The sequence below is a fragment of the Centropristis striata genome, chromosome 18 (assembly GCF_030273125.1).
Source record: "Centropristis striata isolate RG_2023a ecotype Rhode Island chromosome 18, C.striata_1.0, whole genome shotgun sequence".
In the NCBI taxonomy this organism is placed as follows: Eukaryota; Metazoa; Chordata; class Actinopteri; order Perciformes; family Serranidae; genus Centropristis; species Centropristis striata.
Window position 1 is genome coordinate 32034516 of NC_081534.1, and position 72089 is coordinate 32106604.

The 72089-nt window shown below is 37.1% G+C and overlaps 3 protein-coding genes and 1 long non-coding RNA gene across 5 annotated transcripts; 3 read left to right on the forward strand and 1 right to left on the reverse strand.

Moving 5' to 3' along the window:
* The first annotated feature begins 18525 nt into the window (after nt 1-18525).
* Nucleotides 18526-22344, forward strand: LOC131991295 (uncharacterized). Of its 2 annotated transcripts, XM_059356647.1 has the most exons (5): nt 18526-18929; nt 19209-19955; nt 20242-20580; nt 20724-20984; nt 21267-22344. In XM_059356647.1, the coding sequence occupies exons 1-5, from the start codon at nt 18614-18616 to the stop codon at nt 21656-21658; spliced, it is 2055 nt and encodes a 684-aa protein (XP_059212630.1). In that variant the 5' UTR covers nt 18526-18613; the 3' UTR covers nt 21659-22344. The 2 variants fall into 2 exon arrangements, with proteins under 2 accessions (XP_059212630.1, XP_059212631.1); XM_059356648.1 differs by lacking the exon at nt 18526-18929 and having other exon boundaries at nt 19074-19955.
* A 2375-nt stretch (nt 22345-24719) lies between these two features.
* Nucleotides 24720-26655, forward strand: LOC131991446 (uncharacterized). Its single transcript, XR_009396144.1, has 3 exons — nt 24720-25065; nt 25151-25179; nt 25345-26655. It is a non-coding gene; the product is annotated as an uncharacterized LOC131991446 (long non-coding RNA).
* Nucleotides 26656-30724: 4069 nt separating this feature from the next.
* Nucleotides 30725-36614, forward strand: LOC131990739 (uncharacterized). The gene is made up of 8 exons (XM_059355853.1): nt 30725-31995; nt 32185-32913; nt 33193-33531; nt 33721-33906; nt 34091-34195; nt 34282-34310; nt 34475-34522; nt 36462-36614. Exons 1-8 carry the CDS (start codon nt 31947-31949, stop codon nt 36612-36614), a joined length of 1638 nt encoding a protein of 545 aa, XP_059211836.1. The 5' UTR covers nt 30725-31946.
* Nucleotides 36615-40973: 4359 nt separating this feature from the next.
* LOC131991397 (bifunctional protein GlmU-like) lies at nt 40974-45472 on the reverse strand. Its single transcript, XM_059356799.1, has 3 exons — nt 45404-45472; nt 42584-42757; nt 40974-41473 (listed from the first exon to the last, which is right to left on the reverse strand). The coding sequence occupies exons 1-3, from the start codon at nt 45404-45406 to the stop codon at nt 41225-41227; spliced, it is 426 nt and encodes a 141-aa protein (XP_059212782.1). The 5' UTR covers nt 45407-45472; the 3' UTR covers nt 40974-41224.
* Nucleotides 45473-72089: the final 26617 nt, after the last annotated feature.

Genomic DNA, 72089 nt, shown 5'->3' on the forward strand with positions numbered 1-72089 from the left:
ACAATCCATCAAACAGTTGAGATAAGAGCAGCTGTCATTCAAACGCCACCTCTCCTGGCTTTAATTTCCGTTTTAATGTATTTATGAATCTGCCTGTTTGTTTACTTTGTGTTTTAAAGTGAGTAAAAACCTCCTTGATCTCCATTACGGAGGCTGGAGGTGGTGTTGACGCAGCAGCAGACAAACCCAGACAGTAATAGGATCGGTGCCGAGCTGCTAATTGAAAAGGCTGTGATGATGTGAAACGCTCTCGGCCGAGGTAAAGCGCTTTAATTGAGCTAAATTTGTCTCAATGAAGGCGCTCACTTAAAAGCGAGAGCCGGGCCTGGCAGCGGTCCTTACCTGCACATTAGAGGAGGAGGCATTTTAATAACAACTCTCTCTCCCCCTCCTCCCCCGCCAGCGTCTCACTGGAGTGGGACTCAATTATCTTTAATGGAAGTTCACCGCACATTTTCACACCGGAGCTCTCGTCTGCTGCTGATGGCTCGCCGCCGATCTGCACGCCGAGCTGCACAATCATTTCACAAACGCAGAAATAATCTTACTGGTGAATTTTTAAATTCAGCCTGCCAACCCAAATAAAATGTTTCTGTTTTCTCCAGTGTTGGATAAAGTATTCAGCTCCCTTACGGCAGTAAAAATACTAATACTTCACTGTGAAATGACTCCACTACAAGTTAAAGGCCTGCATCTAAAAATGACTGGAGTAAAAGTACAAAAGTATCAGCATCAAAATGTACTTAAAGTATCAAAAGTAAAAGTACTCGTTATGCAGGATGGACCCACTCACACAGATTGTTTTATATATTCTAAATATTATTAGATTATTTGCATTGACGCATTTTTTTTAAAATAGCAAATTTAAGACTTATGCTCATGCATCTTAGTGTTATAACATCTTCTCTTTCAATTATTTATTAGTCTATATATACATATATATATATATATAATTATGCTCTATTTCTTAATTATTTATTTATTGTTTAATCTTTTATCTAGCTTTTTTTAAAAACTTTCTATTGTTATTATTTACTTTTAATTTTTTTTAAATCTTATTTTATTTTATTTTATCTTACCTTACTTTATTTTTTTTCTAATTAATTTCTAAACTGCCTCCAGTATTTCCTCACTGCTCCATGTTGAGATGGAGCTTCCTCAGTTTGTACTTTGTTTTTAATAGGATGGGTGGGGTGGAGGTTGTTTGCTTGTTTCTATGTTTCATTATTTTCATTATTATTATTACTTTTTTTATGTAAAGCACTTTGTGTTGCATCTCTCTTGTATGAAAAGTGCTATAGAAATAAAGTCTGATTGATTGATTGATTGATTTATGTAAGCAGCATTTTTGTAAAGACAGAGTTCATGTTAACTACTTTACTGTTGGAGTTTCATTTAAAAACATGCCTCATCATTTTAAGTTGATCACGTTTTTTTATGTTAAATCTCGACCTGAAAAGTAACTTAAGGTGTCAGCTAAATGTAGTGGAGTAAAAAGTACAATATTTGCTTCTAAATGTAGTGGAGTAGAAGTATAAAATTACATGTGTGGAAATACTCAAGTAAAGTACAAGTATCTCAAAATTGTACTTAATTACAGTGTTACAGAAAACCATAAAAGGTCCTGGTTCCTTCTCAAGATAAGATAAGATATTCCTCTATTCGTCCTACAAAGTGGATTTTTTTTGGTGTTTCAGCAGCAAAGTGGACAGTAAAAACAGAACAAACATCAATAAAATAACAATAAATAGTGAAAGAAAAAGAAAAAAGCAACTTAAACTACAAGAAATGAGAAAAAAGTATTAACAATTTAAACCAGAAGAAAATATACAAAATTAACAAGATAATTAATTTGTTATCATTATATTAGAGCGTCTTACCCCGCATCGTGGAGTCCTGGATTAGCCTAGCAGATGAAACAAAATATATGACAAAATGAGCCGTGGCAGTACATGGGGAGATGAAGAGATTAGATGCCTGATTGAAATCTGGTCAGACGACTTCATAAAGAGCCATGGTTACGCGTCTCCGTCTAGCATGCTAACTTTAGCTGCTAACGTTAAGCGTTGCTGTGATACGTAACGTAACGTTAGTGGTGTCAGTTATTATGTATGTATGATAATACACATGTACAAGTTAATACACCACTACTGTCAGCTCATAGTTCCCACACTCACCTTCTCTCCGGAAAAGACTCGTTTTCTCCTCCTCTCCTGTCGACGGTGATACAGTTTTGGCATGATGAGGAGGCTCATCTTGCGAATACCAAGCACTCTCACATATATCATTAAGCTGGTGCTGCTGGTAGCAAAAGGCGGCCGGCCTAACAATGCAGCGTAACCAAAACAAAATGAACCAGGAAGTCCACAGGGAGATGACGTGTCCAGTAGAATTGTCTTGTAAAGTCGTTATTCCTTTTGAAGCGTGGAACCAAAACCAACAGGACCAAATGTAGACGATGGAACAGAACACAGACCTTGGTTCGGACTTTCAGGTGTGAAAACGCCCTAAATCGACTCAGGCTCTTCTTAGGTGACTTGGACTCCAACTCAGGTATAGATGATTTGACTCTAAATCAACTCGGACTGTGTAAACACTAGGGACTTGAGACCGACTCGACTCGAGGATTGGTGACTTGACTACACCCCTACATGCAGAATTGAAGAAGAATTGACAATTGAATTGACAATTGAAACTAACGACTGAGACCATAGAAACAGGTAATTTTGACTTACCTACAAACTGAGCTCTTTCTGCAGCCGACGGAGTCGCCCCCTGCTGGCCATTAGAGAGAATGCAGGTTTAAGGTTTAAGACACATCCACATTGACTTCACTGATCAGGACCAGAGGTCGTCGATTGGAGAAACGCAGCCCGTTGGTGAGAGTTCAGTAAACATCCATGCCTTAATCTCTCTGTGAAGAGGGCCAAAACAGTATTTCAGTGCAAGAAAGTTTAAAATAGTATGAGGATAAAAAACAAAAATATAAACACTCACCCCACTAACTTTGCTTCCTGCAACGAGCTCCAGCACACAGTTCTCTGTTTTCTTGTCTTGCTGCTTTGAAATGATTGAAGCTGCCTTCAAGTGCAGTTGGAAACACCAAAATTACAAATGATCTAACAGAAAATACATTAAAAATATAAAATCTACTTGTGCTACATTTGGAGGTTAAAATGAACCTTTTTTATTGTCTTCCTGTCGATTTTCATTCTCGTTTGTTTATAAAGCATAAAATGTGAATTATTACTAAAATCTTCTCAGCCAAATGAATTACATCTCATTCCCACGAGGTTTACACTTCTTGTAATGTTTTTTTTTGTGGCAATAAGATTAAATATCAAATATCATTATTAGAGTATAAAACCTTTTGATGGTGACGAGTCCGCTGATACTTCAGAAGATGATTTATCCTCATAAATACAGACTTGAATATATTCCTCGACCTTGAGTCTTTAACGTCCTTTCAGTTTGCCAGAACTCGTTAAATCACTTTATATCTTTTTCCTGTCAGTATTTCTCAGAATAAACTGTCTGCGGGATGAAACGATTTAAAGCTGGCAGCGATCCAAAATTATATTTTCTCCAAACAAACAAACAAACAAACAAACGGAGCAGCTCCAGCCTTGAAACACATAATACAGTTGCACAGGAGGAAGAAAAGGGCACTTGAAGTGAGAGCTCTCATGAAATCTATCAAATGGTTTTATTTATTTATTTATTTATACTCGTGTTTGTTTGTCTCCCATTGTCATTTTTCCAACTGCATAGAAACGCAAAATATTTACTCTAAAAAAACCTAAAAAGAGTATTTTTCACAATAAAAACAAACTAAGCAAACTTAAATGGCAGCAGAAGCTCAAAATATTCATTTATATTGCAAAAAATATGTCAGCATTTTGATGATTTATTGGAACAAAATTTGGTTCAGATTTTCATGCTCCCTAGAGGATAGACCTTTATGATTTTGGTGACTCTTTGAGTTTTCCTTTTGCACCAAAAATTGATCAAGACAATGAATTTGTCTTGCAAAATAAGTCAACATGTTGAGGATAGATAGGGCCAAAAATTTGATTCAGTTTTTCATGTTCCCCAGAGGATGACTCTTTATGACTTGTTGATTCTCTCACTTTTCCTTTAGTGCCACCCATAAACATTGCATTTATTTTGCAAAATATGTCATCATGTAGAGGATGGATTGGAACAATTTGGTTCAGAAATTCATGCTCCCCAGAGGGTGAATATATATAATTTTGGTGATTCTCTTTTTTTCCCCATAGTTCCACCAAAAGCTCAACATATAAATGTATCTTGCCAAAATTTTTTAACATTTTGTGGATGGATTGGGCCAAATTTTCATTCAGTTATTAATGTTCCCCAGAGGATGAATCTTTATGGTTTTGTTGATTCTCTCACTTTTCCTTCCAGATATTCATGCTCCTCAGAGGATAAATATTTTTAATTTTGAAAATGTTATTTTCCCTTTAGGGCCCAAAACCTCCGACAGTGCCCCCGAGTAAAGTTACAGGAGACGCACAAAATCAACATTTACTCATTTCTTCTTTTTAAAATGTAGTCGTCATATTGTCCAGAATACAGAGTATGAATCCTTTTATTTTGGTAACTTATGACCGCTCCTCTGGCACCTTCCTCGGGATAAACTTTTTTTTTCACCAAAGTGGCAAAGATTTAAGAGTTTCTAGTTCGAATATTAACCTGCACATTCAACCTGTTCCTTCACTGTGTTGCACACTAATTTGGTGTTTATTTATCTTGTTTTTTATCCAACTATTATATTAGAATAAAGCTCCTATAACAGATTTTACAGTGAGGAAAAACCTTGTTAAACATCCTCCTGATCCTCTCAGGGACTCCTTGTGTCATGCTGCCACCTGGTGGTGAGCGGCTGCAGCAGCACCCAGAGACCCCGGGGCCCCTAAAAGGTCCTGAAAGGTTAAGAGTGTAAATGGTAATCTGTATGAGAGGGATTTGGTGTTTTTCGAGTGGTTTTGTGGACTTGAAGTGACTCTTTTTAACTTAAAATTCACATGCAGTTGCAGCCGATACAGTTTCCTGTCTGAAACTCAAACTGCTGTGAGACTTTTTACTCTTTGCCACCAAAGTCTTTGTTTTAATATTTGAGAGAAAGAAAACAGAGCTGCAAACATGTAAGAAAAACGTAAAATCTAGTGCTTTTACAGGTTGAGATTTAACAAGAAAAACATGATCAATTTGAAATGATTTTTATAAATTAAACAGTATATTGAGTAGTTAAACCTCTGAAGTCCAGGAGATTTTGGTACATATTTGTCAACTTCCTCTGCATTAATTTCTGCCTCTGTTTAGCATCTTTCAGTCTGTCCTTACATCACATGCATGGCTCCTTTTTCTCCACACAAACTTGGCTATCAGTCAGTTTTATTTTAATTAACAAAGTATAAAGCTGCCAGGAACCCAAAATACAAACAAAAGACACATGTTTCTCTGGAAATTTACCATTTTTTACCATTTATATACACAAGAACAGCAGAAAAAAATAATAAATTGACCGAATAAAATAAATTGAATAAATTGTCTCTTGTTCTGTTTGTTTATGTACAGCACTTTGTTGCGGCTGTTGTTGTTTTAAAGTGCTTTACAAATAAAGTTGAGTTGAGTAAATAATAAAACTACAAAACAGTCTATTTGTATGTAAATTAAAAATAGTAATAGTTTCATTGTCTACATTGTTCATTGTAGAAGGAAAATTTACATTTTATAAAATGGTCTAGAAACATAAATGTCATACTGTGAAAGCTCCTATGATTGAACTTTAACTGGCTTTCTCAGCTTGTCTACATATCATATATAAATAAAGTTATTACTGTAAATAAAACATGTGTATTTTCAATAAATAGATGGACTCCAAAGGGTTAAAAGCGGTCTACTAAATTAAAATGTTACTTTCATAACTGCATCAGTAATAATAATCCAATAATATATATATATATATATATATATATATATATATAACAATTCAGCATAATAATAATATTAATCTGCATAACATTAACTTTTTTTTACCTTTTACTTACTTTTTACCTTTTAACCTTTTTTTAAATTTTATTTCTGGTCTATTTTCCTCCGTATCTTGTCTCTTTTTTCTGTCTTTCCTTCTGAATTTTTTTCAATCTCATGCTCTTTATTTCCTCTTCACTTTACATCTGAAGATCTGAAGGCATGAAAAATCTGAGCCGACAGCGTAGATAAACTTCTTCATGAGGAGCACCTCTACGTTTTTTAAAGGCAGGACCTTTGATGCACTGTTGTTGTTGTTGTTGTTGTTGTTGTGCACACTGCAAAAAAGGTGTGTATAAAAACAAGATAAAAACACTATATCTGAGGGAAATGATCTTGCTGCATGGACAGATAATTTCACTTGACAAGATTTCTTAAATTAAGATTATTAAATCTAGAAATAAGCATGTTGAACGCTTAAAATAAGAAATGAACTCTTAAGATAAATTAAAGCTGCCAGCAGTGATGAACTGGCCCGAGCAGAGTGACCTGACAATTATTTGTTTCTTACCAAGATAAACAAAACTTCAGATTTAGAAGTGTTAGATAATTTATCTTGTTTTAAGAGTTTATTTCTCATTTTAAGTGTTCAACATGCTTATTTCTAGATTTAATAATCTTCATTTAAGAAATCTTGTCAAGTGAAATTATCTGTCCATGCAGCAAGATCATTTCCCTCAGATTTACTGTTTTATCTTGTTTTTAGACTCACCTTTTTTGCAGTGTGCACAAAAACAACAACAACAACAACAACCACCACAACAGTGCATCATATCAGGAGATTCTCCTCAGAGGTGGAACGACACCAATCAACTGTGACTAAAAGTCTCAAGTTTAAGTCTTGCCTTTAAAAAACGTAGAGGTGCTCCTCATGAAGAAGTTTATCTACGCTGTCGGATCAGATTTTCATGCCTTCAGATGTTCAGATGTAAAGACAGAATGAAGACCAGTAGGAAAAGAGGAAATAAACAGCATGAGATTGAAAAAAATCAGAATGAAAGACAGAAAAAAGAGACAAGATACGGAGGAAAATAGACCAGAAATAAAATTTAAAAAAGGTCAAATTTTAATGACAATCCATCCATCAGATTCTGAACTTTTCCGGTGTTCTTTCAGTTGTTGCTAAAAAAAAAATTGCACGTCTGTATTATTATTTGGCAACATTAAAAAAAATCAAAAGTGAAAGTTATTGTTATGCAGATTTGTTATTTTATTATTATTATTATTATGCTGAATTGTTATATATATATATTCCAAATATATTATTGGATTATTATTACTGATGTATTTATGAAAGTAACGTTTTAATTTAGTAGACATAGGGCCTCTTTTAACTACTCAATATACTGTTTAATTTATAAAATCATTTCAAATTTATCATGTTTTTCTTGAAAAGAGAAAAGATAAGGAGGAAATTAGAAGGGAAATGTAAAAAAAAAAAAAAAAAAAGTCAAATTTTAATGACAATCCATCCATCAGATGCTGAACTTTTCTGGTGTTCTTACAGTTGTTGCTGAAAAATAAATTGCACGTCTGTATTATTTGGCAACATAAAAAAATCAAAAGTGAAAGTTATCATTATGCAGATCTGTTATTTTATCATTATTATTATTATTGTTAGTGTTTTGCATCCATTCTGATTTCACCCTCTGTGTTAAAATGTTAAAAACGGCACAATGTTGCTGTAAAAACTCGCTGAACTTGTGACAACTTGCGCGTGCAGTGACCAGCAGCAGCAGCAGCAGCAGCAGCTCGGAGGTTTTGATCTGTGTGACTCGTCCGGCCCTCCGCCTCATGCTGCGACATTCAAACGGAGCTGCGTGTCATTAGCCTGGAGCTCTTTGGCTGCCACATGAAAGCGGGCTGAGCGGCGGCGTCGGCGGCGCACCGGGGGGCTCCGGAGAGCGTGCCACCGCCGGCCACGGCGTCTCTTGTTTCACTCAAACGCGAGGCTGTTTAGCAGCCGACTTACAAATGACCTGGGCCGGCCTCGTTTGAAGCGAGGCGGAGAGGAGGCGGAGAGGAGGCGGGGAGGCCCCGGCGCCGCTCACACGCCTCATTACTCACACACATCACACGGACAAAAGGCGGCGGGGAGGAGAAGTCGCTAATGAGGAAAAGAGCTGATACTAAACGGAGGAATTAGGAGCCTCCTCACCGGCTTCTCTGCTCCTCGTCTGTCACTCAGAGGAGGAGATCCACCTGAGAGGAGCAGGGAGACTCCTCCTGACCTCACGCCACCTTTAACCCGTCAGACTGTTGAACTACAGCAGAACACGTTAACGTTAACCACCAAAAGGCCGTTTCATACACTCATTTTACACTGTTTGTGCACTCTTCATGTAAATATGATCTAGTATTTCCTCTCCTCTGTATGTTATTTCCTTGTATTTATATTTTTATTGTGTCTTCATTCTGTAATTTTGCAAATTTATACTAGTTTTTAACTTTAATTCTATTTTATTTTATTGTATTGGTGTTGTGCTGCTGCTGGAAGTGCGAATTTCCTGAGGGAACCTTCCCAAGAGATTAATAAAGTTCCTATCTATCTATCTATCTATCTATCTATCTATCCATCATCTATCTATCTATCTATCTATCTATCATCTATCCATCCCTCCATCATCTATCTATCATCCATCTATCTATCTATGTAGTGATTTGCGTATACCCAGTGGTTTATTCTTCGTGATACGCCGGTACACTCTACATCAGAGGTCTCAAACTCAAATTACCTGAGAGCCGCGGGAGGCAGTATCAACAAGACAAAAACAAAGACACAAAATGACCAAAAAAAGACACAAAATTACAAAAGACACAAAATCACTGAAAAAACACTAAATTACTAAAAAAAAAAGACACAAAATTATTTAAAAAAAGACACAAAATGACCAAAAAGACACAAAATGACCAAAAAATACTCAGAATTACCAAAAAAGACACTAAATTATTTTTTTAAAAAAGACACAAATGACACAAAATGACAGAAAAAACAAATTACTTAAAAAAGAAAATAAATGACAAAAAAAGACACAGAATTACCAAAAAAGAGATACAATTATTAAAAAAGGACACAAAATGACCAAAAGAGAGACACAAAGTTACTAAAAGAAGACACAAAATTATTTTTAAAAAAGACACAAAATTACCAAAAAAGACAGAGAATTACTAAAAAAGACACAGAATTACCAAAAGGACACAAAACTATTTTAAAAAGACACAAAATTACCAAATAGACATAGAATTACCTGAAAAGACACACAATTATTTAAAAGACACAGAATTACCAAAACACACACACACACACAATTATTTAAAAAAGACACAGAATTACCAAAAGGACACAAAACTATTTAGAAAAGACACAAAATTACCAAATAGACACAGAATTACCAAAAAAAGACACACAATTATTGAAAAAGACACAAAATGACTGAGAAAACACTAAATTACTTTAAAAAAAAGACACAAAATTATTTTTAAAAAGACACAAAATTACCAAAAAAGACACACAATTATTTAAAAAAGACACAGAATTACCAAAAAAGAATCAAAATTATTTAAAAAAGACACAAAGACACAAAATGACAGAAAAAAACTCAATTACTTAAAAAAAAAAAAAAAATACCAAAAAAGACACAAAATTGTTTAAAAAGAGTTTGAGACCCATGCTCTATATACTCGCTAAATTATTATTATTTCCATATATCCACTTGATTCGGGAGTATACGTAACACCATCATTTTGTGACAGTTTTCACATGTTGATTAATTCATTAAATCAACCCAGTCTGTGTTTTACATGATGTTTAGACCTCTGAGGCTTCCGTTGATGCAACAAATTCATTTCGCGGGCTTTCTCGGCACAAAGGAGAAAATCAGCGCGTGAACTACAACGAGATGATATAAAAACAACTCCGGACACTTTTTTCAGTGTTTTGTGAAGCTGCCACTGAACCCACAGGCGCTTCAGGTGACACTGCAGCTTCAGCAGAAGAGGTCGGAGAAAAAAACAAACAGCCAGATGAAGATGAAGATGAAGATGAAGCTTCTCAGAAGGAGACCGACCGGCAAGTGAAACTAGCATAGCAGGTGATTGTTGGTATATTTAAATTTAACTTTATAACTTTATATTTAACTTACCAACCGTTAGCTCGGCCCCCAGTTCCCGCCCGACTCAAAACACCCCGTTGTCATGGGAACGACAATGACTGACAGGCTTCTCAGCCGTTAAGTGTATGTCGCGTTCATGAACATCAGGGAAATCAAAGAACTATGAACAGTGTGTCCAACTAATCACAGAGCCAGCTTTCCTAACTGAAGATTATAAGGACATACTTTATTTATTAAACTAAATATATTTCACTTTTATATGAATGAACAATATAGCCATAATGAGGCACAATTCATTGTTTTGTGTTAAAATAATATTTTGTTATATTTTGAAACATTTTTGATTAACAAATTAATTACCGTAATGTGTCCAGATAAAAATCTCATGGTTTCCCTGCACTTATATACAATAAATATTTAATAAACTTTATAAAAAAATGTATAAAAAAAATTAATAAAACATTTTTTAAAAATGTAGAATTTAACAGAATATAATCAAACATAATGGTTTTTAACAATGTATAATGAACAAAATCTGACTGGAAATTGATGAGGAAAAAATGGTTAAATGTTACAGTAATGATAGAATCATTTGCATTAAAATATGTGTATATTTTAATAAAATACATTTTGGTGCTAGCAGCTAACCTTGAGCATATTTAAGTGCTTGCCAAAAAGAAAAACCCTTTCGTTGTAGTTTTTTTATTTAAAAAATGTGATACGGTAATGAATTTTGCTCAGTGTCTCTAAAATCTCAGAAAATACCTTAAACATGTTTAACCCTGTAAGACCCAGTGTTGCAGAATTACAACAATTTTGGTTATCCCCAAAAAACCTCTAATTTTTTTTTTATTTTGGTTCAACCACATTAACATGATCATTATGGAGTAAGACCGCTGTCAAAAAGATGTGTCCATGTTATAAGCATTCGTATTTGTAATGATAAACATTTGTGTGTAAATAAAAAAGTTGTACCCAAAATTCTGCTGTCACACACATGAGTCTGATAAATTATTAGGGTTAGGATTGTTTTTATGTGAGTATGAATCTAAAAGCAGTGAGTGCAAAGTCTTGTGAATACAACTCTAATTTCTACGACTACGAGTCTTCACTGTGAACACGAATTCAAGTTTGTGGGTACGAGTCGAAAAACTGTTGAAATGACGTCACAGGCAGGTCACAGGGGAAAGCAATCGAACCCCGAAAAATGCGCCGAAGGATGGCTGACAACATGGACACCAGGGAAGCATCATCATCACAGGTAAAGTAAATAACACATCCAACTTTTATTTATTTTTATTTAGTTGTTTATTATTTTTAGTTGTGTATTTAGTTAGGTGTCCAACCATCCAATCCGTAGTCGTAGAAATTAGAGTTGTATTCACAAGACTTTGCACTCACAGCTTTTAGATTCATACTCATAAAAACAATCCTAACCCTAATAATTTATCAGACTCATGTGTGTGACAGCAGAATTTTGGGTACAACTTTTTTATTTACACACAAATGTTTATCATTACAAATACGAATGCTTATAACATGGACACATCTTTTTGACAGCGGTCTTACTCCATAGATCATTGGGTCCTATTGTTTGTACTCACCATGCGATTGGATCCAACATTTGTATATACGGCCCGCCCTCAGGTCAAGAAGTCACACAACCTCCAATTTTTTGATCGAGCAACATCCCTTTAATTTACTGGACTGGATTCATCTGATTCAAGTAAGTAAAATGCTTTTAATATTTTTTTGTGTGTTTATTACAGTGTCTAGAACATGTAGTTATTGCGGAAAATATGCCCTACATTTTATTTAGAGCTTGTTTTATAATTGTTGCAATATTACAACATTGGGTCAGAGTGGTAGTCAAAACAGCCAAGATGTGTTGTTCTGGGACAGGTGAGTACGAGTATAAACAGTATACCCACTGCAAAACACATTGGTTCCCCTCAAAATGTCTTGTTCAGCGTTCGGTTGGAATAAAAGACATAAGGAGTCGGCTGTCCACTTTTTCCAATTAGAAAATTTTGTTTGAATCAAATTTTTAGGCTTCAAAACTGTCGTCTACAAACCAACAATGACATCACGGCTATGTCCATGTCTTCCATAGTGTCTATAATTTTAACTGTAACTTGCAGTAAAAAAGGAGCTGATGCATAAGAATTTGGGAGAAATTGGTGGTTTAAATTCCTTTTTTTGTCAATGCAAAATGACTGGAAACCACGTCAAAGTTATATTCAATTAAAGAGAGTGAACAGCTGAGTATGAAGACAAACTGAACACGCCGGCTGAAATCGAGACCTAAAACGTGACAATGAATCTCTAAAATGGAGATTTAAACATGAAGATGAAACTTGTGCAACAACTTGTGCAACCTGTGTCAGAATATAAACTGCCTCAACTGTCTGAGGTGACAAATTCAAGTAAAAAAATGGAAGTTATTGTCTGAGGTTAAAGTAGCAAATTTATAAGAAAAACATACACATTTGTGAGAAAAAACATGAATATTTTCTGAGCTTAAAGTGGTAAAATGCTGACTGTAAAGTTAAAAAAAACAACAGAAGTTCTCTAAGATTAGAGCCATAAATTTACACCAAAAAAAAAGAAAGAAAAAATGTTTTTTTCTGATCTTAGAAGCTCAGTTTGCAGGGTGAGATCAAACTCTTCATCAAAAAAGCATGAAAAATGCCAAAAAAGTACATTTTAACACACTGGCTGCCCATAAATGTGTTGTTCGGTGTTTGGTTGGAATAAAAGACACTCTAAGGAGCCAGCTGTCCATTTTTTCCAATTAGAAAATTTCTTTTGAAGCCAAATTTGAGGCTTCAAACTACTGTCGTCTACAAACCAACAATGACGTCACAGTGGCTGTGTTCACCTCTTTCATAGTGTCTATAATTTTAACTGTAACTTGCAGTAAAAAGGAGCTGATGCACAAGAAATTGGTGTTTTAAATTCCTTTTTTGTCAATGCAAAATGACTGGGAACCACCTCAAAGTCTCAAGATCTCTTTATATTCAATTAAAGAGAGTGCATGCAGTTTTTCAGCACTCCTAAGAGAAAGAAATATCTGCTGGAATCTTCTGTTTCCCTCCAAAACCACAGTGTGTATGAGATAAAAACAGCCGATCTTCAGTATGAAGACAAACGGAACATGTCGGCTGAAATCGAGACCTAAAACGTGACAATAAATCTCTAAAACGAGGATTTAAACATGAAGATGAAACTTGTGTACCAACCTGTGGATCTATGTCCGCATATAAACCGCCTCAATTGTCTGCATTCAGATTTTTTGCATTATTTCCTCAACAAAAAATCAACAACTTTCAATGTTTTTCTGCATCTGAAAATAACAGCATAGCACGGCTCAGCAGCCGTGCACAGATTAAAGTGGAGTCTCACAGTAAAATGTAATTGGCGCCTCGCAGCAGGACGCCGACTCCAGGAAACATTAATAAACAAAAAAAAAAAAAAATCTCTGACGCTTCTAACGAGGATAACACACATTTTCCGTAACAAGTGCGGAGAAGAAAAACAACACGGCGAATGTTTAATCACCTCTGCGGCATGAAGACGTCGTTTAAAGACGGAGGGAAAGAATTGAGAATGATCTTTAGATCAAAAGCCACATTTTAAATTCAGAACATCCGCTTTGGGCGGCTGCCGCGCCGGCCAATTTGTCAGCAGCGAGAACTGAGCTGCTTTAGTTGGCCGCGCAGAGCTGCCCCCCCGGGGGCTCCGGGGCAGACCACCAACGCTTTTTCGGCCACCATGCTGCTTCGACACAAGCCGAACAAAAGCACAAAGCTGCAGCGGGGACGCTTTGTAGCTCGCCTTTAATGTGGCAGCGGCCGGCTGCCCCGCTGACGGACACAAACGCTGCACAGAAACGTTCCCATCCTGACCAGGAACACACGGCTGGGCTCTCTATTATAGAATTAATTTACAATAAATAAAACATTCTTTAAACTCCTGCAGGGTGGTTTTATTTACAGAAGTTTAAAATGATTTATTTTCTCCTAGGCAGGTTATTTCTATAAAAATCACCTTACAGGGACTTTAAAATCATAAAATAAAACTTCCTTCATTTTTTATGTATTTGATTATGTGTTTCATAATTTAATGTAATGTGTGATAATGTATTAGGGCCATTGTAGATTATAAATAAATAAAAATATTACAGAGCTGGGGGAGGGGGAAAATAATCAGAGAAAAAAGACAGAATTATCCAGATTAAAGTGGTGAAATTACAAAAAATTTTTTTACAAGAAAATAAAAAATAATTTTCTTTCAGAGTAAAAACATAAATGTATAGAAATTTATAGAGGAAAAAAACCCTTCCTTTTTATGTATTTGATGATGTGTTTCATTATATGATGTTATGTGTGACAATGTTTTAGAGCCATTGTAGATAATAAATAAATTAAAAATTAAAAATTTTCTTTCAGATTAATGTCATAAATGTAGAAATTTATAGAGGGGAAAAAACATAATTAACAACATTACGGCTGGTTTCTGTATTTTATATAATTAATTCACAATAAATAAAACATTCTTTAAACTCCTGCAGGGTGGTTTTATTTACATAATTTTAAAATTATTTATTTTCTTCCAGGCAGTTTATTTCTATCAAAATCACCCTGCAGGGACTTTAAACTCTCTGCAGATATTCAGTCACTCCAGTATAATAATAATAATAAAAATTAATGCTTCCTTCATTTTGATGTATTAGATGATGTGTTCCATTATATGATGTTATGTATGACTATTTATTAGGGCCATTGCAGACTCGAATAACATTAAAAATTGGTAAAATATTACAGAGCTGGAGGAGGGGAATAATAATCAGAGGTAGAAAACACAGTATTATTCAGATTAAAGTGTTGAAGTTACAAAAAACAACAAATTTACAAGAAAAAAATGAATATTATTTGTAATAAAATCTGAGGAAAAAAATGCCACATAATTACCAAAATTGAAGTGTTAAATTAAATATTTTTTTTAAATCACAAATTTAAAAGAATAATAACTTGAATATTTTCATAGATTAAAGTCATAATTTTCCAAGATCAAAGTGTTTAAATTTAAAAGAAAAAAGGAGCAAGTTTACAAGAAAAATTTACAAATTAAAGAGAAAAAAACATGAATATTTTCTGAAATTAAAGTGGTTATTTTAAAGGAAAAAGTGACAAATTTACAAGTAAAACAAATTAAGATATTCTCTGAGATTAAAGTAGCAAATTTACAAGAAAAACTTGCACATTTATCAGAAAAAACATGATAAAATTACAAGATAAAAGTCAAAATTCACAAGAAAGAAATTGTAGATTGTAAGCGACAAATTAAAAAAAGAAGAAGAAAACAATCTATTTTCTGTCAAAAAAAACCACATTGTTTGCGGGGTTAGTTGGCCTGTCATGATAACAATTTTTTTAGGACTATATTTTTTCCCAGAAACTATCATGATAAACGATAATATCGTTGATGTCATTTCAGGACCATTTTATGCCACTGATATAATGACATTAGAGCATAATAATCCAAGTACATCCTTTTCAACAACAATTCATTTTTAAATCTCAAGAATATTAAACATTGGAATTGAACTATGGAAAAGAAATATTAAAATATCCTAGTTAAATAAAACATGAATAAATAAACTACAATCAAAACATAAAATAGACTTTCAGGCTCTGTTAACAAAACATTGCGGTGAGATAATCATTATGTTTTATATTATTTTATGTTATAAAAAACATTTAAACAGCTGGAGTGGCTGCTTGGGAAATCCCACAGAGAGCAGGCTGAGTGACATGAGAGGGAAAGAAGCAGCACGACCAGGCGGCAACCTCCGGGTCTGAGCAGGGAGGAAGTGCCTTAAGCTGCATTCTACCAAAAATTCCAGCAGGGGGCGCTAAGTTTGTCTGCAAAAAAATCTGCCCATTCATTTCAGCGCAAAATTTGAAAACTTCTCACTTGATTTATTCCCTCAGAAATGTTTTTTCAGGACAACACTATGGTCTCAATCACTAGTAAAAAATCTTCTTCAAGACAATTTGATGTCAATAGTTCTAATAATGGCCCCATTTAGAAGAAAATAGAAGATGAATAATCGTATGATTTGGGGCGGGGCTACCTTTGATTGACAGGTGGCTAACAGGGCGAGCCGTCATCAGGAGAGAAGAAGAGCAATGCGTATCCACGGCAACGTGTCAATAAAGTTATATATAACGTTATATAGATAGAAGAGAGGACGTTTACCGATTTGGTCTCATAACTTTGACCCTTTCACTGTATTTTCACTTACTGACAGTTTATTTGAACGTTTTGTTCAGTAAATGTCTTGTTCAGTGTTTGGTTGGACTAACAGACACTCCAAGGAGTCGCTGCTCAGTTTTCTGAGGTAAGTAACATACATTTTGTTTTTGTTTTTTGCTAGCCAAAACTAACATCCCAGCTAATGCTCCAGTTGATGCTAACATGAATTAGCAGCAGCTTCTCTCAGTCAGGTTGAGGTGTAGAGAGGCTGTAGTCAGTGATCAGATCCCTCTCCTCCTCCACAGTCCAGATATGGTCTGCTCCCCGTATCGGAAACAAGATGGCGATGCAAGATGGCGACGAGTGTAACGCTGAACTCGATGCTTCCAACTGGCCACAAACCAATGGGTGACGTCACGGTGACTACGTCCATTATGTACATACAGTCTATGAGCACGACTGGCGAAAATGTTATGTAAACAAACACGCAATATATTGAGTCCAGAAAAAAACTATCAAGTCCATTTTATACATCGAACAATAAGTCAATATAGTAATTATGGTGACAAGCTTAAGGGGGTTACATCAACCTCTTCACACATCGAAAGCTGCTGTTGGTCTTGTTTTATTCCGTGATTCTACATCAATCCACTGAGACTCTCACCTGCATTTATGGGGTTAATATCTGCAGGAGAAAACAGAGAAAGATAAAAGTGCCTGATACCAAAAGTGAGTCGATCTATGAAAAAAGAATGCTGCTCATAAATGCTGCTCATAAAGAATATGAGCAGCATACAGTCTGTAATTATTATTGTATGAAATGTTTGGAACTGTTTGTGTGGTGGAAAATCTTAAGAGACAGCAAAAGTTTCTAGAAAGACAGCCCTGTGCAGGATTTATTGACAAGTATCACAAAACAGATACAATACTCAAGATATACAAAAACAGGTCCTTGGTTCGAACAGCGAGTCCCAGTTTTCCTGATTTCTGGTGCTATAATACCTAATGTTTGTGTGTCAGGTCTCTTGCTTTCCTGTTGTTGTTCTCAAATGCTGCAGTGGGATTTCCTAACTCGGAGCTGCTCTGATCCTAATCAAGCAGAAGTTTCCTGTAAAGAGACTGTGATTGTTGGTCAGATTTCTGTGTGTTTATCAAAACATGTTTGATGCATATTTAAACTGCTCTATGTCAGATATTTTAATACATCTTCAAATTAATTAATTGTACAACAAGAGCAACAAATTCCTCAACATCCCCTGTGGGTCTGAAATCTGACCGGAAAGCACATCATGTTTTTTATCTGCAAACTGATCCACATCTGGCTGACTGTTTAGATATCTACATGACACTCAGAGAGATGAAGCTGATCTGTTTCAACGATGGGAAGTAAACGTTCAAGTCAGAATTATAAAGTAACACTTCACCCATAACAGGAAGTTATAACTGCATCTCTCTTAAAGACTTACATCAGTGGGTCAGAGACAGTTGAGGTGGTGAGACGGGAGACGGGAGACGGAGACGAAGGAGACAAAATGGTTGAACTGAGATGGATGATTTTCTTTGTGATGCTGCAGTTTGCAGGTAAGGAAACAAATCAAGTTTGATCACAAGAAACTGAGACAGCTAAGTTTGTTTTGGACAAAGTGTGTTGAGTGAATTATTGTGAAAGGAAGTCTGCCCTTTTTCAGATGATGCTCACATCTAACTATAACTATGAAAGCCATATTCTTGTCACAGATCATTTTTTACATTTTCTCTCATCTTCAACAGCAACTGGACTAAATGTGTCCTACATCATGGCCAGAGATGGAGACGAGGTCACTTTGCCTTGTGACAATGTGATAAAAAATCAAAACCAATGTGACCAAACTTCTTGGCTTTACAGTCCTGAAAGAGGAAGATCAGCAGTAGAGCTGATTAGTCTCGGTCAGATTGGTAAAAGTGAGATAGCTAAAGCTAAATCCAACAGACTGAGTGTGACAGCAGACTGTTCTCTGGTTAGAAAGGACGTCACACATACGGATGTTGGTCTTTACAGCTGCAGACAGTTCAACAGAGCAGGACATCAACAAGGTGGAGATGCTCTGGTTGTTCTGTCTGTTGTTAACAGTGAGTGTTTACATCATAATGTTTTCAGATCAAACTGTCTTGTTAGAATAACATACTAAGATATTATATTAATCATGATTACAGTGATGAAGTTAATTTCACTCTTCTCTCTCTTTTCTCTCATAATATCTCCATCTTCATCAGTCAATGAAAAACAGAATGGTAATCAAACTACCTTGAGCTGCTTTGTGTTTAGATATGGTGGATGTAAACACACAGTTCAGTGGTTGTTTGATGGTAATTTTAATGACGTGGAGACAACAGCAGGTCACTGTTCAGCCAGCGTGACATTTCCAACTCGTTATCTGAGTCAGAAGTTAAAGTTCTACGAGTCTCTGAAGTGCAACGTGACAGATCACAGGAGTGGAGAAACGCTGCTGTTTTCAACAGGCAAGTTTAGTCTAATTTGATTACTTTTACATTTAAAGATTATAATATTTTTACTCATTTCAGATGGTAAACATGATGTATTTTATCATTGATGGTTTTGTTTTGTCATTTCTTATCATATTCAACAACATCTCTCCTTTTGTTTTGAACAAAGTGTGTTGAGTGAATTCTTGTTAAAGGAAGTCTGCTGTTTTTCAGATAATGCTCACATCTAACTATAACTATGAAAGCCATATTCTTGTCACGGATCATTTTTTATTTTTCTCTCATCTTCAACAGTAACTGGACTAAATGTATCCTACATCATGGCCAGAGATAGAGACGAGGTCACTTTGCCTTGTGACAATGTGATAGAAAATCAGAACCAATGTGACCAAACTTCATGGCTTTACAGTCCTAAAAGAGGACGATCAGCAGTAGAGCTGATTAGTTTCGGTCAGATTGGTAAAAGTGAGATAGCTGAAGATAAATCCAACAGACTGAGTGTGACAGCAGACTGTTCTCTGGTTATAAAGGACGTCACATCTGAGGATGTTGGTGGTTACAGCTGCAGACAGTTCAACAGAGCAGGACAACAACAAGGTGGAGATGCTCTGGTTGTTCTGTCTGATATTTGGAGTGAGTATTTACATGATGTTTTCAGCTCAAACTGTCTTGTTAGAATAACATACCGAGATATTATATTAATCATGATTACAGTGATGAAGTTAATTTCACTCTTCTCACTCTTTTCTCTCATAATATCTCAATCTTCACCAGTCAATGAAAAACAGAACGGTGATCAAACTACCTTGGACTGCTATGTGTTTAGATATGATATATATATATGTGAACACACAGTTCAGTGGTTGTTTGATGGTAACTTTAATGACACGGAGACAAAAGGAGGTTCCTGTTCAGCCAGCGTGACATTTCCAACTCGTTATCTGAGTCAGAAGTCAAAGTTCTACGAGTCTCTGAAGTGCAACGTGACAGATAACAGGAGTGAGAAAACGCTGCTCTTCCTGCCTTCACTTGAGAAAACAGGCAAGTTTAGTCTCATTTGATGATTTTTATATTTGAAGATTATAATAATTTTACTCGTTTCAGATGGTAAACATGATGTATTTTATCATTGATGCCGTTGTCATTTCTAATCATATAATTCAACAACATCTCTCTCTCTCTCTCTCTGCTTTGAACAAAGTGTGTCGAGTGAATTCTTGTTAAAGGAAGTCTGCTGTTTGTCAGATAATGCTCACATCTAACTATAACTATGAAAGCCATATTCTTGTCACGGATCATTTTTTATATTTTCTCTCATCTTCAACAGTAACTGGACTAAATGTATCCTACATCATGGCCAGACGTGGAGACGAGGTCACTTTGCCTTGTGACAATGTGATAAAACATCAACACAAATGTGACGAAACGTCTTGGCTTCACAGGCCTGAAAGAGGAAGATCAGCAGAAGAGCTGATTAGTCTCGGTCAGATTGGTAAAAGTGAGATAGCTGAAGATAAATCCAACAGACTGAGTGTGACAGCAGACTGTTCTCTGGTTATAAAGGACGTTGAACATCAGGATATTGGTCGTTACAGCTGCAGACAGTTCAACAGAGCAGGACAACAACAAGGTGGAGATGCTCTGGTTGTTCTGTCTGTTATTTACAGTGAGTATTTACATCATAGTGTTTTCAGCTCAAACTGTCTTGTTAGAATAACATACTGAGATATTATATTGATCATGATTACAGTGATGAAGTTAATTTCACTCTTCTATCTTTTTCTCTCATAATATCTCCATCTTCACCAGTCGATGAAGAACAGAACGGTGATCAAACTCTGTTGAAGTGCTTTGTGTTTAGATATGGTGGATGTAAACACACAGTTCAGTGGTTGTTTGATGGTAACAATAATGACGTGGAGACAACAACGTTCACCTGTTCAGCCAGGGTGACATTTCCAACTCCTCATCCTAGTCAGAAGTCAAAGTTCTACGAGTCTCTGAAGTGCAATGTGACAGATAACAGGAGTGGAGAAACGCTGCTCTTCCAGTCTTCACTTGAGAAAACAGGCAAGTTTAGTCTCATTTGATGATTTTTATATTTGAAGATTATAATATTTTTACTGATTTCAGAGGGTAAACATGAGGTATTTTATCATTGATGGTGTTGTTTGTCATTTCTTATCATATTCAAAAACATCTCTCTCTCTCTCTGCTTTGAACAAAGTGAGTCGACTGAATTCTTGTTACAGGAAGTCTGCTGTTTTTCAGATAATGCTCACATAACTATAACTATGAAAGCCATATTCTTGTCACGGATCATTTTTGATATTTTTCTCTCATCTTCAACAGTAACTGGACTAAATGTATCCTACATCATGGCCAGAGATGGAGACGAGGTCACTTTGCCTTGTGACAATGTGATAGAAAATCAACACAAATGTGACCAAACTACTTGGCTTCACAGTCCTAAAAGAGGAAGATCAGCAGTAGAGCTGATTAGTCTCGGTCAGATTGGTAAAAGTGAGATAGCTGAAGCTAAATCCAACAGACTGAGTGTGACAGCAGACTGTTCTCTGGTTATAAAGGACGTTGAACATCAGGATATTGGTCGGTACAGCTGCAGACAGTTCAACAGAGCAGGACAACAACAAGGTGGAGATGCTCTGGTTGTTCTGTCTGTTATTTACAGTGAGTATTTACATGATGTTTTCAGCTCAAACTGTCCTGTTAGAATAGCATAAAATATTATATTAATCATGATTACAATGGGCTACATGGTGGTGTAATGGTTAGCGCTCTCGTCTCACAGCTTCGCCTCCCACCTGCGGCTCTTCTGTGTGGAGTTTGCATGTTCTCCCTGTGTCAGCGTGGGTTCTCTCGGGTACTCCGGCTTCCTCACACAGTCCAAAAACATCCACTTAGGTTTAATTGGTGACTCTAATTTGCCCGTAGGTGCGAATGAGAGTGTGATTGTCTGTCTCTATGTATCAGCCCTGTGATAGATTTGCGACCTGTCCAAGGTGTACCCGCCTCTCGCCCTATGTCAGCTGGGATCGGCTCCAGCCCCCCGCGACCTGAGTGTAGATAAGCAGTTAAGGATAATGAATGAATGATTACAGTGATGAAGTTAATTTCACTCTTCTCTCTCTTTTCTCTCATCATATCTCCATCTTCACCAGTCGATGAAGAACAGAACGGTAATCTAACTCTGTTGAAGTGCTATGTGTTTAGATATGGTGGATGTGAACACACAGTTCAGTGGTTGTTTGATGGTAACAACAATGACGTGGAGACAACACAGTTCACCTGTTCAGCCAGGGTGACATTTCCAACTCCTCATCCTAGTCAGAAGTCAAAGTTCTACGAGTTTCTGAAGTGTAACGTGACAGATCACAGGAGTGGAGAAATGCTGCTCCTCCTGCCTTCACTTGAGAAAACAGGCAAGTTTAGTCTCATTTGATGATTTTTATATTTGAAGATTATATTTTTACTTATTTGAGATGGTAAACATGATGTATTTTATCATTGTTCGTGTTTTGTCATTTCTTATCATATTCAACATCTCTCTCTCTCTCTCTCTCTCTCTCTCTGCTTTGAACAAAGTGTGTCAAGTGAATTCTTGTTAAAGGAAGTCTGCTGTTTTCATGATAATGCTCACATCTAACTATAACTATGAAAGCCATATTCTTGTCGCGGATCATTTTTGATATTTTCTCTCATCTTCAACAGTAACTGGACTAAATGTATCCTACATCATGGCCAGACGTGGAGACGAGGTCACTTTGCCTTGTGACAATGTGATAAAACATCAACACAAATGTGACCAAACTTCTTGGCTTCACAGTCCTAAAAGAGGAAGATCAGCAGTAGAGCTGATTAGTCTCGGTCAGATTGGTAAAAGTGAGATAGCTGAAGATAAATCCAACAGACTGAGTGTGACAGCAGACTGTTCTCTGGTTAGAAAGGACGTCACATCTGAGGATGTTGGTGGTTACAGCTGCAGACAGTTCAACAGAGCAGGACAACAACAAGGTGGAGATGCTCTGGTTGTTCTGTCTGTTATTTACAGTGAGTATTTACATGATGTTTTCAGCTCAAACTGTCTTGTTAGAATAACATACTGAGATATTATATTAATCATGATTACAGTGATGAAGTTAATTTCACTCTTCTCTCTTTTTCTCTCATATCTCCATCTTCACCAGTCGATGAAGAACAGAACGGTGATCAAACTACCTTGAAGTGCTTTGTGTTTAGATATGGTGGATGTGAACACACAGTTCAGTGGTTGTTTGATGGTAACAACAATGACGTGGAGACAACACTGTTCACCTGTTCAGCCAGGGTGACATTTCCAACTCCTCATCCTAGTCAGAAGTCAAAGTTCTACGAGTCTCTGAAGTGCAACGTGACAGATAACAGGAGTGGAGAAACGCTGCTCTTCCAGTCTTCACTTGAGAAAACAGGCAAGTTTAGTCTCATTTGATGATTTTAATATTTGAAGATTATAATATTTTTATGGATTTCAGAGGGTAAACATGAGGTATTTTATCATTGATGGTGTTGTTTGTCATTTCTTATCATATTCAAAAACATCTCTCTCTCTCTCTGCTTTGAACAAAGTGTGTCGACTGAATTCTTGTTAAAGGAAGTCTGCTGTTTTTCAGATAATGCTCACATAACTATAACTATGAAAGCCATATTCTTGTCACGGATCATTTTTGATATTTTTCTCTCATCTTCAACAGTAACTGGACTAAATGTATCCTACATCATGGCCAGAGATGGAGACGAGGTCACTTTGCCTTGTGACAATGTGATAAAACATCAACACAAATGTGACCAAACTTCTTGGCTTCACAGTCCTGAAAGAGGAAGATCAGCAGAAGAGCTGATTAGTCTCGGTCAGATTGGTAAAAGTGAGATAGCTAAAGCTAAATCCAACAGACTGAGTGTGACAGCAGACTGTTCTCTGGTTAGAAAGGACGTCACATCTGAGGATGTTGGTGGTTACAGCTGCAGACAGTTCAACAGAGCAGGACAACAACAAGGTGGAGATGCTCTGGTTGTTCTGTCTGTTGTTAACAGTGAGTATTTACATGATGTTTTCAGCTCAAACTGTCCTGTTAGAATAGCATAAAATATTATATTAGCCATGATTACAATGGGCTACATGGTGGTGTAATGGTTAGCGCTCTCGTCTCACAGCTAGAGGGTCGCCGGTTCGCCTCCACCTGCGGCTCTTCTGTGTGGAGTTTGCAGGTGTGAATGTTTGTTAGGTGTGAATGAGAGCGTGATTGTCTGTCTCTATGTATCAGCCCTGTGATAGTCTTGCGACCTGTCCAAGGTGTACCCGCCTCTCGCCCTATGTCAGCTGGGATCGGCTCCAGCCCCCCGCGACCTGACTATAAGCAGTTAAGGATAATGAATGAATGATTACAGTGATGAAGTTAATTTCACTCTTCTCTCATCATATCTCCATCTTCACCAGTCGATGAAGAACAGAACGGTAATCAAACTCTGTTGAAGTGCTTTGTGTTTACATATGGTGGATGTGAACACACAGTTCAGTGGTTGTTTGATGGTAACAACAATGACACGGAGACAACACAGTTCACCTGTTCAGCCAGGGTGACATTTCCAACTCCTCATCCTAGTCAGAAGTCAAAGTTCTACGAGTCTCTGAAGTGCAACGTGACAGATCACAGGAGTGAGAAAGCGCTCCTCTTCTGGCCTTCACTTGAGAAAACAGGCAAGTTTAGTCTTATTTGATTTTTATATTTGAAGATTATAATATTTTTACTCATTTCAGAGGGTAAACATGATGTATTTTATCATTGTTCATGTTGTTTTGTCATTTCTTATCATATTCAACAACACATATCTCTCTCTCTCTGTAGCTGTGGATGGAGATATTAATGTTGATTCTGATTCTCTTTTAGCTACAGGGCTTTTGAATAGAACAGAGAGCTGCAGCCAAAATGTTTTTAATGTTTTTATTATAATTTAGATTCAGAGGATGTGGCTGAAGGTATCGACACCTTACATCCCTCTCTCTCTCCTTGGTGGAGGATCATCATTGTGCTTGTGGGTTTAGCAGCTCTCATAGCAGCTGTTGTGCTGATCAACATATGGATAAGAACTAAAGGTGAGAACATTCACAGATGTTATTTACATGAAACCTGGATTTTTACCGTGAAAACTACAGTTCACTCCTTTTTTTGTCCTATCAGGGAACCAAACACAGAGAGCAGACAATACTGTGAGTATTAAAACTGTCATTATTAAAAGCTTGTGACTGTTTACAGCTGGAGTAAATATCACTGTTTGTATTATATTGAATCTAAGTGGCTGCAATAACAGAGGTGATTTACTTTTTTCCATTTTTATCTCAGAATCTCAGGTGTGTTCTGTTTGTTTTCCACAGGTGCTGAATGATGAGGATGAAGATGAAGGTACAGTGAAGTATGAAAGCGTTGGAGAACCTTCTGCTTCTATCAGACTCCACTGACCAACAACTTCAACATCAGCATGAAGTCGTAAAAGAAACGCATCACATAATTTGAAGTGCTTTGCTAGATAATGCCAAACTTCTCTTTCAGATTTAAACATTTTCTATTCAGCACTGACAGCTACGCCATTGTTAAACTATTAAGTCTTGATTCGTAAAGATAAACAGATTGTTGTTTTTATCATTATCATTTACATGTTATAGTTCTTCTTTAAACACATAGGCTACAAACATGTTCATTGGAAGTCTAATATGTTTCATACGATTTTTCTTGTTAGAATTATATAATCTGCTAATTAAAAAGTGCTTGATAACCACTAATGCATTGTGTTATTTTGTATAAATGTATCGCACATTATACTATTAAATAGTTATAGATATTCTTTCCTAAACTCTGCATGAATAAATTATATGGAAACAGAATGTTACTAACCAGCAGAGAAGTAACCTGTTACTGTTCCTGTTAGTGATCCTGCTGCACTCCAGATTGTTTCTGGTTGAATTTTCTGGCACATTCCCGATTTAAAGAGGATACTTTGTTAATTTGTAACCAAAGAGCAACTACAAATGATGAGGTGTTCCACTGGGATCGATTGTCGGGCCTCTCCTTTTAAGTTCTCACACTATCTACAGTGTGTAATAACCTGAAATATCTCACTGAAATCATGAAGATATCCCACATTACATACAATTTAACACAAATAATAAAAAATAAAGATGTTTTTCTGATGAACCACAAAGGCAACAGACTGATCTGGTCTGTGGGACGACTGTTCTGGACATAATTTCCTATTGGTCAGTCCGCCCCTGTCTGCTGCTTACCAACAGAGGGTAAAACCTCCAGAGCTCTGCTGCTGTTGTTACCCACATTCTCACCAAGACACTTCCCCTTGAGTTCTGATTAAAAATAACACGAAGCTGCATAGTGGAACAAACACCTCTCAAACCACTAAAGTGTCAATGTTTGTCTCTAGTATCACCATGTTGCACCAGTGTCCTCAGAACTGTCTTGGGCAAGAAGATTAGTTTATTTTTGCATTTAAACTGATACTATTAAGACCCAATCTGACCTGAACTGAACTCTTACTACAAAAAAAGGGTTTGTTCATTAGAAAGAACGGATTCCTCAACATCAATCAATGGATCGTGTGTGATGTGAAAAAAAATTACCAAAATTCAAGCTTTAAACAGTCACTTTCCTCTACATGTGTAATTTAAAATTATGCCAAAAATAATCAGACCCTGTTAGAAACATTATATTTAAATAGAAAAATATTAAAGAAAAAGTGTCCTTTATGGTTAATGATGTATATATGTATATATATATATATAAATATATATATATATATATATAGCAACTCCATACATTCCATACATATGACATGCCCCACTCATACATCCTCAACCAATTCACTCCCTCCAATCTATCTGGTGGCCTATTTAAGTTGAGGTAATCCGCCAGCGCTCTATGCTACTGCTGATGCCGCTTCTGCATTGCAGCTTCCGCATGACCACTTGCCTTCTCTCTGAATCTAAGTCTTAGTTTGCGCTCGTTTCATATGCGCTCATTACCTTACTTCGTGGCTTTGTTGGTCGCTATGTCTTTTGCCGTCTCTGACTCAGAGCGAGTCTCAGACCTCCGGTGAGGAATGCGACTTTATTCCTGTAACCCAAGCTCAAGCTGCCGAGTCGCACTACGGGCTCGAAGTGGAAGCATCTCTGCCGCGCCGCAGCTCACGCTCCAATCGCAATCGGCTTGCCGGGTGGCCCGTGCACTGCATCCTAGAGACATTATATGCTCAAAATATTTCAGTTCCATCTTGTCTCAACCATGAAGAGCATTTCAACTACCTTCAGTTGCAAGAATCTACCGCCAGTGCCCAAGAGTTCAACGGGAGCGATTGCAAGACTAGCATCGCTCCTACCAAAGGCAAAGCGGCAGCAAAGAAGCGCGCCGCTTCCCAAACAGCACCTGTCAAATCCGCGATCAACGTACCTCCTAAAAGAACAAAGCGATCCGTACCCAGCACTGCTGAAGCATCAATCATGTCCTCTCTGGATGAAATGAAATCAGCACTCAATGTAATGAATGCCAGAATTTACTCACTGGAAGAAAACGCCAACTCTGCCTTCAGTGTAAACATTCCGGGTCCGTCGACGTCATCCGACGTGCCTCACGCTGCCGCACTTCCGGCAGACGTCGCACCCCACAGGACTCTGGGAACTGCAGTCCCAGCTACACCCATGGGTTCCAGGTTCCTGCCACCTGCTGCAGCAATTCCTGATTCCCTCAGGAATCAAATTTTGTCAGGCCAGGACATAAATCTGGTGAAGATTCTTTTGTGTGGCTCGGAATCAGCTGAGAAAAGATTTGTGGATTGTGGGGATTTTTCTGTTGTCCTTAAAGACAGCGATCCAACGTTGTCAAAAACTCTAAATCTGGCTGAATTCAACGTGGCTTTCGGTGTTTTTAGAGACACAATATGCAAAGTGTACCCCCAGCGTAGAGAGGAGCTTGACACCTATTTGGCAATCATTTCAGACCTTGCCCTATCCTATGGTGGATCCCTATTCTACGAGTACCATTAGTCCTTTTCCTCGAAGGCAGCCATGTACATCCAGAAATGTAATCAAAAACTAGACTGGTCTGTAGTTGATCTGGCCCTGATCAGCAGGAACTTTACTGGGCATAAAACCCTAGCTTGTTCCATTAGCAGTTCTTTCTCTCACACCACTTCCCTCTGTCCGAGAACTGCTCGGCAAGAACTGTCCACCTCAAAATCTCAGCCCCAGCCAAAAAATCCAACTCTGTTTCCTGTAGGATATCTTCCTAAGAGTCAGGTACCATTTGCATTTAGTCACAAGTCTCCTATTTGCAACAACTTCAACAATAATGTCTGTAGTTTTCCTAACTGTAAATTCATGCATGTGTGTAGCTGGTGCGGAGACAGCCATCCAAGATCTGTGTGTCCCAGGAGGCTACGTCCTGCAAAATCAGGGAAATAAACAGCAATCATCCCGCCCCTGTCTGCTGCTTACCAACAGAGGGTAAAACCTCCAGAACTCTGCTGCTGTTGTTACCCACAGTCTCACCAAGACACTTCCCCATTAGTTCTGATAAAAATAACACTAAGCTGCATCGCGGAACAAACACCTCTCAAACCACTCAAGTGTCAATGTTTGTCTCTAGTATCACCATGTTGCACCAGTGTCCTCAGAACTGTCTTGAGCAAGAAGATTAGTTTATTTTTGCATTTAAACTGATACTATTAAGACCCATTCTGACCTGAACTGAACTCTTACTACAAAAAAAGGGTTTGTTCATTAGAAAGAACAACAGATTCCTCAACATCAATCAATGGATCGTGTGTGATGCGAGAAAAAAAATTACCAAAATATTTAAGTTTCAAACAATCACTTTATTCTACATATGTCATTTAAAACTACGCCAAAAATAATCAGACCCTGTAAGAAACACTATATGTAAATAGAAAAATATCAAAGAAAACGTTTTCTTTGTGATTTATGGCATTTATATTTTATATATAATTTATATATTTCAGCATTAAAACGAGGCTAAAGTGAGTAAAATGTGACAGGAATAAAAAACAAAAAAAACAAAACATCCTTAAACTGCTTGTTGGGGTTGAGAGGTTTAATAAGCCATTAAATGTAGCAAAAAAAATCTAAATTAAATAAATATAAGCATTAGTTAATTGATAAAATGTGAGATAAATCTGTATTTCTGTTTTAAATTACCTGACAGCCCTGATTTGCATAATGATGAAGACATATGTAAAGAAAATAATATAGAAATAAGTTTGGGAAAATGAATAAGAGGTGGAATGCAAATGGAAAATAATACAGCAATAAATAAATACATTAATAAATTCAAAACAAATTACGATAAATTAAACACACAGGGGAATTAATAGAAAGGTAAATAGATAAAGTATAAAGTTAAAACAGAAATATTAATATATGTCACAATTGATCAATAAATACATTTAGTTTTTTATTAATATTTGTGGTACATTTAGTGGCATAATAATTTATTTGTCAAGTTATTTGTTTACTATTTTTGGCAGCCTCTGTCCTCCACACTTCCTGCTCATATTTCAGTTTGCAGTAGAAACAGAAATGTGGTTACAGCGTGAAGGAAAAGGTCAAAGGTCACGTGTGAAGAAGTGATCTTCAGAAAACCTGTGTATGTGTGTCTCACACACACACACACACACACACACACACACACACACACACACACACAAATATCCTGACAGCTCTGTTGGGGCTTGGGGTTAATCTATAAACTCTGCTTTGTTATAAACAATCCCATATGAAGCTGAGACTCTGTGTAACAGCTGATCTGTGTAGATATGCTGCAGAACATAGAAAATGAATAACTGTCAGGTCCTGATGATCCAGTGGACCTCGTGCGTAAATGCGCACAGCCTCTTCCTCAGTATGGCGCCTGAGCAATGGTCCAGTCTCTGATATACCTAAACACCCAATTATAGGCGTTAACGTGTGTGTGTGTTATTGTCCTAAAGCCAACGCTTCAGACGCCTTAACGTGTGCATGTGTAGACTTGAAATTGCCTAAACTGTCTCATCAGTCTCTTTTGGTAATACATGAACTGCTTGAAATGTCAAGCGAAGCAGCTGTTAAACTCAAAATTTGTCATCATAAAGTAAAAAATTATTTGTACATTGGGACGAGTGTGCGTACAGGCTTCCGCTCCATTCGCTCGTGGCACGGTACGAATGATCGCTCGCTATTTGATTTCCACAAACACTACACAGCGTGTGCCTGTACGCTCATGTAGAATTGTACTTAACAGTCACGCGGGTCTTCATGTCATGTATTTTAGGCGAAGGCGTGTGCAGCGTCTGCGCGACGCTTATGTGACTGTCTATTGAAAGTGAATGGAATTTACACACGCACGTTAGAGGTTTGATGTCATCACATAGTCGCTGTACACGCGTTTTAGTATAGTTTGCTGACATAAGATGCCCCTCATAGTGTGTGTGTGTGTATAAATGTATCACACATTATGCTATGAAATAGTTATATATATTCTTTCTTAAACTCTGCATGAAGAAATTATATGGAAACAGAATGTTACTAACCAGCAGAGAAGTAACTTGTTATTGTTCCTGTTAGTGATCCTGCTGCACTCCAGATTGTTTCCGGTTGAATTTTCTGGCACATTGTGAGTGCTTTGGGACGGCGCTTGCTACTCATCGAGAAGAGTAGGAATGAGTCTCCAAAAGTCTCCAATAACACCACCTGCCAGTTGTCAGGTTGACCACGCCTCATGAGGAACTCCACAAAAAGACACGTCACAGCGATCAGCTGACACCTCTGAAGAAGACTGAAGTTGTCAGTCGAAACATGTCAACATCTCCTACTTACCTTGTCTGAACAAAAGAAACTAAGAAATAACACCAGAAAAAGCCGCTAGATTTTTTGCTAGTCGCATTTTTGAAAAAGAATCTCCAGAGGGTCTGAATAGTCGCTAAATATAGAGACAATGTCGCTAAGTTGACAACACTGCTTGCTGCGTCGGACTGTTGTCACAAAGCGACTTACAATAAGTGCATTCAACCTGAAGGTACTAGACTCAGACCACAGGAATCAAGTAAGTACATAACTTTAAGAGCCAACTGTCATTGCTACAGGAGTGCTATATGTTAAAGAAGAGAAGAAGAGAAAAGAAGAAGAGCATTTTTTTATTTTTTTTTTAATATATATATGTTAGGTGACCATGACTTAACCGAGGTATTGTTGGAAGAGGAAGGTCTTCAGCCTGCGGCGGAAGATGTACAGGCTGTCTGAGGTCCTGATGTCGGTGGGGAGCTCGTTCCACCATTTGGGAGCCAAGACAGAAAAGTCTGGAGGAGGTTTTGAGGCGAGTTGACCCACGCAGGGTGGGAGTCGCCAGCTGTTTGGCTGATGCAGAGCGGAGAGGACGGGCAGGGGTGTAGAGTTTGACAAGGTCCTGGATGTAAGTAGGACCTGAACCCTTAGCAGCAGAGTACGCCAGAGCTAGAGTCTTGAAACGTATCCGCGCAGCCACCGGTAGCCAGTGGAGGGAGCGGAGGAGGGGCGTTGTGTGTGAAAATTTGGGAAGATTGAAGACCAATCGAGCAGCTGCATTCTGGATGAGTTGCAGAGGTCAGATGGCTTTGGCAGGCAGACCTGCCATGAGGGAGTTGCAGTAGTTCAGGCGTGAGATGACCAGCGCCTGGACAAGAAAGCACCAGAAAGCACATCATGTTTTTTATCTGCACATTGATCCACATCTGGCTTTTTGACTGTTTAAATACAAACATGAAACTCAGAGAGATGACAAGCTGATCTGTTTCAATTAGGGGAAGTAAATGTTCAAGTCAGAATTAGACAGTAACACTACGCCCATAACAGGAAGTTAAAACTGCATCTCTCTTAAAGACTTACATCAGTGGGTCAGAGACAGTTGAGGTGGTGAGACGGGAGACGGAGACGAAGGAAACAAAATGGTTGAACTGAGATGGATGATTTTCTTTGTGATGCTCCAGTTTGCAGGTAAGGAAACAAAACAAGTTTGATCACGAGAAACTGAGACAGCTAAGTTTGTTTTGAACAAAGTGTGTTGAGTGAATTCTTGTTAAAGGAAGTCGGCCCTTTTTCAGATGATGCTCACATCTAACTAAATCTATGAAAGCCATATTCTTGTCACGGATCATTTTTGATAATTTCTCTCATCTTCAACAGTAACTGGACTAAATGTATCCTACATCATGGCCAGATATGGAGACGAGGTCACTTTGCCTTGTGACAATGTGATAGAAAATCAGAACCAATGTAACCAAACTTCTTGGTTTTACAGTCGTCATGAAGGAAATCAAACAGAAGATCTGATTAGTCTCGGTCAGATTGGTAAAAGTGAGATAGCTGAAGCTAAATCCAACAGACTGAGTGTGACAGCAGACTGTTCTCTGGTTAGAAAGGACGTCACACATACGGATGTTGGTCGTTACAGCTGCAGACAGTTCAACAGAGCAGGACATCAACAAGGTGGAGATGCTCTGGTTGTTCTGTCTGTTATTTTCAGTGAGTATTTACATCATAATGTTTTCAGCTCAAACTGTCTTGTTAGAATAACATACCGAGATATTATATTAATCATGATTACAGTGATGAAGTTAATTTCACTCTTCTCTCTCTTTTCTCTCATAATATCTCAATCTTCACCAGTCAATGAAAAACAGAACGGTGATCAAACTACCTTTGAGTGCTATGTGTTTACACATGGTGGATGTGAACACACAGTTCAGTGGTTGTTTGATGGTAACAACAATGACGTGGAGACAACAGCAGGTTCCTGTTCAGCCAGCGTGACATTTCCAACTCGTTATCTGAGTCAGAAGTTAAAGATCTACGAGTCTCTGAAGTGCAACGTGACAGATCACAGGAGTGGAGAAACGCTGCTGTTTTCAACAGGCAAGTTTAGTCTAATTTGATTACTTTTACATTTAAAGATTATAATATTTTTACTCATTTCAGATGGTAAACATGATGTATTTTATCATTGATGGTTTTGTTTTGTCATTTCTTATCATTTTCAACAACATCTCTCCTTTTGTTTTGGACAAAGTGTGTTGAGTGAATTCTTGTTAAAGGAAGTCTGCTGTTTTTAAGATAATGCTCACATCTAACTATAACTATGAAAGCCATATTCTTGTCACGGATCATTTTTTATTTTTCTCTCATCTTCAACAGTAACTGGACTAAATGTATCCTACATCATGGCCAGAGATAGAGACAAGGTCACTTTGCCTTGTGACAATGTGATAGAAAATCAGAACCAATGTAACCAAACTTCTTGGCTTCACAGTCCTGAAAGAGGAAGATCAGCAGAAGAGCTGATTAGTCTCGGTCAGATTGGTAAAAGTGAGATGACTAAAGCTAAATCCAACAGACTGAGTGTGACAGCAGACTGTTCTCTGGTTATAAAGGACGTCACATATCAGGATGTTGGTCGTTACAGCTGCAGACAGTTCAACAGAGCAGGACAACAACAAGGTGAAGATGCTCTGGTTGTTCTGTCTGTTATTTACAGTGAGTATTTACATCATAATGTTTTCAGCTCAAACTGTCTTGTTAGAATAACATACCGAGATATTATATTAATCATGATTTCTCTCATAATATCTCCATCTTCACCAGTCAATGAACATCAGAACGGTGATCAAACTACCTTGGACTGCTATGTGTTTAGATATGATATATTTATATGTGAACACACAGTTCAGTGGTTGTTTGATGGTAACTTTAATGACACGGAGACAACAGCAGGTTCCTGTTCAGCCAGGGTGACATTTCCAACTCCTCATCCTAGTCAGAAGTCAAAGTTCTACGAGTCTCTGAAGTGCAACGTGACAGATAACAGGAGTGAGAAAACGCTGCTCTTCCAGTCTTCACTTGAGAAAACAGGCAAGTTTAGTCTTATTTGATGATTTTTATATTTTGAAGATTATAATATTTTTACTCATTTCAGATGATACACATGATGTATTTTATCATTTCTTATCATATTCAACAAAATATATCTCTCTCTCTCTCCGTCTCTCTTTAGCTGTGGATGGAGATATTCATGTTGATTCTGATTCTCTTTTAGCTACAGGGTCTGTCTCTCCTTGGTGGAGGATCATCATTGTGCTTGTGGGTTTAGCAGCTGTCATAGCAGCTGTTGTGCTGGTCAACATATGGATAAGAACTAAAGGTGAGAATATTCACAGATAGTTTTTTTTATGAAACCTGGATTTTTACTGTGAAAACTAAAGTTCACTCCTTTTTTTGTCCTATCAGGAAACCAAACACTGAGAGAAGACAATGTTGTGAGTATTAAAACTGTCATTATTAAAAGCTTGTGACGGTTTACAGCTGGAGTAAATAGAACTGATTGTATTATATTTAATCTAAGTGGCTGCAGTAACAGAGGTGATTTACTTTTTTCCATTTTAACTCAGAATCTCAGGAGTGTTCTGTTTGTTTTCCACAGGAGCCGAATGATGAGGATGAAGATGAAGGTACAGTGATGTATGAAAGCGTTGGAGAACCTTCTGTTTCTATCAGACTCCACTGATCAACAACTTCATCATCAGCATGAAGTCGTAAAAAAGAAACGCATCACATAATTTGAAGTGCTTTCCTGGATAATGTCAAACTTCTCTTTCAGATTTAAACATTTTCTATTCAGCACTGACAGCTACGCCATTGTTTAACTATTAAGTCTTGATTTGTAAAGATCAATCATTGCTGTTTTTGATCATTATCATTTACACCTTGTCGTTCTTCTTTAAACACAGAGGCTACATGGTATGAAGTGTGATATAACTGCCATACTTTTAGATGTTTGTTCATTTTTTCTGTAAACATGTTCATTGGAAGTCTAATATGTTTTATACGCTTTGCTGTGTGCGCTTGAGTGAGCTTTCAACTCTAACAGAGTCTTGTTAGAATTATATAATCTGCAAATTAAAAATTGGTTGATAACCTCCCATGCATGTTTTTTTATAACTGCGTCACACATTATACCATTAAATAGTTATAGATATTCTTTCTTAAACTCTGCATGAATAAATTATATGGAAGCAGAATGTTACTAACCAGCAGAGAAGTAACCTGTTATTGTTCCTGTTAGTGATCCTGTTGCACTCCAGATTGTTTCTGGTTGAATTTTCTGGCACATTCCCAATTTAAAGAGAATACTTTATGCTAATTTGTAACAAAAGAGCAACTACAAATGATGCGGTATTCCGCAGGGATTGATTGTCAGGCCTCTCCTTTTTTATACTACAGTGTATTTAGCCAAAAATAACCTGAAATATCTCACTAAAATCAGGAAGATATCGCACATTACATACAAGTTAACACAAATAATGAAAAATAAAGTTTTTTTTTCTGATGAACCATGTTAAGCATATTTAAAATAGTAGCAAAGCCATGTTAAACAGTCTATGCTGTGATTTCATTATGCGGCATGTGCGCCTGCGTGCACTGGGATGTTATTGTGAGCATGCGCAGTAATAAACGGTCTGTGTGCGTTCCCAGACGAAGAGAGAAATGGAGGTCTGTTGTTTTTCTCCCGTGAATATTAGCCACTAGAAGGAGCTAGTTAACCACTTTGGTGACTGATAACGGTAGACTGCTGCAGAAATGTCAAACGCTACAAACCACAAAGGCAACAGACTGATCTGGTCTGTGGGACGGCCGTTCTGGACTTTGACAGAATTTCCTATTGGTCAGTCCGCCCCTGTCTGCTGCTTACCAACAGAGGGTAAAACCTCCAGAGCTGTGCTGCTGTTGTTACCCACATTCTCACCAAGACACTTCCCCTTTAGTTCTGAGAAAATTACACTAAGCTGAATTGCGGAACAAACACCTCTCAAACCACTAAAGTGTCAATGTTTGTCTCTAGTATCACCATGTTGCACCAGGGTCCTCGGAACTGTCTTGGGCAAGAAGTTTAGTTTATTTTCTGCATTTAAACTGATACTATTAAGACCCATTCCGACCTGAAGCTAACTAAACTCTGACTTGTTCATTAGAAAGAGCAACAGATTCCTCAAAATCCCCTGTGGGTCTGAAATCTGACCAGAAAGCACATCATGTTTTTTATCTGTACACTGTTCCACGTCTGGCTTTTTGACTGTTTAGATATCTACATGAAACTCAGAAAAGAAATGACAAGCTGATCTGTTTCAATAAAGGGAAGAAAATATTCAAGTCAGAATGAGAAAGTAACACTTCGCCCATAAGAGGAAGTTAAAACTGCATCTCTCTTAAAGACTCCCAACAGAGACATTTGAGGTGGTAAGAACAAGAGACGGAGACTGAGTGTGTGTGTGTCGGAAATATCTGTTCCAGCTTTTCGCCTTGGGGTGTTCACAGTGATCCTGCAAAGGTGTGACATTCGTGCCCTTTCATAGTTGTTACTTCCTTGGGGGTACGGTGTGTGTGTTTTATTTTCTCTGTCTGTGCCTCAGGGTGCAGTGTACGTCATCAGCTCCGTCAGAGGGAATCCCCGCTGGGAAACGCCTCAGTCAAATGCCGACAGCAGGCCGCAGTGTTTCCCTGGCTCCGCCCTCTTCTGCTCTATCGGTCTGGCGTCCAATCACCTGCCTCCAGCTCAGCCTTAAGAGCAGCTTTGCCCGGCTGTGGAAGCCTTTCTGTTGTCTTTGTATGGCCATGTACTAAGGCCCCGTTTACACGAAGGGAAAACGCAGATATTTCCAAGTGGTTTGGCCTCTCATTTACACGAAAACCCAGTTTTTAATCACACAAAATGATTATTTCTAAAAACTCTGGGCAAAGTGGGGAATTTGGAAAACTCCGATTATGTGTTGTCGTGTCAACTGGGAGAAACAAACGGGGTTTTAGGTTCTCACGCTCATTCTATGTACCAGAAAATGCTTCACGTCATGTGGGAGCCCTTTGTTTACAGTTTGTTTGGCTATCACGGATGCTGTTAAGGTGGTACTCATTTTTACGTCTGTGCAAACACTTTTGGTCCGTTTGAAATTGAAATTTACAACTGCTATACTATATCAAGGAGCAGAGACAAAGGAGTGCACGGAGATCAGCATTTTTACTGCAGCTTTCCCATCCAAGACGTATGGACATTAACTCTGATAACACCATGATTGAGGGGAACATGTAGATCAGGGGGCTCTGTCCTGATGTGACGTATATGGCAGGAAGATAGGGCTGCATTGAGAAATGCTTAAAAGTGCAACAGTCATAAGTCGAGCGGTGTATGGGACTTTGTTTTACTGTGAAAGAGCCATTCGGGATTGTGCGGTGTATGGAATACGAATGTGCTAATAAAACCTATCGAGTATTGAGTGCTTCGTGTTTGGCCAGCTCACCCAGTAACTAAGTGCAGTTGTCAAAATTGCCACGACAGTTTGTATGTATGTATGTATGTCTGTGTGTGTGTGTGTGTGTGTGTATTTCTGTTTGTATGTCTCTGTGTGTGTGTGTCTGTATGTCTGTGTGTGTTTTTGTGTGTATGTCTGTGTGTGTGTGTGTGTATGTCTGTGTATGTGTGTGTGTGTGTATGTCTGTGTGTGTGTGTGTGTTTTTGTGTGTATGTCTCTGTGTGTGTTTGTGTGTGTGTGTGTGTGTGTGTGTGTGTGTGTGTGCGCGTTTCTGTGTGTGTGTGTGTGTGTGTGTGTGTGTGTGTGTGCGTGTGTGTGTGTGTGTGGTACTAAGTCAGAATAAACTGCAGTGTGTGTGTTCCTGGGTTCACTCTAAAGGTCCAATTAAACTCCACAAACTGGATTCCATCAAAGTGCCGTCCCCTCCCCCCTCCCCTCTCCCCCCTCCCCTCTCCCCCCTCCCCTCTCCCCCCTCCCCTCCCAGCGACCTGCCGGCCACGCGGCTCACCCAGCCCGGCCTTTCTTCGCAGCGGCGGCCGTGACCGAGCCGAGGTCGCGTCTAATCCTGAGAGAGCGAGGGGGAGGATCCGGCTTTGTCCCGTCACAACCAGGGGGGTCAGAGGCTCTGAGAGGCCGCGGCTCAGTTTAACATCTATTAGCAGAGAGCTGCCACCCCTGCAGGGACGCTCCCATTGGCTGGAACGCCCTGGTGCTTATATTCAACCTGCATATCAGGTCAACTCACACAGCAGGATTTAATGAGACTATCTGCAAAACATGCAACATCTGCATCCGTCCACCGACTATTTGATGCAAAGTTTGACAGAGAGACGCAGCGTTACTGTGAGTGTGCGGAGTGTGCATGCACGATCCATAACCACGAGCACAAAATGTGTATTTTTCATAAAAAAATATAAATAAACAACCTTTTCACACTTGCAGCATGTCTGTGCATGCATGAGAAGTCAATTGCAGTGAGTTAAATAGTAATACTAATAGATTTTAGCAGAAATGCTTGCGCAAAGTAATGAGGAAAAGACCGGATAAAAGAGACTTGCACTGTCTGCTGCAGGCCTGATTCTAAAAAAGTTGTGGAAATCATAATTAAAAACAGGATGAAATTATATGTGAATCATTTGTGACCTTCTTTCAACTCAATACAGAACAAAGATAAGATATTTACAGCCCAAACTGATCAACTTGTTCTTGTTTTTTTTTTTTCTACAAAAAAAAAGGCCTAAATGCCCCCCCAAAACCCTAAAAACTGTTGAAAAGTTTTTTAAAAAGCATGCATACCACTAAGGCTGAGTCCTTGTTTCAGCAGGTTTGCTGCATTATCTTCCTCTTACTTTCTCTCTGTCACTGTCTTAAAAAGATGAAAATGCCCCCAAAACATGCAAAATCTGCATCCATAACCACGAGCACAAATAAGCATAAATGTGTATTTTTCATAAAAAAAAAATATATAAACAACCTTCTCACGCTTGCAGCATATCTGTGCATGCATGAGAAGTCATTTAAAGAGAGTTAACCCATTTAAGGCGGGAAAGCATTACCGCATTTCTACCATTAAAACTGGGAGCTCTGTTGTGTTATTCTACCATTAAAGCCGGGAAAGAGGATACGTCGTTTTGTAGTATTTGTAGTTTTTTCAACAAATTTATGAATAATATACAAATAAACAAATTTATGAGTAAAAACGTGGATATTTTCTGAGATTAAAGTGTCAAATTTAAGAGAAAAATGTGACAAATTTACAAGTAAGAATTGTTTTAAGAATTTGTCTGAGATTAAAGTAGCAAATTTACAAGAAAAACATACAAATCTATAAAAAAAACATTAATATTTTCTGAGATTTGCAGAGAGTCAGACATGCTGCTCTGTTCTGTTCAGTGCTGCCAGATTTTAAACTATCAAAATTACTTCAAATGGCTTAAAATAAGGACATTTCATGCACGATACATAACCAAGAGCACAAATAAGCATAAATGTGTAATTAGTAGTGAGGATACAACTGGATGAAAGAGACTTGATCTGTGTTTAAAAAATATCACATAAATCTGTACCGTCTGCTGCAGGCCTGATTCTAAAATTAAATGAAATTATATGTAAATCCTTTCTGACCTTCATTCGACTGAATACAGAACAAATACAAGATATTAAATGCTCAAACAAATATACTTTTGTTTAGTTTTTTTAGTTTTTCACAAAAAAAATAAGTTTATCATGCAATATTTGATGCATTCTCACCTTAAAATTGTTGAAAAGTTTTTTTTAAAAAGCATGCATTCGAGGAAATTAAAGCATGAACGATCCACAACCACAAGAACAAATATGAATAAATGTGTTATTAAACAACCTTCTCATGCTTGCAGCATGCATAAGATGTCAGCTGCAGAGAGTTAAATATTCAGATTTGAGCAGAAATGCTTGTGTAAAGTAGTGAGGATACGACTGGAGCTGTGTGTGAAATGTCAAAAATCTGTACCGTCTGCTGAAGGACTGATTCTAAAAAAGTTGTGAAAATCATAATAAAAACAGGATGACATTATATGTAAATCCTTTGTGAACTACATTAAACTGAAACCTGCACAAATAAAAGTTATTTAAATATCAAATGGATACACTTTTTTTGTTACTTTGTTATTTTTACAAAAATTTAATAATTTATCATGCATTATTTGATGCATTCTCACCTAAAAGTAGTTTGAAAGTTTAAAAAAAGCATGCATAGCACTAAGGCTGAGTCCTTGCTGTAACAGGCTCAGGTTGCTGCATGTCTCCCCCTTACTTTCTCTCTGTCACCGTCTTAAAAAGCTGAAAAATGCCCCCAAAAAGGACCATTATTACCCGTGTTCAGCGTGTCTGCAGCCTGCAAGACCCAATCCACGTTATGTCTTCTTTTTCAGTCTGCAGACGCACCGTTAGTTCCACATTTTTGGAATATAAATGGTGATTTTCTTGCCTGAATAAATACTAAACCTAAAGTTACATATTAACCATGTTTAGTTTCAGTTTCGGTTTTCAGCCTGGCGGAGTATGACAGTTAGTTCTGTCTGTACAGAACAAAGATAAGATATTTACAGCCAAAACTGATCAACTTGTTTTGTTTTGTCTACAAAAAAGGCCATTATCTCCCTCTTACTTTCTCTCTGTCACTGTCTTAAAAAGCTGAAAATTCCCCCCAAACATGCAAAATCTGCATCTTTCCACATACTCGGAAATTCTCAAAATGCAACAAGACATCCAGACATTTCTCACTCGCACTATGCAAAGGGAAGGGACTCCAGACTTTTATTCTTTGGAAATATCCCTAAAAATATTATTTAGAAGCTTAAAGTTGAAAAACAGTTTTTTTCACTATTATTGGACAAATACAGCAAAAAGAATGTAAGAAATAAAACTAAAGTATTATATGTAAAGTGATTTCATTTTGTGTGTGTCTGTGTGTTTCTGTTTGTGTGAGTGTGAGTGTGTGTGTCTGTTTTTTAGTTTCTGTGTGTGTGTGTGTGTGTGTGTGTGTGCGTCTGTCTCTCTGTCTGTGAGTGTGTGTCTGTTTTTGTGTGTGTGTGCGTGTGTGTGTGTGTGTGTGTCTTTCTGTGTGTGTGTGTGTCTCTCTGTCTGTGAGTGTGTGTGTGTGTGTGTGTGTCTGTTTTTGTGTTTCTGTGCCAGAAAAATAAAGTTTTTGTCACATTAGGTATTTAAGGTAACACGGAGCTTTAAGTCAAATTTGAAATGACTTTGACTTGTAATGGACTCTTTATACTTCACTGTTCTTTTATTAGAATCTTTATATTTTTATATTAAATCTCTAACACACATCTGATGAGGTTACAGTGTCTGATTAAACCCCTTTCAGAATAAAAGCCTCACTCTGAGAGTCTGTTTTGGACGAGGAGCTCGGGGAAGCCGGTCCTGGGGTCCGTGTCCCTGCTGAGCTGCAGGCCGAGGGCCTCGCCCACCACCACCTCCGCCGTGGTGAACACCTCCAGGTCCCCCAGCACGTGGCCCCCCACCGTCCGGCCCTCGCCGTCCGCCAGGCTGACGTGGACGTGGGCGTCCCGGTTCAGAGTCCCGACCAGAGAGACGATCTCAAAGCGCCCGCTGAGGTGGAGCACCTGGAGGGACAACAAGGACCAGGAGGACTCTGTGATCCTGGTCTCATTTAGAACTACAGGAAGTCACATGAGGCCACTTTATCTTTACTTTATTTATGATAATATAACTTTATTAGTAACATGACTTTATTTATAATAAAAGACTTTTATCTTTGGTAACATGACTTTATTTATAATAAAATAACTTTATTATTATTATAAAAATAATTAAGTTTTTATACGTTTTATAAATAACTAGAAATTTCCTCTGGGTAAATTTTGAAAGGGCCACGGGGGCTACTGCCGGTGTGTGTACACTATGATGAGATTCTTCAGAGATTTATAACAATTAATACTAGTAATGTTATGATACTATATTATATACAAAGAGCACACCTACAACAAGCATTCCTTTACAAGTATTTATTTATACAGCAACCTATGACCTTTAACCTCAAAATGTGTGTGTGTGAGTGAAACATGTGGATCTGGAGGAGTGTGCGCGCTTACGCGTGCAGTTGTGTGTGTAACCAAAATCGCATAAAGTTACCTGTGTGTGTGTGTGTGTGTGTGTGTGTGTGTGTGCGTCCTACTCCCAAACTATTAAAAAAATGTTTATATTATAACTTTATTTTTAGTAAAACTAAACACTTTTTTATAATAAAAATAACTATTTTTAGTAAAAACTAAAAAATACTTTGTTTACAGTAATATAACTTTATCTTTAGACTTTATCTAACATGACTTTATTTGTAGTAGCGTTAATTTATAGTAGCATATTTTGTTTATAATACAACTTACATAAGTATTTTAGTAAAAAAAAAAAAACTTTTACAGTAATATGACTTTATTTTTAATTTAAAAAAAACAAACTTGGTTTATAATAAAAATAACTTTATTTTTTGGTAAAAAATACTTTGTTTACAGTAATATAACTTTATTTTTTAGTACAAAACAAACAAACAAACAAACCTTTTTATAATAAAATAACTATTTTTAGAAAAAAATAAAAAACACCTTGTTTTCAGTAATATTACTTTATTTTTTAGTATAAAAAAACAAAACAAAACAAAAAACAAAGTTAATAATAATATAACTTTATTTTAGTAAAAAATAACTTTGTTTTGGTACCTCGTTCTGGTTGGTTGCCGTGGCGTTGGCCAGCCGCAGCGTTGCCTTGGTGACGCTGCCAACGCAGGTGATGATGAATGGCGCCCGGAGACGGCGCTCCTCCACCAGCGCCTGCAGCGAGCCCAGCAGCTCCTCCCCCGGGCCCAGACGCACCACGTGGACCGCCAGAGAACTCTGCAGGGAAACAAAACATCTCATTTTATTTTACATTAATACATTGTTTTTATATTAGATGTTTTCATGTGATATTTACTGTATTTTATTTATATTTTTACAATTAAAAAAACTTTTAAAAAACTGATTTCTTTAGATTTCTTAGACATTGTGTGTGTGTGTGTGTGTGTGTGTGTGTGTGTGTGTGTGTGTGTTTCTCTATGTGTGTGTGTTTCTGTGTGTGTGTGTGTGTGTGTGTGTTTCTGTGTGTGTGTGTGTGTGTTTCTCTATGTGTGTGTGTTTCTGTGTGTGTGTGTGTGTTTCTCTATATGTGTGTGTTTCTGTGTGTGTGTGCATGGGTGTTTATGTGTGTGTGTGTGTGTGTGTTTCTGGGTGTGTGTGTGTGTGGTTTTATGTGTGTGTGTGTCTCAGTGTGTGTCTGTTTTTTTTTCTGTGTGTGTGTGTGTGTGTGTGTTTCTCTATATGTGTGTGTTTCTGTGTGTGTGTGCGTGGGTGTTTATGTGTGTGTGTGTGTGTTTCTCTATATGTGTGTGTTTCTGTGTGTGTGTGTGTGCGTGGGTGTTTGTGTGTGTGTGTGTGTGTGTGTGTGTTTCTGGGTGTGTGTGTGTCTCAGTGTGTGTCTGTTTTTTTTCTGTGTGTGTGTGTGTGTGTGTGTGTGTGTGTGTGTGTGTGTGTGTCTCAGTGTGTGTGTTTTTTTTTCTGTGTGTGTGTGTGTGTGTGTGTGGTCCATTCAGTCAGATTAGTTCTGTAACAGGATCAGTGTGTTAATCCAAACAGCAGCGTGACCTCTGACCCCTGCAGGAGCTGCCGCTTCACAAAGACTTTATAGAAACAACAGAGATCTCTTTATTTACTTTTATTTACTCCAACATGAGTAAACAAACAGCTCTAACCATCTCATCATGTAAACATCATATTTAATTCAACTTTTAAACAAGTTTTACATTTAAATCTGCCTGAAATGTAAATAAATTCACTATTAAAAATGTTTTAATGTTTATAATTTATATGTGTATTTCCATATTAACTGCACTATACATGTAAAAACTAAAAATAGTTTCATGCTGTTTTTTGAAAATATGTTAATCTCCATCGTCTCTGTCAAATAAAATAAAGTTCAGTTCCTTTCAAGAGGACAAAGAGACTCTTCTAAAGGTGAAAACACGACAACACAGACTGTTTCTTTTCTTTTCAAATAGATTTGAGGGGAAGACATGATTGATTCTGCTGAGAATCTGTTTACACAGAGCAGAGGGGAGAGGACAGGAGAGGCTGTTTTTGGTTTGTTTCTGTCTTTTTTGGTAATTTTGGGTCTTATTTTGGTCTTTTTGGAATTATGTTTTTTTTTGGGGGTAATTTTGTGTATTTTTTTCGTTATTTTGTGTCTTTTTTAGGTGTGTTTGTGTCTTTTTATGTCTCTTTTTGGTAATTGCGTGTCTTTTTTGGTCTTTTTGTCCTTTTTTCTACATTATTGGCACTTGTGGACACTTGGAAAAGTGATCCAACTTGTGTTTTTTCTTATTTCATGATTTCTGTCTTTCTAACTGCATTATTCTACAGAAAAACATATTTGAGTTGTTTCCACTTCTAGCCATGATTGTGCTGATTCCACAGAGCTGCAGGACTTGTAGATTTATAGAGATTTGATATGTTGCAGTGAAATACATGAATATTACAGTATTTTAAAATGTAAAAAGAGCAGACGCCAATAGAGACAAGTTGTATATCTGTCAGTGTAATAATAATAATTATAATAATAATAATACTTTTTATTTGTGTGCACCTTTCTAAACACTCAAAGAAAACCTTAAAATATACAGCAATAAAATTAAAAATTAAATCAAATCAAATAAACATCAATACAATTGAATTTAAAAAAATAAAAACACAAAAAAACATGGTGTTAAGTGTGGAAGGCCAACATCCACAATACCAAAAAAGATTTAATCATAAATTTACTTGCAAAAAAAAAACCCATTTATTTATTGCAGAAACAGTGGTTTTGCTCCCAGATCTTCTGTCATCTGTTGATCTATTTATTGCACAACAAAAGATAAAAATGGAGCCTCATGCAGCTGCAGGTTGTTGTTTATGAGCTGCACAATCACAGTAAATAAACCTCAAACATAAAAATGAGAAAATATGAAACTCTGCTGGGAAACAAAACTTTCAGGATCATTTGTTCTCATGTTTTTGTGTCTCATTGATTTTAAACTTGGTTCAGTATTGAGTGAAAACAATCCTGCACCATCAAAGCATAAACACTAATAAATAAATCAGTTATTTTATAAACATCCAGCTGTAAATTGTTAATGAAAATGTTGATTTTATTCCTCTATGACTCTTTATTCTGCAGCAGAGCAGCTGAGTAACTTATTTTGACTTTACTTTGTTTCTTCTGCTGCAGTTTGTTTTTCTGCAAACACAGATTTTTCTTCTTCCTCTCTAAAAAGCATGAGGCTCATTATTTACTTTCCTGTTCAAACTCCAGCAGAGAGAAAACTTTGTGCTGTAAAGACTCAAAGAAACTTTTTTTTTTGTGGAGAGAAAACTTAAAACCTAAAGTCTGAAGTCAAACGTGCATCAGTTCAGTTAAAGAGGAAATTATATATTTTTTTTAAGTTTAATGGATAAAAAAAAACTCACCATGGTGCAGAGTGTGAGGCTCCTCTGGTCTGAACTCTGTCAAACATTTACAGCTGCAGCTGCACGCAGCGTGGTTCAACTGAGCATGCGCAGTGGCCACCAGACTTCCTGCAGGGATTTCACATTTCTGGTCTTTTGGCGCCTCCTGCTGGAAGATAAACAGCTTATATATAAACTACGATACATACTCAAATATTCTACACAACAGGAACATTTTCAGGTGTTTTATAATTATATAGTAGATTTAGTTAATTGCACATACTTTTTTTTTATTGTTTAACTTTTTATTTCTTGTATAATTGTTACATTTCTCATATATTTTATTGATTTATTTAAATGTTTTTTAATTTAAACTTTTTCTTTTTACCTCTTTTTATGTTCAGCACTTTGAGTTGCATTTCATGTATAATTTATGAAACTTAAATCAACCAAGAAATAATGTATAGATATATCAACTATGCTGTGATTAATTTGTTATTGATTTATTTATTGGACGACAAGAAAATGAGCTGCTGCCATGTTAACAATTAATGAATATTCCAAATAAATAAATAAATAAATAAATTATCAGTGAGAAATGGGAAATGCAGTCAGTGCTCCATAAAGATTAATAATTGTTTATTTTATCATTTTAACAAATAAATAAATAATCCTATACAAGTGTTATAAGTATATATTTAAAATCCAATTTATTTAATTAAAGTACTGTTATATTTTTTGTATATTTTAACTCAGTGTATGATGATAATAATAATAATAATAATAATAATCCTTATTTGTACAGAAGAAAAAAATGCAATAAAATAAGGAAATTAAATAACATAAATAGACAGAAAAAAACACAAAAAATAAAACATAAAATAAAATAAAAAAGTTATAAACTATATCTTTATTTAAAGATTAAAATAAAATGCATAGTACAAAATGGAAAATAAAACCCACAAAAAATAAATAAAGTTAAAAAGATTTTGCAGTGGGAGATTTGATTTTTTTTTTTTTTAGATGAATACTCTACAACTACTACTTTAGATATTATAAATGAATAATGTAAATAATAATTAATCAGTCTTTTTATCCTTTTATCCTCCACAACACCAGGAAAATAAGTCGTTTTATTGCAAATGCATTTATTTGTTTGAAAGAAATGATAGAATTTAAATATGTTAAGTGAGAAAAAAAACATCAGAATCAGAGTATAAAAACATCTCATGTGTAATTATTTAATATAATAAAGGTAATTAACAGCCACTCAGTAACTTTAATGGTTCTGTGATCTGAGAGAACTTCTCTGTTTCTGACTCTAGGTGGCGCTGTGGTTTGGAAAATGCTTCAGGCTGCTACAGACTGAAATCACTCACTGTTTCCTACATTACTGCAGATATTCAGACAATATCAAGTGTTTAAAATCAAGATAAACATCGTAATTGACTGTAGAAGTGTGATTATGTATTTTGTTCATGGAGAAAATGACATCACCTTTATTACAAACATATTCATTTTGTATTGCAATTTTCACATTCACATTTTTGTTAGTTTTTTCCCTTTTCCTGTCATTTTATTCATTTATTTATTTATTATCTTCCCTACTTTTTTTGAAGTTTACTGGCATTACTAATAATAACCTTAATTTACTGTGATTTATTTATTTATTATTTATTTATTTATTTCTGATGATACATATATATTGTAGCATCTGACTGCTGTTCTATATACAGTTGTTTGTATGTACAACCTTCTTTAATAAAGTTAATTCAATTTTTTTTTAAGAGGTTAAGTCACATGATCACCTTTCACCTGCTGCAGGTCATCATGTGACACAAAAAAAAAGTGTTTAAACTGTGAAAATGTACAATTATCTTTTTCTTTATACAGAGGATTAATATGTTTCTTCTTTATTTTATTATAATCACATCTATTCGCTCCATGCCTATTATTTATATATATAAACATACATAAAAAAACACACACAAAAACCACAAAAAATACAAAAACACAGATAAAAACACACAAAAAATACCCAAAAATCACACAAGAAAACAGTAAACACAAACGTGCATTAAAAATGTTGAAACCCACACAGCAAAAAAAGTAAAACCATGTTACACTTGGTCGTGGTGATTTTTACCTTTGCTGAAAAAGAGCTGACGCACTAAATGAGACATGGAAACTTGAGGAAAAGTCAGAAATTTAGAGGGAAGGTGTCTTGTTTTTTTTTTTTTTTTGTACAGAGAACATTATAACAATGTTATCATTGTATCATCATCATAACAAAGAACATTATGATGCTGAAACAGGTGAGGAGATTAAAAATTACTGTTAAAAGCACATTATAGTGTCTAACATTAAGATTTTCCTTCAGTCAGAAGCATAAAAAACCAAAAGTACACAAGCTGCAGACACATGAAAGAATTATAAAGAATTATAACAAAGCACTTTGAGATTTCCTGTAATGTAAAGTGCATTACAAATAAAATTTATTATTATTATTTTATTAGAAAATGGTCAAAAAGTTGGATTTTACTGAATGAAAACATAAAAAAAAGCAACTTTTCAAACATTCTGAACAGAAAAGCAAAATAGGAGCAAAATAACAGAAAATATTTAAAAAATAAAAATGCAGATGATGCAGATTTACTGAGGCAGCATTCAAAATACCTTTAATGTGAAGTTTTAAAGGTAGAAAAGTCTCATTTTTCTTAATTTTATTACTTTAAAAAATGTTTTTTTTTTCCTTTTCTGAAGCGAGAGTCCAAGTTCAGAGGATGCTGCTTGTTCTCCAGACTGTAAATATGTAAAGAAAAATGTTTTTTGTGTGTTTTTTTTTGTCTTTTCGTGTCTTCTGTTTCTTTTTTGGTCATTTTACGTATTTTTGTGTCTTTTTTTTGGTCTTTTTGTGTCTTTTTTGTGTGGGTTTTTTTTGGCAAATTTCACATTCACATTGTTGTTGTTGTTTTTTTCCCTTTCCTGTCATTTTATTCATTCATTTATTTATGATCCTCCCTACTTTTTTAAGTTTACTGGCATGACTAATAATAACTCCTGTAATGTAAAGTGCATTACAAATAAAATGTATTATTATTATTTTATTAGAAAATGGTCAAAAAGTTGGATTTTACTGAATGAAAGCATTAAAAAAAGCAACTTTCCAAACATTCTGAACAATACCTGGAGGTCACAGCAGAGAAATGAGACCAAAAGGAGCAAAATAACAGAAAATATTTAAAGGTAAAGACGAGACAGGTGCAGATTTACTGAGGCAGCAATCCGAACACATTTAATGTGAAGTTTTAAAGGTAGAAAAGTCCCATTTTTCTTAATTTTAGTACTTTAAAATTTTTTCTTTTTTTTCTTTTTCTGAAGCGAGAGTCCAAGTTCAGATGGTGCTGCTTGTTCTCCAGATTGTAAATATGTAAAAAAAATTGTGATATTTGTTGAAATAAATGAACTAAATTGAGTCATTTTCTCTGATTGAGACGCTGAAGTTGTTGTTGATGTCGCTGAGGAGAAGAATGTGATGTGAGAGGCCTGCTGATGTATTTTGTCAGTATTTTTCCGTGTAATAATGAGCAGATTAAATCAGGGCTGTGGCGGTGTGTCGGGGCCCCTGGGAGCCCACCAGGCCACGCTCCAGCGATTATTCCGAGTGGAGGCGCTCGCCTGTATTCCCCCTGCGAGGCCCTGATCACTATCCGGTTACAGCGTCCATGGCAACAGCCTGCAGCAGCTTAAAGCAACAGACACACTGCAAACCTGCAGCATCTACAGCATGTTGACAGGCTTAGAAGCTTCTTTTTATCACTTTTCTGACACAAAAAGGTCTAAAAAACAGATAAAAACACTAAATCTGAGGGAAATGATCTTGCTGCATGGATAGATAATTTCACTTAACAAGATTTTTTAAAATTAAGATTATTAAATCTAGAAATAAGCATGTTGATGAAATAAAACGCTTAAAATAAGAAATTAACTCTTTTTTTTATTAAACAAAGTATCTCAGGTTAGTTTCCAGTGAAGGAAGTTGTTGTGCATGCAGTTGCAAAACAAATTCCTTCACTGGAAATGTTTTGTTCAGCCAATATAGTTTTATTTTGATTTGCATGAGCCCAAAGATGGAAACAATACACCTGGACTGGAGTTTAGTAGACACAGATAGTCAGATGTTCTAAAACGCTTCTAAAGAGTCTCAGTTTGAGCTTTAGTTTAGCAAGTTTGCTCTACATTTTTGAAGACATTGCGAGAGTCTAAAGCAGGGGTCTCAAACTCAAATTACCTGGGGGTCGCTGGAGGCAGGATCAAAATGACCCAAAGAAGACCCAAAATGACCAAAAACAGACACAAAATGACTGAAAAAGACTAAAAAAGACACAAAATGACCAAAAAAGACACAAAATGACAGAAAAAAGACACAAAATGACCAAAAAAAGATACAAAATTACAAAAAAACAGACACTAAAATGACGGGAAAAAAACAAAACTATTAGAAAAAGACACAAAATGAATGAAAAAAGACACAAAATGACTAAAAAAGACTAAAAAAGACACAAAATGACCAAAAAAGACACAAAATTACAAAAAAAGACACAAAATTATTAGAAAAAGACACAAAATTACCAAAAAAGACACAAATTACTAAAACAATGACCAAAATAGACACAAAATGACAGAAAAAAGACACAAAATGACCAAAAAAGACACAAAATTACCAAAAAAGACACAAAATTATTAGAAAAAGACACAAAATTACAAAAAAGACACAAATTACTAAAATAATGACCAAAAAAAGACACAAAATGACCCCGAAATTACTAGAAAAAGACACAAAATGACCAAAAAAAGACACAAAATTACAAAAAAGTAATTAAAGGGACCTTCCACACACAACACGGTAAAGTGCCATTCATATAAAACTCACATTAAACTTTCATATCAAGGTGGGGGCCACAAAATATCGTCACGAGGGCCACAATTCGCTGTAAAGTCACTAATCGTAAACGAGCAGTAAAATGTATTTGCACACGACAATTCTACTTCACATCACAAGAAAACAAAAGAGACGCCACCTTGTGGTATTTTTTGGCTTTGCAGTTACATAAAATCACAGTTCAGGCTGTTACAACTAATCTAACCGTGTCACTATTTCACACCAAGCTATGGAGCTGAAATAAATCCCTCCACGTCCTGTTACAAAGTGTTTATATCTTCCAGAAACATTCCTTCAAACTGCTGCTTTGTTTTCCTCTCTGGAGAATAAAAACTGAGCAGCAGCAGGCTGAGTGTGTCTCATTATAACTGTTGTAAAAACAGAATGAAGAGATAAACTTCCTTCTGCAAATGAACAATGAAAATACACATTTCATTGTTTTAGTGAAGCTTCCCTTTAACAGGATTTGGGCATTTAATCAGTGTGTTTTTGGCATATGTATATGTGTGTGTGTGTGTGTGTGTGTGTGAACTAATTAGGACCAGAAATTACCCCAAACTGTGGCTGCGTCTCCTGATCCGGGGCAACAATAGCAGGCTGTCAGTGCCAGCGCTGCCATGCATGACAGATGTATGTGGACACGCCAGACAAAGGCACGGCTGGCCGAGTGTGTGTGTGTGTGTGTGTGTGTGTGTGTGTGTGTGTGTGTGTGTGTTGGGGGGGGTCAGTTTGTGTCCGATACAGAAGAAGAAGAAGAAGTGAAGGCATCATTCACAGACACAAAATGACCAAAATAAACAAAATGACAGAAAAAAAACTAAATTGCTTCAAATAGAAACAAAATGACCAAAAAGAAGACACAAAATTATTTTAAAAAGACACAAAATTATTAAAAAAGACGCACAATTATAAAAGAAGGCACAAAAATATTTTAAAAAGACACAAAATGACTAAAAACGACACAAAAGTATGTAAAAAAGACACAAAATGACCCAAAAAAGAAACAAAATGACCCAAAAAAAGACAAAATGACACAAAAAAGACACAACATTATTTAAAAAAGACACAAAATTATTTTAAAAAGACACAAAATTATTAAAAAAAAGACACAAAATTATAAAAGAAGACACAAAATTATAAAAGACACAAAAGTATTTAAAAAAGACACAAAATGACCCAAAAAAGAAACAAAATGACCCAAAAAAGACACAAAATGACCAAAAAAAGACACAAAATGACTAAAAAAGACACACAATTATTTAAAAAAAGACACAAAATTACCAAAAAAAAGACACAAAATTATTATTTTTTTAAAGACACAGAAGACACAGCTCCTGCAGCCTCTTAATGTAGGGATGACTCTCAACTCTTAACTGTTAATTATCACATCATCTGCATATCGAGACACACTGACACACCTGAATACGCTACATTATCACCTGACTGAAGTCATTATATTATTGCATTACAAGTAAAGGAGTGAGAATATGGAACAACTGCAGCCATGAAATGAAATCAAACGCAACAATTGTTACGTTCAAAAGGCTTATGAAAAATGATGTGTTAATTAAGTAAAGGTTACAAACTGGATGAGGACGTTCTGGTAACTGCCTTCAGTGTTTTCTTTTCTTTCTTTTTTTTCAGATAAATATATATATATATATATATATATATATATATACATATACATATATATATATATATATATACATATATATATATATATATATATATGTGTGTATATACAGGGGCCTCCGCTAGACGTTCCCAGTTCACCCTCAGTACACGTTTGGGTTGCCAGGTCTGTCCAGCATCCTCCCCCGCCACCTGATCCAACTCACCACCAGGTGGTGATCAGTTGACAGCTCTGCTCCTCTCTTCACCCAAGTGTCCAGAACATGATCAGATCTGACGATACGATAATGAAATCGATCATCGATCTTTGGCCTAGAGTGCTCTGGTACCAGGTACACTTATGAGCAACTCTATGTTCTAACATGGTGTTTGTTATGGACAATCCATGACTAGAACAGAAGTCCAATAACAAAACACCACTCGGGTTCAGATCGGGCCGTTCCTCCCAATCACCTCCTCCAGGTACCGTCATCGTTACCCACGTGAGCGTTGAAGTCTCCCAGAAGAACAATAGAGTCCCCAGGTGGTTCCCCTGCAGGACACCACCCAGAGACTCCAAGAAGGCCGGGTACTCCGAACTGCTGTTTGGTGCAGAAGCACAAACAACAGTCAGAGACCTTCTCCTCGCGACTTGCAGCCGCAAGGAGGCGACCCTCTGGTTCCTCGGGGAGAACTCCAACACAGCGGCGCTCAGCCGGGGGCTTGTGTGTTTCCCCACACCCGCCCGGCGCCTCTCACCCTGGGCAACTCCGGAAAAGGAGAGAGTCCAGCCTCTCTCCAGGAGTTTGGTTCCAGAGCCCACGCTATGTGTGGAGGTGAGCCCAACTATTTCTAGCTGGTACCGCTCCACCTCCTGCACAAGCTCGGGCTCCTTCCCCGCCAGCGAGGTGACGTTCCACGTCCCCAGAGCCGCTGGAGCCGGGGGTCAGCACGCCCAGGTACCCGCCTTCACCTGCTGCCCGACTCTCTGCGCACCCAACCCCTATGCCTGACTCTAAGGGGGGTGGGCCCACATGTGGTTTCTTCGGGCTGAACCCGGCCGAGTCTCGTGGACAGGTCTGGCTCCAGGAGGGGGCCCCGGTTTACCCGTGCCGGGCGAGGTACACTGATATTTATGGTCCCGCTTCATAAGGGTATTTGAATCGCTCTTAGTCTGGCCCCTCCCCTGGGACCACTTTGCCTTGGGAGACCCTACCAGGAGCTGTTGCTCCCGACAACACAGCTCCCAGGATCACTGGAGCACACAAACCCCTCCACCGCGTTAAGGTGGCGACTCCTGGAGGAGCTCTTATTTCTTTTTCTTCTAACTATATTTTCTCAAAATGTTTGTTAATACATGAACTGCCACTATACTACTATACTTGTACTTTTTAATCCAGTGTTTTGCTGATGTTGCATTAAAGAGTACAATGATTCATTTTCACACACAAAAAATGATCCAAAATAAGAATCTGACCACATGTGAAGCCTAAAGGTCACTTCTGATTCTCCCCAGAAACAGAACGGACAAACTGAAAACATGCCAGTCACACACACACACACACACACACACACACACACACACACTCACACACACTCACACACTCACACACACTCCGGTCCTTAATTAGATTGGAGTTTATTCAACGAGCTGATTGGAGCTCTGGACAGGACTCGTCCCCTGCTGCTTCTCGTTAATTCAACTCGTCCTGGAGCAGCTCGTCCTCTCTCGTTAACTTTTCACGACGGTTCGGAATTAAATATAAATTATCTCGTTAAAAGAAACAATTTGTAGATTTTTTTTGAAGGTCACATTTACAAAAAAAACGCTGAAAAGATCACGACTCAAATATGAAACAAGAAGAAACAAGAACAGAAGATTTCAGTTTGACCTGAAGAAGCTGAGACGAGATGTTTCCACATGAGTGTGTGTGTATGTGTGTGTGTGTGTGTGTGTGTGTGTGTCTGTGTGTGTGTGTGTGTGTGTGTGTTAGTTTGTGTGTGTGTGTGTGTGTGTGTGTGTGTGTGTGTGTGTGTGTGTCTGTCTGTCTGTCTGTATGTGTGTGTTATTGTGTCTGTGTGTGTGTGTGTTAGTGTGTGTGTGTGTGTGTGTGTGTGTGTCTGTCTGTCTGTCTGTCTGTATGTCTGTATGTGTGTGTTAGTGTGTCTGTGTGTGTGTGTGTGTGTGTCTGTCTGTCTGTCTGTCTGTCTGTCTGTCTGTCTGTCTGTATGTGTGTGTTAGTGTGTCTGTGTGTGTGTGTTAGTGTGTGTGTGTGTGTGTGTGTGTCTGTGTGTCTGTGTGTTAGTGTGTGTGTGTATTAGTGTGTGTGTCTGTGTGTCTGTGTGTATGTGTGTGTGTGTGTGTGTTAGTGTGTGTGTGTCTGTGTGTATGTGTTAGTGTGTGTGTGTGTGTGTGTGTGTGTGTGTGTGTGTGTTTGTGTGTGTGTGTGTGTGTGTGTGTGTGTGCCACTCAGCAGCATGTTGGAATGACATGTATGAACACGTCTACAGGCAGCTGCATGTGTCAGGTGCCTCATGGGAAGTGTGTGTGTGTGTGTGTGTGTGTGTGTGAAGTCATTAACAGCACCGTGCAGGAGTGTGTGTGTAGGAGTGTGTGTGTGTGTATGAATGTGTGTGTGTCATGTTTGGGGGTAAATGAGGAATATTTTTTAGAAACGAACAGATTTTGTGACACTTTTGGAAAATGAGGACAATTTGAGAAGTGAGGACATTAAAGGGCTTTGAGAGCATTAGAGGGACACAGGACATGATGGAAAGTGGGGAGAGGTTTATGAAGTTAAAATATTTGCAACATTTTAGAAAAATTATAACTTTTTAAGGGAAGTGAGGAGCTTTTGGGTGTGTAAATTAACAACATTTTGGACAGTCATTAAGGAGAGCTTGGACATTAAGAGGGACAATGAAGACATTATTGAAATATTTCAACTTTTTTGAAAAGCTTGGACATTTTGAACAGTGAGGACATTTTGGGGGGAAATTAACACATTTTTGGATGACATGAATATTTATTTAAAATGAGGCATTTTTAGAAAGAGAAGACACTTTTTGAAACTTCTCTGGACAGTGAGGACATATTGGACAATGAATAGGACATTTCCACAAATTAACACAATTTGGGACGATGAAGACATTCAGAAATATTTGAACATTTTAAGAACATTTTTAGAAAACTTTTAGAAAACTATTTGGAATATGGAACATTGGAAAATGTGAACTTTCTCTTTTAGTGGCGGTACTCTTTGGGAGAGCAAGGACAGTTTCAGAGGAAATTCTGGAAACATCTTCTGGAAAATTGGGGGAATTATTTTGTAAAGGAAGTGAGGACAATATTAAAAGTGACTTACATCGAAGAGAAAGTTGGAGTGGAAAGATTCTTTTGGAGAAATTGAAGGTTATCGAATGAAATAAATCAACATGTGAAATTTAGAAACTTTAAAAGCTTTTGATCCTCCATCAGGTCACTTTTGGAAACTTTACTTTCACGTTTAGTTTAGTTTCTGTCCCTTCCTGAACCTTTGTGTCTCTTTGGGAGTGCAGCTGTTTCTCCTCCACCACCAGGACGTTTGAGTGAATTCTCCAGCTAAAGAAACGTCTTATTTTGAAAGTGAAAAGTTGGAAAATCTTTGTAGAAACTGGGAGCAGTTTTGGCTGGGAAAGAAATTCAAGAAGAGGAGTTTATTTCTAGAGCGAGGACGGTTTCAGATGTGAGGAAATTGTTGCAAACTTCTGGAAAATTGGGGGAATTTGTTGTAAAGGAAGTGAGGACAATTTTAAAAGTGACTTGCATCGAAGAGAAGATTGTAGTGGAGAGATCTTTGAAAGATTTGGACAATTTAGGAGAAAATAAATCAACATGTGAAGCAACTTTTAGAAACTTTTTAAAGGCTTTTTGATCCTCGATCGGGTCATCGCGTTTGGAAACTTTACTTTTAAGTTTTTATTCACACTTTCCTTCCCTTCCTGAACTTTTCTGTCTCGTTGTGAGTGCAGCTGTTTCTCCTCCACCACCAGGACGTTTGAGAGAATTTCCCGGCTAAAGAAACCTCTTGTTTTGACAGTGGTGATATCTTTTGGAAAGTGAAAAGTTGGAAAATCTTTGTAGAAACTGGGAGCAGTTTTGGCTGGGAAAGAAATTCAAGAAGAGGAGTTTATTTCTAGAGTGAGGACAGTTTCAGATGTGAGGAAATTGTTGCAAACTTTTGGAAAATTGGGGGAATTTTTTGTAAAGGAAGTGAGGACAATTTTAAAAGTGACTTGCATCGAAGAGAGTGGAAATATAGAATTTTTGGGGAGGAGAACATCTATGAAATATTTGAACAATTTGGGAGAAAATAAATCAACATGTGAAGCAACTTTTAGAAACCTTTGTGTCTCTTTGGGAGCGCAGCTGTTTCTCCTCCACCACCAGGACGTTTTGAGTGAATTCTCCAGCTAAAGAAACGTCTTATTTTGAAAGTGAAAAGTTGGAAAATCTTTGTTGAAACTGGGAGCAGTTTTGGCTGGGAAAGAAATTCAAGAAGAGGAGTTTGTTGGAAACTCGGATCTTCTGGAAAATTGGGGGAATTTTTTGTCGAGGAAGTGAGGACAATTTTAAAAGTGACAAATAAGTGAAAAATATTTTTTGGGTGGGGAGATTGAAAGTGCTTTGGGGAGGAGAACATCTTTGAAAGATTTGGACATTTTGGGAGAAAATAAATCAACATGTTAAGCAACTTTTAGAAACTTTTTAAAGGCTTTTAGATCCTCGATCGGGTCATCACGTTTGGAAACTTTCCTTCCCTTCCTGAACCTTTCTGTCTCTTTGGGAGTGCAGCTGTTTCTCCTCCACCTGCAGGACGTTTTGAGAGAGTTCTCCAGCTAAAGAAACGTCTTATTTTGACAGTGGTGATATCTTTTGGAAAGTGAAAAGTTGGAAAATCTTTGTAGAAACTGGGAGCAGTTTTGGCTGGGAAAGAAATTCAGGAAAGTGAAGCAATTTCAGTGAAGGAGAGGATTTTATTTTGGAGAGCGAGGACAGTTTCAGAGGAAATTGTTGGAAACTTCTGGAAAATTGGGGGAATTTTTTGTAAAGGAAGTGAGGACAATTTTAAGTGACTTGCATTGAAGAGAGTGGAAATATATTTTGGGGGGAGAAGAAAGATTTGGACAATTTGGGAGAAAATAAATCAATGTGTGAAGCAACTTTTAGAAACTTTTTAAAGGCTTTTAGATCCTCGATTGGATCATCGTGTTTGGAAACTTTACTTTTAAGTTTTTATTCACAGTTTCCTTCCCTTCCTGAACCTTATTTTGACAGTAGTGATATCTTTTGGAAAGTGAAAACTTGGAAAATCTTTGTAGAAACTGGGAAAGAAATTCAAGAAGAGGAGTTTATTTTGGAGAGCGAGGACAGTTTCAGAGGAAATTGTTGGAAACTTGGATCTTCTGGAAAATTGGGGGAATTTTTTGTAAAGAAAGTGAGGACAATGTTAAAAGTGACTTGCATCGAAGAGAAGATTGTAGTGGAAAGATATTTTTTGGGGAGGAGAACATCTTTGAAAGATTTGGACATTTTGGGGAGAAAATAAATAAAGATGTGAAGCAGCTTTTTATATCTTTTGGAAAGTGAAAAGTTGGAAAATCTTTGTAGAAAGAAATTCAAGAAGAGGATTTTATTTTGGAGGGCGAGGACGGTTTCAGATGTGAGGAAGTTGTTGCAAACTTCTGGAAAATTGGAGGAACTTTTTGTAAATGAAGTGAGGACAATTTTAAAAGTGACCTGCATCGAAGAGAGTGGAAATACATTTTTTTTTTTGGGGGGGGGGGGGGGGGGGGGGGGGATTGAAAGTGCTTTGGGGAGGAGAACATCTTTGAAATATTTGGACTTTTGGGGAGAAAATAAATCAAGATGTGAAGCAACTTTTAGAAACTTTTTAAAGGCTTTTAGATCCTCGATCGGGTCATCTGGTTTGTAAACTTTCCTTCCCTTCCTGAACCTTTGTGTCTCGTTATGAGTGCAGCTGTTTCTCCTCCACCTGCAGGACGTTCTGAGTGAGTTCTCCAGCTAAAGAAACGTCTTATTTTGAAAGTGTGTGTGTCTGCGGCGTGCGGAGGGCCGGCGGCTGCAGGACGGATCTCTGCTCTGATTAAAGACCAGGATTAAGGAGCGCTGACCTTTTGTTATCATGGATTCATCCTCCTCGCCGTCTGAAATCAATAGGCGGCTCTGCAGGCTTTCACACATCCATCTACTCTCACAGATCAATCCGCTACAATCCTCTCCAGGCTCAGCGGGAGTGCCGGGGGCTTTTAGGGTGAAATTACCTGCTAGTGCTGCTGCTGCTGCTGCTTTAGAGGAAGTAATATGTCGACTTTAGGGCTTTCTCATCACAGCAAAATTGCTGTTCGTATTGATGCCACTATTAGCGCTCCCCTCGGCAGAGACTCCAGCCATTACGGGCTGCACAAGATGAGGCTGCTGCCGAGAGATTGGCCCCGATAATAGAGCTGCTGGGAGCCTATTAGGGCCCCGTGTGGTTCAACCGCCTCCACGGCAGGTGAGCCGCGGGCCGAGAGCACGCTGCAAGAAAAAGAAACGTCCTGCAGGCTGCAGAGGGCCGGAGAACGCTTCTATCGGTCTTTTTAGGGGTTATTGGAACATTTAAGGCCATTTTTAGGTAATTATAACAGTGTTTTAACCTCTAGAGCAGGGGTCTCAAACTGAAACTACCTGGGGCCACTGGAGGCTGTATCACAATGACCGAAAAAAGACACAAAATTACTTAAAAAAAGACAAAATGACCAATAAAAGACACAAAATGACTTAAAAAAAAAGACAAAATGACCAAAAAAAGACACAAAATTACTTAAAAAAAGACAAAATGACCAAAAAAAAGACACAAAATTACTTAAAAAAAGACAAAATGACCAAAAAAGACACAAAATTACTTAAAAAAAAGACAAAATGACCAAAAAAGACACAAAATTACTTAAAAAAAAGACAAAATGACCAAAAAAGACACAAAATTGAAAAAGACACAAAATGACTGAATAACACTAAATTACTTGAAAAAAAGCCACAAAATGATAGAAATAAACCTAAATTACTTTAAAAAAGACACAAAATTATTTTAAAAAAAGACAAAATGACCAAAATTGAAAAAAAAATGGAAAAAGACACAAAATGACTGAGAAACAATAAATTACTTAAAAAAAGACACAAAATGACCCAAAAAAAGATGGAAAATTATTTTTTTTAAAAGACAAAATTACTAAAAAAGACACATTATTTAAAAAGACACAGAATTATTAAAAAAAGACACAGAACGACCAAAAAAGACACAGAATTATTAAAAAAAGACACAAAATTATTTAAAAAAGGCACAAAATTATTAAAAAAAGACACACAATTATTTAAAAACAGTATTTTTCCTCTGATTGTTGGTATCGTGCTGCAAAATCAAGACAAGGAAGCACAAAACAGATGAGAGGAGAACCTGGTTTTCATGGTCGAAAGACAATTACATTGGGAAATCAGTAGATTACCGTGAAAAAACTGTCTGATTGTGATACGGTATTATAACATTTGGAAAGAAACATTTGACTGTTTTCAACCACTGATGTTGAGTTTTAACTCAAACTGATATTAAAACGTCTGAAGTAGTTTCAGCAGCTTGGAACTGAAAAATAATCTCATTTTAGCTCTGAAGGAAATATGGAGCTGATCTCAGCGTGACGGATTCTCTTCATCTGTCAGCTGGAAAACAGATACAGAGGAGAGAAACACCTGAGGAGGAGGAGGAGGAGCAGGAGGAGGAGGAGGAGGAGAAGGAGGAGGAGGGAGGAGAAGGAGGAGGAGAAGGAGGAGGAGAAGGAGGAGGAGAAGGAGTCAGGGGTTTAGTGTTGTGTGTTCCCTCTTCTCTCCTCTGTCTCTCCTCCTCCTCTTCCTCTCTTTTTGCTTCTCTTCCTTCCTATTTTCTTCCTCCTCCTCCTCCTCCTCCTCCTGCTCCTCCTCCTCTCTCTCTCCTCTCTCTCTCCTCCTCCCCCTCCTCCTCTCTCTCCTCCTCCTCTCTCTCTCCTCCTCCTCCTCCTCCTCCTCCTCTTCTCTCCTCCTCTCTCTCTCCTCCTCCTCTCTCTCTCTCTCTCTCCTCCTCCTCTCTCTCTCTCCTGCTCCTCCTCCTCCTCTCCCTCTCTCTCTCTCCTGCTCCTCCTCCTCCTCTCCCTCTCTCTCTCTCTCTCCTCCTCCTCTCTCTCTCTCCTGCTCCTCCTCCTCCTCTCCCTCTCTCTCTCTCTCTCCTCCTCCTCTCTCTCTCTCCTGCTCCTCCTCCTCCTCTCCCTCTCTCTCTCTCCTGCTCCTGCTCCTCCTCCTCCTCTCCCTCTCTCTCTCTCTCTCCTCCTCCTCCTCTCTCTCTCCTGCTCCTCCTCCTCCTCCTCCTCCTCCTCCTGCTGTCTTAATCCCATTAAGCGTTGAGTCTCTCTGACTGGTTTCTCCTGCTAACTGACCAGCTGCTCTGAGTCTGGACACCAAACACACGCTGAAAAAAATGTCAGTTAAAAAAAATCTGAGCTAAAATAAAAAAATCTGATCTGAGGTCAGAGAGCTGCAGGTGGAAGCTGAATATCAGAAATAACTGAGGTGACACGGAGAATAACGGCCTGGTGATTCAGAATCCTGCAGGTTTTTAGGTTGTTTTAGTTGTTCATTTGTGACTTTTTTCTTGTAAATTTGTTATTTTTTTCGTCATAAATTTGTGATTTTTTTCCAAACATTTGTGTTTTTTTCGTCATAATTTTGTGATTTTTTTCGTCTTAAATTTGTGATTTTTTTCTTGTAAATTTGTGATTTTTTTCGTCATAAATTTGTGATTTTTTTCCAAACATTTGTGATTTTTTTCGTCTTAAATTTGTGATTTTTTGTGTCAATTTTTTTTTTTATTTTTGTCAAATTTTTAAATTTTTTTCCCAAACATTTGTGATTTTTTTTCTTGTTAATTTATATTTTTTTCCCGTAACTTTGTAATGTATTTCTCCTAAATTTGTGATTTTTTTCTCCTAAATTTGTGATTTATTTCGCCATAAATTTGTGATTCTTTTCTTATAAATTTGTGATATTTTTATTTCTTGTAAATTGTGATTTTTTTTGGTCAAAAATGTGTGATTTTTTTCCAAACATTTGTGATTTTTTTTCTTGTTAATTTATGGGTTTTTTTTTTTTTCTCGTAACTTTTTAATTTATTTCTCGTAAATTTGTGATATTTTCTCGTAAATTTGTGACATTTTTCTCGTAAATTTGTAATTTTTTTTCCCGCTATAAACTTGTGATTATCTTTCATAAATGTGTGATTTTTTTTCAAAAAATTTCTTTTTTTTTTCCTTTTTAGAATTTTAGGGGACCCGGTTTCCTTCCCTGTGGAGCTCCGTGGAGACTTTTCCTCATCTTGACCCTCTAACTGCAGGAAATCCTTCACATATTCTCCGGTCAAACTCACAGTATTTGCTTGTTGTTTCTGCACTTGTTGTCCTAAAGGACGTGCTGCCGGGTCACTTCTTGCAGCGTGCTCTGGCCCCGGGGCCCCGGGGCCCCGCAGCCTGCCAGCCCATCAGCCACAACACTGGCTCCTTCTCCTCCTGCTCCGGCCTGGAGCTCCGAGCTGGGAGCCCGGACAGCATGTGGCGAGGATCCCCGTGGAAATGTGCAGCGCTTGGAAGTTCCACAACGCGACACAATAATGCCGAGTCAGTCGGAGCGTCGCTAATCCAGCTCCACAAACAATAGGAGGGGCCCCCCGCGGCTCCGCAGGCAGGTAGGAGCAGATTAGAGAAACCTGGAGACGATTCTTTGTGCCAAACCAGCTGAAAAGTCAATTTTAATGAGGCGTTTTATCTTAATTTGGCTCTGAGGACGAGAGAGAGAGACGCTCTGACAGCTTGAAGAGGTGATTTCATAACAAAAGATACACTTTCTTTTTCTCTTTTCACTTATTTATCTCCAGTCAGTCAGTCAGTCAGTCAGTCAGTCAGTCAGGCTGCAGCAGAAAGAAAGTGAACACTGCAAATAAACTTATTTAAAACTTTTCATAAAATATCTATGAACTTACAGTTTTACGTAAGAGACACAAAAATGATCAACAAAAAGACACAAAATGACAAAAAAAGACACAAAAAGACACAAAATGACAAAAAAAAAGACACAAAATGACAAAAAAAAGACACAAAATGACAAAAAAAGGCACAAAATGACTCAAATGAAATGCATCAGAATACACATGGGAGTGTTGCAATGCAACATGGGACTTTTCCAGAACTTTGAAATCATGGCGGAAGACGACTATAGTGGATGTACAGTACAGGCCAAAAGTTTGGACACACCTTCTCATTCAATGCGTTTCCTTTATTTTCATGACTATGACATTGTAAATTCATCAAAACTATTAATGAACACATGTGGAATTATGTACTTAACAAAAAAGTGTGAAATAACTGAAAACATGTCTTATATTCTAGTAAGCAAAGGGTGGTTACTTTGAGGAATCTAAAATACAAGACATGTTTTCAGTTATTTCACACTTTTTTTGTTAAGTACATAATTCCATATGTGTTCATTCATAGTTTTGATGCCTTCAGTGAGAATTGGCCTGTACTGTACGTTTAGTTTTTTTCTCGTTTGTGAGTTTGTTTCTCATTAACTTTTTAGTTTTTTGTTGTAAATTTGTGATTTTTTTTTGTTGTTGTAAATTGGTGTTCTTTTCTCTGTTTTTTTTTTTTTTTCATAAATTTGAGCTTTTTCTCGTTAATTTGTGATTTTGTTTTCCCTTAAGGGTTTTTTTTTTCTGTTTGTTCTTGTAAATTTGAATGTTTTCAAATTCATTTATTAGTTTTTCCTCGTTAATTTTTAAGGTTTTTTTTATTGTACATTGTTTTGTTTTTTTGTTAATTTATTTGTTTTTTCTCGTAAAGTTGTGAGTTTTTTCTTTTGAATTTCATGAATGTTTTTCTCATTAAGTTTTGAGGTTTTTGTTGTAAATTTGATTTTTTTTTCTCATAAATTTGAGTTTGTTCTTGTTATTAATTTATTTGTTTTTTTCTCGTAAATAAAAAAAAATATTTATGATTTTTTTTCTTGTTAATTTGTTTTTTTTGGGTAATTTATTCGTTTTTTACCCGGAAATTTGTGTTTTTTTCTTGTGAATTTGTTTTTTTTAATCGTAAATTAGTGTTTTTTTAATGCAATAACTGAAGAACAGAAGGAAATATTGTAACCATATTTCACATTAGGCAAACAGACTGAATCAGTGACACTAATCTAACCTCGATAATACCTCCAGCAGCTATTTTGTGACAAACCTAAACTCCACAACAGACTACCATCAGAATAAACACATTATATTTCTTAAAGAAGACCATATCTAAAGGAGTCAGACAGACATGATGGAAACTGCAGCTTGTTGCAGTTTTCTGCAGACACACAATCCTTTTTCTTTGCACTCGGCTGTAAGAAACATTGTGTTTCTCAGCTGAACGGCAGAAGAAAAGGGGAGATAAAAGCTCTGTGGTGTGTTTGTGGTGCAGCGGTGATGTCAGCCGTCCTCTGGGCTTCAGCTCTAAACCAACACTGATTAATAATTTATGGATCATCCCATTATGCCACTTTACACAGTTCAAAGGCGGCACATTTGCATCCCAATTTGTTCACTCTGGTATAAAGACACGCTCAGCCTTTTTGCATCAGTATTTCTCTTATAAATGGAATTTGGGACGGTCTGTCCTCACATCAGCGGATAAAGAAGATTAAAGTGGGGGCATCCTGCGTCTCCTCCTCCTCCTCCTCCTCCTCCTCCTCCTCCTCCTCCTCCTCCTCCTCGGGGCTTTGATGTGACTCTGATGCTTCTGGGGAGGCAGACATGAAATACAGTCGAGTTACAACCAGAGAGAAGGACTCGATGCGTGGTATTGGGTTTGTAAAAGAGGCCGGATGAAAAGGAAGCAGACAAAAGACTCGTGTAGAACAACAACAGGCATTAATGGACACAAATAAATCATTATATTAGACACTAGTCCTTTATGTTGTGGATAATTTGGGAATTATCTAGATGAGTGTTAGTTTAAAGATCCTGCAGTAAAATCACCTGTTGTATTCCAGAACTCTGTCTTTTTATCATCACCAAAAAAAGAGACAAAATGACCCAAAAAAGACACAAAATGACTAAAGAAAAGACACAAAATGACTAAAAAAGACACAAAATGACCAAAAAAAGACATAAAATGACCAAAAAAGACACAAAATAACTAAAAAAAGACACAAAATGACCAAAAAAGGACACAAAATGACCAAAAAAGACACAAAATGACAAAAAAAAAATACAAAAAGACACAAAATGACAAAAAAAAAGACACAAAATGACTAAAAAAGACACAAAATGACCAAAAAAAAGACACAAAATGACCAAAAAAAGGACACAAAATGACAAAAAAAAGGACACAAAATAACCCCCCAAAAAAAGACACAAAATGACTAAAAAAAGATACAAAAAGACAAAATGAGACGTGCAGTTTGATCGGGATCGGTGTGCTATTACTTTTCTCTACAGAATGCGAATTTTTGCTGCCCAAAATTTTGCATTGAAATGAATGGGACGGCCGAAAAAAAATGAGCGAAAAAGAACAATAATTGGAGATTTTTAAACGTCTACTTCTCCGGCATAATTTCACCTAGAGACTCCATTTAAACTTTAAACAGTAGACACAAGTCTTGTGTATCGGTGTATTAATCTACGTTTCGATAGGTCATATAGTTTTTTATCAATCCCTGTTCAATGACCATGATCATTTTTGCAGAAATTCTGAGATTATAATGGGTGTGTATTGCACGGAATGTTCGTGTCACAGTGTGTGACATCATCACCAGAGTGTAGAGGGAGAGAAAAAACTGTCAAAAAATAAATTTGAAAACTGCGCTCCAGGCCGCAAATTCCACTCTACAGAAATAATTTATACATAGAAACGTAGGAAAATTAGTCTTCTCCCTCACAATCCTCTGGTAAAGCTGTCAGAGTTATAGTTTGGGCGTAGGACGCACAGATGCGCCACCAACACGCATCAACAGCCTCATTGGCTCCCATATTAAAAACGCAGGAAGATTTCTGAAAAAGGGAGATGTAACGTTTTTTTTAGATCGCTCTAACAAAGCTATGTTTTAATTTTTCTTAAAAAAACAAACATATGTAGACGTTCAGGAAGAACTCGGGATGCTCAAAGTGAAGTCGGATCAATGATAGGTATTATGGTTTTGCCAAAAATGCTTTCTGTTCGAGGCCAGAAATTCCAGTCATTTTGAGGTTAAAGGTCACAGGTTGCTGTATAAATAAATACTTGAAGAGGAATGCTTGTTGTAGGTGTGCTCCTTGTATATTATATAGTATCATAACATTACTAGTATTAATTGTTTGAAATCTCTGAAGAATCTCATCAGAAGAAATTTTCTAGTTTTTCTGTTACTATGCTGGCAAACGAACTGGAAACATCCTTTGTCAAAGTTAATAAAATCTGTCAACGGTGGATTTATTTTAAGTTTGAGCTCCTTAAATGCCGTAAAGGATTGTTTGGAACTTTTGAAACTTAACTGAGGAGCCAAAAGTTTCCAGAAACACCAAATATATCATGTAAATTTTGGGCTAATGGGCTAATAAGGGTTAAAACACAAGTTTCTTTGATGCCTCAACACTAATTTTCCTTTCACAACTTCTAAACAAACCATACGTTTGTTGTTTTTCAAATCATGCAAATATAACCCTCAAAAATCCATTTCATAGTAAACAAACAATAATAAAAGGTTAAAAGGATAAAACTTTTGTTTCTCTCTTCCAAAAATAAGGAAATGGACAGAACAACAGAGCAACAGGAGGCGAGAGGAGACGCAGCATCAAATGTCAGCGCTACATCTGCCTCCTTACAAATGACTATCGATTGTCTTTTATTTACACGTGTTGGTTTTCAAGCTGTTTGTCGGCTGATAACGCTTTTGTTTGTCCTCCTCGCCACCGCCACCACTCTCTGCTGCTGGCTCGCCACTTGTTTTTGTGCATCCCTCCACATCGCCAGTATCCGGGCAGATATGTACAGTCTCCCTGCTCCCTGTCTCATTTCAATGGCCTCCATCTGTTTTGTCTCTCCATGAAAAGGTCTATTCTGTGAGCAGAAATATGTTGAAATAATTAATAATTAATTCTTGTAAGAAGTGTTTCCCTTTTTATGGAATATAACAGGTGACTGGATTGCATAATAAATAAATTATTAACTCAATGGAGTCTTGGACTATTTTGTCCATTTTTGAATCCTTTTCATGTCTTTTTGTGTCTTTTTTGTGTCTTTTTTTGTCGTTTTGTGTCTTTTTTTGTCGTTTTGTGTCTTTTTTTGGTCATTTTGTGTCTTTTTGTCATTTTGTGTCTTCTGTGACTTTTTTGGTCATTTTGTCTTTTTTTGTCATTTTGTGTCTTTTTTGGTCATTTTGTGTCTTTTTTTTGTCATTTTGTGTCTTTTTTGTCATTTTGTGTCTTTTTTGTCATTTTGTGTAATTTTGTGTAATTTTGTGTCTTTTGTTGTGTCATTTTGTGTCTTTTTTAAGTCATTTTGTCTCTTTTTTGTCATTTTGTCTCTTTTTTGTCATTTTGTGTCTTCTGTGACTTTTTTGGTCATTTTGTGTCTTTTTTAGTCATTTTGTGTCTGTTGTTGTGTCTTTTTTTGTTCATTTTGTGACTTTTTTGGTAATTTTGTGTCTTTTTTGTAATTTTGTGTCTTCTGTGACTTTTTTTTGTCATTTTGTGTCTTTTTTTCTAGTCATTTTGTGTCTTTTTTTTGTCATTTTGTGTATTTTTTGTTCCTTTTTTTGTCATTTTGTGTCTGTTGTTGTGTCTTTTTTTAGTCATTTTTTGTCTTTTTTTAGTCATTTTGTGTCTTTTTTGACGTCATGAAGAAGTCGTGCTCCGGCGTTTTCATGGAGGGTTAATAATGAATCAAGCCAGAGGAGCAGGTCAAATTTTGAAAAAACAAAAACACTCCGAGAAAGTCATAAAAGTGGTACATTTTATAATAATCTTTTTATAATTTTTTCTTGAGTTACTGGTAATTTTAGTTTGAAATAACTATTTTTGTACTGCGTGTTTCTCTTTTTATAGAATAAAAACAGGTGACTGGAATGCTGCTGCTCCTGGCACGCCACTTGTTTTTGTGCATCCCTCCACATCGCCAGTATCCGGGCAGATATGTACAGTCTCCCTGCTCCCTGTCTCATTTCAATGGCCTCCATCTGTTTAAATAAATTATTAACGATATGGAGTCTTGGACTATTTTGTCCATTTTTTAATCCTTTTCATGTCTTTTTGTGTCTTTTTTGGTCATTTTGTGTCTGTTGTTGTGTCTTTTTTTTTTAGTTATTTTGTGTCTTTTTTTGTCATTTTGTTTAATTTTGTGTCTTTTTTCTAGTCATTTTGTGTCTTTTTTGGTCATTTTGTGTCTTTTTCTAGTCATGGACTATTTTGTCCACTTTTTAATCCTTTTCATGTCTTTTCCTGTCTTTTTTGTGTCTTATTTGGTCATTTTGTGCCTTTGTTTGGGCCTTTTTTTTAGTTATTTTGTGTCTTTTTTTTTGTCATTTTGTGTCTTTTTTTTGTCATTTTGTGTCTGTTGTTGTGTCTTTTTTTTGTTATTTTGTGTCTTTTTTTGTCATTTTGTGTCTTTTTTGTCATTTTGTGTCTTTTTTGGTCATTTTGTCTCTTTTTTTTGTTATTTTGTGTCTTTTTTCTAGTCATTTTGTATCTTTTTTCTAGTCATTTTGTGTCATTTTGTGTCTTTGTGTTTTTATAACTTTTTTCTTGAGTTTCTTGAGTTACTGGTCATTTTAGTTTGAAACAATTATTTTTGTAAGGCGTGTTTCTCTATTTATGGAAATAAAAACAGGTGACTGGAATGCTGCTGCTCCTGGCTCGCCACTTGTTTTTGTGCATCCCTCCACATCGCCAGTATCCGGGCAGATATGTACAGTCTCCCTGCTCCCTGTCTCATTTCAATCGGCCTCCATCTGTTTTGTCTCTCCATGAAAAGCTCTATTATGATCCTCTGCTCTTTGTACAAATGGACCACTAAGCGGATAGAGCCCCGCCCGCGCTGAAACCCAAGGAGCTCGTCCTGCTTTAATCAGCCAGCGCCCGGCGGAGGGATCTTAATTTTAACGAGTTCTAAAAAGCTCCAGTCTTCAGATTCTCAGCAGCAGCAGCAGCAGCAGCAGCAGCGAGGCTCTTTATTAACCCTACAGTGACTAGCTAATGTGATTGAAGTGGAACCACCTGGCGGGGGGAGCTGTATAGTCAGCTGCCACTGAAGGCCGGCCAATGGGGAGGACCAGGTGCTGCGCTGCAGACTCTTAATTGTTGCCATGTAATAGCTTGCTTCAGTGCACAGTACGGCTTGGGGCTAGGATTAAAAAAAGCTGTTGCTGCTAGCTAGCACACAGAAGTCCATTTTCTTTCAATGCACCCCCCCCCCTCCTCCTCTTTTAACCCCCCCAACCACCCCTCTACTCACAGAGAGACACTCCTTCAGTGGTAATGAAAGAGAAAAGGGGGAGGAGGAGGAGGAGGAGGAGGAGGGATGAAAGGAGGCCAGGAGTGTTTTTATTTGTCTGCGTGGCTGGAGGAGGATATCGGAGGTGAACAGCCAGCGTGTTCGGGGGGTTTGATGCGTCTCCATCTGCTGCAGAGTGACAACGAGCTGCAGGACGGAGACGAGGAGGAGGATGATGATGATCTGCCTTCAGCACATCAGGACGGATGAACTCTGAGAGAGCAGCTGGGAGAGAGAGAGAACGAGAAATAGTTCAACTAGAGAGAGAGATGGAGAGAGAAACTCTCTGCTCAGGCTGCACAGGGAGAATAAAGCAAAAGTTTATCATAAAAATGTGTTTGAACTGTATTTAAATATGCATACTCATAGAAAAACCTCATTCCAGGACATGAAGCAATTCAAAATGTAGAAAAATTCCCATCTCGCTATGTTGTTTGGTGTCATTTTTTCTAAATTCTACTGTCAATATTTCATTTCTATATAATCCTTTGTCTTCCAAGCAGTGTTCCTTATGTATTTAAATCAGAAAGTTCACATTTTAGTAAATGCATGTGCGTTTTATGGAGGTTATCCATGCTTTCTTCACAGCCACCAGACTTCATTGACAAAAACAGCAATTCTACCTTGCTGAACTCTGAGAGAGCAGCTGGGAGAGAGAGAGAACGAGGAATAGTTCAACTAGAGAGAGATGGAGAGAGAAACTCTCTGCTCAGGCTGCACAGGGAGAATAAAGCAAAAGTTTATCATAAAGATGTGTTTAATCTGTGTTAAAATATGCATACTCATAGAAAAACCTCATTCCAGGACATTCATTTTTATATTACTCTTTATCTTCCATGCAGTGATCATTATGTATTCAAATGCAAAACTTCACATTTTAGTCAATGCATGTGCGTTTTAGCGTAAAAATGCTTCTTTTCCCACAAGCCGTTCTGAAAATGTTTTAATAAAAATGTGTTTAAACTGTATTTAAATATGCATACTCATAGAAAAACCTCATTCCAGGACATGAAGCAATTCAAAATGTAGAAAAATTCCTATCTCGTTATGTTGTTTTGTGTCATTTTTTCTAAATTCTATTGTCAATATTTAATTTTAATATAATTCTGTATAGTGTTCCTTATGTATTCGAATACAAAAATTCACATTTTAGTCAATGCAAGTGCATTTTCAGCATAAAATGCTTCTTTTCTTTTCCAAATTTTATAATAAAAGTGTGTTTAAACTGTATTTAAATATGCATACTCATAGAAAAACCTCATTCCAGGACATGAAGCAATTTAAAAATGCCCATCTTATGTTGTTTTGTGTCATTTTTTTTTTGAAATTACATTGTCAATATGTCATTTTTAGATAATTCTGTATAGTGTTCCTTATGTATTCGAATTCAAAAATTCACATTTTAGTCAATGCATGTGCGTTTTCAGCATAAAATGCTTCTTTTCCAACAAGCCCTTCTGAAAAGTTGATCATAAAAGTGTGTTTAAATTGTATTTTAATATGCATACTCATAGAGAAACCTCATTCCAGGACATGAAGCAATTGAAAATGTAGAAAAATTCCCATCTCGTTATGTTGTTTGGTGTAATTTTTTCTAAATTCTATTGTTAATATTTAATTTTTCTGTAATTATTTAACTTCCAAGCAGTGTTCCTTATGTCTTCAAATCAGAAAAATTCACATTTTAAAAATAGTAAAATTACTACTTTTGTCAAAGACGTCTGGTGGCTTTGGTTTGTTGCTGCAGACAGAAGCTGCAACCACCTGAAAAAGGAAACACTTAAAAAATAAATCAATATCAGTTTAAGTGTACAGTAAATTAGGAACATTTCCACATCTTTAACTTGCCGTCAGACATCTTTACGACAGGAAACTGAGGCTGTTATCTAAGCTTTCCTCACAGCCACCAGACTCCATTGACAAAAACAGCAATTTTTCCTTGCAGGACACAGAATCGGCTGCTCTTTCAAAACTAATCTCCCACTACTGAAATGAACTAATGTGGCATCCACAGCAGTTTATTCTGTGCTGTGATTTCCAAACTTTGCTCAGGCGGAGTGGGCGTTTCATTAAAAACAAAACAAACTAAAAATCAGAAAGGAACCCTGAGTGGCTCTTTAAGAAATCCTTTAAAAAAATCTGATCAGCAAAAACTTTTCTCTCTACTGTATGTTTTTTTATATATCTCAGTTCTGGAGATACCTACAACTACATCAAGCTACATCAAGCTTTTAAGATGACTAGTGCAGTGCCTGTAGGAAAGGGCTAAAATCTCCGCATAGCATGCTAATGGTGAGATAGCACATTACGCAGCATGCTGCACTAAAAGTACATTAACATGAACCCAATTAGCTGATATGCTACATTGCATGTAAGTATATGTATCAAATGATTATGGGCATTACGCTAAGCAACATGAATGTCATCCCTGAATTACATAGTGATGCAACATAAGAAGTGAAAAAAGCTAAATCTCCACTTAGCATGCTAATCGCTAAACAGAATTTGCACATTACATGCAGACCACTACAACAACTCCATAAAACTCTTACTTTTCATAGGTACCACACCATCCAGCGCATACACATTGAACATTGATATTCTCTGGAAACTATTCTAATATTATTGGAAAATTGAACCTTGTAGCCACTTTAAAACTCTGAAAGATAGGTAGGCTAAATAGACTTACAGATGAGATGAGTCAGGGTGGAAATCCAGAGTGAATTGTGTTACTGACTAGGTGTAGCTCCACTAAAAGGGGGCGGAGCTCCCTTAAAAGGCGTCCGATCAGAAACAGTGCAATGCCGCAACACGTCCTACGTAAATAATGATATTTAGAAAAATGAATTCAAAAATCTTCGTGCCATGTGCAAGACACATACGAAATCTGAGGTCAGTCTGACTAACGGTCAGAGAGATATGAACTAGACACACACACACACACACACACACACAGACACAGACACAGACACAGACACACACACACACACACACATTCTTGTACTTCTATCTTTGTGAGGACCCTCATTGGAACAGTGAATTCCCTGCCAAGGTTATAATAGTTTTGGATTTTTCATTAGTTTTAGTTTTAATTTCGTTGTGAATTTTTGTTTTCAAATCCAGTTAGTTTTAATTAGTTTTTAGAGTGAGTTTGCTAGTTTTAGTTTAGTATTTATTTTTTGAAATGCTTTAGTTGTAGTTTTTTGTAATGGGGTATTTGTTGGGTGGGACATTAAAAGAGGTCACAGTAAATTTTGCCTTTATTTCCTTTGTCTGATCCATCTTCATTATGTATGAAAAAAGTTGACAAAGACGAAAACGAAGGACATTTTCACTATAATTTTAGTTAGTATTGTAACCACACAATACAGTTTCAGTTAATTATCATTTTTTGTAACCTTAACCGTAGTCTTAGTCTTAAATAAAAATGAAAAAGCCTTTAAAGAAGTGAGGACCGGCCGAAATGTCCTCACTTTGCAAAAAATGTCCTCACTGTTGGTTAAAAACATGTTGTGGTGCTCACTCTGTTGGAAGAAC

Bases quoted from the DNA above. Each gene is read 5' to 3' on its own strand.
- LOC131991295 (XM_059356647.1), top strand. From the start codon at position 18,614: ATGATTACAGTGATGAAGTTAATTTCACTCTTCTCTCTCTTTTCTCTC. The intron at 18,930-19,208 runs GCAAGTTTAGTC...CATCTTCAACAG, and splicing joins AACGCTGCTGTTTTCAACAG to TAACTGGACTAAATGTATCC. The intron at 19,956-20,241 runs GCAAGTTTAGTC...CATCTTCAACAG, and splicing joins GCCTTCACTTGAGAAAACAG to TAACTGGACTAAATGTATCC.
- LOC131991397 (XM_059356799.1), bottom strand. The intron at 41,474-42,583 runs GTACCAAAACAA...TTGTCCCTCCAG, and splicing joins CGGCAACCAACCAGAACGAG to GTGCTCCACCTCAGCGGGCG.
- LOC131990739 (XM_059355853.1), top strand. From the start codon at position 31,947: ATGGTTGAACTGAGATGGATGATTTTCTTTGTGATGCTCCAGTTTGCA. The intron at 33,907-34,090 runs GCAAGTTTAGTC...ATTCTCTTTTAG, and splicing joins GTCTTCACTTGAGAAAACAG to CTACAGGGTCTGTCTCTCCT. The intron at 34,196-34,281 runs GTGAGAATATTC...TTGTCCTATCAG, and splicing joins CATATGGATAAGAACTAAAG to GAAACCAAACACTGAGAGAA.